The sequence below is a fragment of the Oncorhynchus tshawytscha genome, linkage group LG13 (assembly GCF_018296145.1).
Source record: "Oncorhynchus tshawytscha isolate Ot180627B linkage group LG13, Otsh_v2.0, whole genome shotgun sequence".
NCBI lineage: Eukaryota > Metazoa > Chordata > Actinopteri > Salmoniformes > Salmonidae > Oncorhynchus > Oncorhynchus tshawytscha.
Genome location: NC_056441.1, coordinates 46,859,535 through 46,913,770, shown reverse-complemented (window position 1 = coordinate 46,913,770; position 54,236 = coordinate 46,859,535). Strand labels below are relative to the sequence as shown.

Here is a 54,236-nt window from a genome sequence, read left to right as displayed (position 1 = left end):
CTGTAATATTATGTCTGAGTGCTGGAGTGTACCCCTGGCTTTCTGTAAATTATGTCTGAGTGTTGGAGTGTTCCCTGGCTGTCCATAATTTAAAAAACAACAACATCCGTCTGGTTTAATGAGGATTGAGGATTTAATGAGGATTAATGAGGATTTTGAAATGATTTATACTTTGATACTTCGATATATTTGATCAATTGCATGTAGTTGTGATACTTAAGTAGTATTTTACTGGTTGACTTAATTTGACTTAAGTCATTTTCTGTTAAGTTGTCTTTTCTTTTACTCAAGTATGACAATTGGGTACTTTATCCACCACTGTTAAACATACCACACTCTTAACACATACCTGCAGCAGCATGTCCCCAGGCTCGATGCGTCCGTCGACGGCCACCGCCCCTCCCTTCATGATAGAGCCGATGTAGATTCCTCCATCTCCTTTCTCGTTACTCTGACCCACAATACTGATGCCCAGGAAGTTATACTTCTCTGCATGGAGGGAGAAGGAGGAGAGGAGGAAGGAAAAGTAATGACAAGAGAAAGAAAGAGTGTTGAACAAAAAAAGGATACCTTCGCCAACAGAGTGAATGAGAAGTATGAATCCCTCTTCAAAAAGGGAGTCTGGACTCTGGTCTCATATTCACAAAGCTTCTCAGAGAAGGAGTTCTGATCTACTGCTGGAATCAACGTTGTTTTTTGGGGTTGAATGACGTGGAAACAATGTGATGACGTTGAAACAATGTGGGAAGGGCATTGTCTTTTTTCACCCAACTTTTAACCTAAATCCATGGTGAAATGTGTTGTTGATTTCAAGTTAAATTCATGGTAGTTGACAGCTCAACCAAATGTAAATCAAAATTAGACGTTAAGCTGACGTCTGTGCCCAGTGTGTGATCTCTGAATCTTTAAGTCAAGGCATAAGTCACTAAATATATATAAAATATCATATGGTCGTGAAGTTATATACATTACACAGATATAGGCTAACTGTACTACTCACCCATATTTAAAGTGACAGTGGTGATGTTCAGTGACATGGTGGAATCTGTGACGCTGCTGAAAGAGGACGACTGGACAGGAGGAGAGGGAGGAGTAGAGGAATGACTGAAAGAGATAGAGGTGAGGACATGCACAAGGACCACTGAACACAAAGCAAACTGGCATCTGTGTGGTCTGTGTGTGTGTGTGTCTTACCCTCTCCATCCGTGGCGCTTTGGGTTTCCGCCGTCACCGCCGATGTCGTCTCACGAGCCTCGACGACGTGCTCTGCTCCGTGGAACCACTGAACCTGTGGGAGATGACATCACAAAGGTGACATGACACACAACACACACTCATCTGCCAGTGGTTAAATGGCCACATGTGATTCTATACATAAATGTGGCCATTGAGCTGAAAGAGAAAAGCAACAGTATTTAGTGTGGGTTTTCTAGAGCATATGATTTGTGGGAGCTTTAATAAGAATTGATAGCAATCACGTAGAGTGTATGCATCAAGTGGATGCGCAAGGTGGTCCATTTTGTCATGTGAGAGGACACATTTTTTTGTGTCTTGGGTACATGTATGCGAGTGTGAGTATGAATGAATGAGTAGTCAATCATCTCCCTACCACTTCCTCTTGGCTCTAACCCTTCAGGGCCCATTGCAACCAACATTGGCAGCAATGAACAACCTTGAGGTGATCTCTACGTGTTAAAGGGATGTTCCACTCCAAATACAACCCAACATGATTTTTTCATTTATCGTGGATGTAGTTGATTTGCCAAGTTTGGGGAAATTTAGTCCCCTTACTGAGATAATTAAAAGCCACATTTTGTCGATTCATCAGTGTTTGTGTGTGGTGCTCACCGACTGGATGCATCGCCGTCTTCAGAGTCGAAGAAGCTTGTCGTCTCCAGCTCAGAACTCATCAGCATTGACGAGCTCTCGTAGCTCGCCAGCTCCGGTCGCCGCGGCTCCCGCTCTGGACACATGTGACCATTCAACCTACCACCTGAGGAGGACGCCAGACAAGCAGAAGAGAGGAGAGGTCAACCGGGTGGTATTCAGTAGGCACCAAATGGAAGAAAACGGACTGAAATAGGAAGGGAGTACCTGGACCTGTCCAATAAGAAAGACAAATTATTTTTCAAAACACCAGTTTTTTGTAAGCAAAATGTTTTGCTATGGTGTGTCCTAATAACAATATCAATACTAATCAATGAATATAATCAATGATGTCATACAGTACATAATTACCTTTTCACACAATGTCCCGACCTGAACCAAACTGTGCTGGGTCCGATATTTTCTTTCCAGCACGGTTCAACTATGGTGGTTGTGTAACCAGGCCACCTCAGTATGGCTCTGCTCAAGGTTCAGAATCACTTCTCTTTGATTTCTCACAACCTCTCTCTTCGCCTACTTCATAGTGTCAGAGTGACGTCTACAGAGCATTGGAGTAGAAGACCTCACCCCCCTTTGACATTTTGATAAGGAGGCAAGGAGAGAGGATGCAAGGAATCAAGGAAAAGCCTTTGAGGTTCACCCATTGACTCTTTGGGGTTAGGTGCCCTAAAAATAGTGGACTGGACCTTCAACATCAAAATAACACGCATGGCCACCCATTATTCAAACTCACAGATCCAGGATGATCTTACTCTCCCAACATCCTTTAAAACTTCTTCAGGATTGGTGGGTCCCCTGCGGGGACGGTTGAACTAACGTAAGGTAATGCGATTAGCATGCAGGCAAAAGTAACAAGAACATTTCCCAGGACAGACATATCTGATATTGGCAGAAAGCTTAAATTCTTGTTAATCTAACTGCACTGTCCAATTTCCAGTAGCTATTACAGTGAAATAATATCATGCTATTGTTCGAGAAGAGTGCACAGTTTTGAACATGAAGTTACTAATAAACAAATTAGGCACATTTGGGCAGTCTTCATACAACATTTTGAACAGAAATGCAATGGTTCATTGGATCAGATTAAAACTTTGCACATACACTGCTTCCATCTAGTGGACAATATCTAAATTGCAACTGCGCTGCAATAATACATGATGGCCTTTCTCTTGCATTTCAAAGATGGTACCAAAAAAAATACAAAAAACGGTTGTTTTTTTCTTTGTATTATCTTTTATCAGATCTAATGTGTTATATTCTCCTACATTCCTTTCACATTTACATGGTACCAAGAAAATGCATATTCTTGCTTCACAGAATGAGCTACAGACAGTTAGATTTGGGTATGTCATTTTAGACAAAAATTGAAAAAAAGTTGATCGTTAAGGGGAATGCAAAAAATTTACTAGATCAGCATCCATGAGCAACCTCCTCCTATTCCTCCGATAATAAATGGCAGTATCAAAAGTGCTCTGTGTCAACATATGCAGGGATACTGGATATGATATAAAATCTATTAGTGAGAAAGGAATTATATTTTTTGGTGGGCATAATAGTCCATGGGCCAGAGGCACACATTTGTCCACTTTGTGGCAGAAGGTAGCCCAGTGGTTAGAGCATTGGACTAGTAACCGAAAAGTTGCAAGATCGAATCCCCTAGCTGACAAGGTAAATCTCTGTCATTCCACACCTGAACAAGGCAGTTAACCCACAAGGGTAATTGAAAATGAAAATGTGTTATTAACTGACTTGCCTAGTTAAATAAAGGTACAATTTAAAAAAGTATCATGTTGATTTTTATTAAGGTCCATGTCTGTGAATTATATTTTGGTATGATTACCACTTATCGAAGGTAGCTAAAATGTGGTTATCACTGTATTATATGTTATGACGCCTATACAATTAGTTGGGCCAACAGGATTGAGATGACATCTTCTCATACTAAGGTCATTTATATACAGTATTGTTAACTTCATAATACAACACCAATTAAGGTATGAATCAAATTAATTCGTAATGACATCTATGGGCTCAACTTGAGGGGTTCAAAGGTAATACATGTATGCATTTTGGGGTACATCGAGACAGAATGGGCAGTATTGGGATGGACTCTATTATCACATGGTACCCTACATGATAACTACACCAAATTTCACACAGAACAAGGGACCCACTGGGAAAGTTTTTTTTTGTTGCCATACAGTGATCGTAGATTTTGCCTATAACCAGTCCCAGCAGCCTATTTTCAGGATGGCCGCCATTAACTTATTAAATGGGGATAAACTGCATTGATTTTGCATGACCATAACTGAATAAATAATTGGTGTAATAAGACCAACAATTGCTTAAAATGTGTGTTACAATGATAACTAAATTATGGCCCAAGTATGTCAGTTATATTTAGCAACATATTACCAGAATAGTGGTAAAAATAAGTCAAAAAACTGTCTGAATTGTGAAGTCGTTTGTGAAGTCGTTTCACATTACATTAAAACTCACATTCACAGATAAAAATGATATGATTCCATAAATTGTTAACATCAAGAAATGTGATGTGAAACCCGCCCCTTACATTGCATTCTATATGAAATCCCATAGGAATGGATAACATTGAGCAAAGAAGTACAGGTAACCCATTTTCACAAAATGCCTTCATCATGAGTGCAAACTTTACATAAAGCTGGGAAATGTCTAAACAATGATGCCTAGCTATTACTGGTTTATCCATAAGGTACACATTTTCCAATATGGCCATCAACAGGCTCTATTGGGTTGGTCTGACATTGCCTGAACTCTCAATAATATTTGTATTTATGATGTATCCCCATTAGCTGCTGGCTTGGCAGCTACTCTTCCTGGGGTCCAGCAAAATTAAGGCAGTTATACAATTTTAAAACATTACAATTCATTCATAACACATTAGGTGTATGCCCTCAGGCCTCTACTCTTACTACAGCATATCAACAATACAAAATCCATGTGTACGTGTGTGTATAGTGCGTATGTTATCGTGTGTTTGTTTGTGTTGCTTCACAGTCCCTGCTGTTCCAAAAAGGTGTTTCTGTTTTTTAAATCTAATTTTACTGCTTGCATGAGTTACTTGATGTGGAATAAAGTTCAATGTAGTCATGGCACTATGTAGTACTGTGTGCCTCCCATAGTCTGTTCTGACTGTGAAGAGACCTCTGGTGGCATGTCTTGTGTGTTATGTATGGGTGCCTGAGCTGTATGCCAGTAGTTCAGACAGACAGCTCAGTGCATTCAACATGTCGGCCTTTCAATTTATGTCGATATAGGACTGGTTTTACTGTGGATATAGATACTTTTGTACCTGTTTCCTCCAGCATCTTCATAAGGTCCTTTGCTGTTGTTCTGGGATTGATTTGCACTTTTCGCACCAAAGTACGTTCATCTCTAGGAGACAGAATGCGTCTCCTTCCTGAGTGGTATGACGGCTGCGTGGTCCCATGGTGTTTATACTTGCATACTATTGTTAGTACAGATGAATGTGGTACCTTCGGGCATTTGAAAATTGCTCCCAAGGATGATCCAGACTTGTGGAGGTCTACAATTTTTTGCTGAGGTCTTGGCTGATTTCTTTTGATTTTCCCATGATGTCAAGCAAAGAGGCACTGAGTTTGAAGGTAGGCCTTGAAATACATCCACAGGTACACCTCCAATTGACTAAAATGATGTCAATTAGTCTATCAGAAGCTTCTAAAGCCATGACATAATTTTCTGGAATTTTCCAAGCTGTTTAAAAGGCAGTCAACTTAGTGTATGTAAACTTCTGACCCACTGGAATTGTGATACAGTGAATTATAAGTGAAATAATCTGTCCGTAAACAATTGTTGGAAAAATTACTTGTGTCATGCACAAACTAATTTGTTAACAAGAAATGTGTGGAGTGGTAGAAAAATAAGTTTTAATGACTCCAACCTAAGTGTATGTAAACTTACGACTTCAAATGTATTTATTATGGCCATTTAAATGCTAGCTATTAAAATTAGATCCAACAAGAACATCAAGGGGTTAGAAATCCTGGGGATAAACAAAAGTGTCCATGTATGCTGATGATTCTAGTTTTTTCTTCAGTCCGCAATCTGGATCCCTGCACAGTCTCATTGAAGATCTTGATCACTTTTCTAGCCTCTCTGGATTAAAACCTAATTATGACAAGTGTTCCATGTTACGTATTGGACCGTAAAAAAATGTTTACACTACCTTGTAGTTTACCTATAAAATGGGTGGATGGTATAGTAGAAATACACTACCAGTCAAAAGTTTTAGAACACCTACTCGTTCAAGGATTTTTCTTTTCAAGGGTTTTTCTTTTCTTTACAAAATGAATAGTTAAGACATCAAAACTGTGAAATAACACATGTAGAATAATGTAGTAATCAAAAGAAGTGTTAACAAATCTAAATATATTTTATATTTGAGATTCTTCAAATAGACACCCTTCCCCTTGATGACAGCTTTGCACACTCTTGGCATTCTCTCAATCATCAAAGATCTAATTCTAATAGCTAGCATTTCAAATGGTCATAGTAAATAGATATGGAGACAACGGATAGCCTTGTTTCACTCCTCTTAAAAGCTCAATACTTTCTAAGTAACCATTATTTACTATTTTACATATGTGGTTTCTGTACATAACTTTAACCCATTGTATAAGCAATTCACCAAAATTAAAGTAAACCAGTCATTCATATATAAATTCTAGTCATAAGTCATCAAACACCTTTTCAAAATCTGCTAAGAAGACCAGGCCTGGTGTCTTCAATGTTTCATAATGTTCAATTGTTTCAAGTAATTGTCGTACATTATCTCCAATATATTGTCCATGTAAAAAACCTGTCTGATCAGGATGAACAATATCTGGTAAAACCTCGCCAGGATTTTCGCATCACAACATTGATGTGTTAGAGGCCTCCAGTTTTTTTTAAATGGACTGGATCTTTATATTTACCCCGTGGACCCTGTTTTAGTAGTAATGAAATCAGACCTTGTTGCGTACCTGAATGTCTACCATTTGTATAAGAGTAATTGAAACATGCTAATAATGGATCTTTGAGTACATCAAAAAAAAGTCTGATATACCTCTACTGGTATACCGTCAAGCCCTGGTGTTTTTCCAGGCGGAATAGATTTTATTGCCTCAAAATGTTCCTCTTCTGTAAGTTGGCCTTCACACAGGTCTTTCTGTAAATGTGTTATTATTATTAGGAAAGAAATCCACACAGTTAACATCATTCAGTTGAAATGGAGACTGAAAAGAAAACATACGCTTAAAATATTTTGCTTCCTCTTTCAAAATATAATTTGGTGAATCATGGATAACTCCATTTGTTTCTGTAAATTATTTTTGGTAGAATTTCGATGTTGAAGAATCAAGAAACGTTGTGCATTTTCACCATTTTACATCCAATTCGCTTTATTTTTGTAATACATTACACTTGATCATTCTTGAATAAGTACCTCCAATACTTTTTGTTTTCCTCTAACCTATTTTGTGTCTCTATAGTACAGTTTCCATTACGTCTACCTGTGCCGTTTCTTCCTCTATTTCCTCTATTAGTCTAACCTCTTGACCTAAACTGCTTTTGTTTTAATGATGAGTATTGTATTGAATGGCCTCTAAAAGTACATTTGAAAGTGTCCCATACAATAAAAGGGGATCTGCTGTACCTATGATGTACAAAAAAAAAGTCAATTATAAATGGTCTTAGTTAAGAACAAATTGTCATCCAATAGGCTTTTAAATGTCCAATATCCCCATCCATGTGGGAATTCTGTAAGCATTATATGGAGGCCAATTAGATTGTGGTCAGATCGCATTCGGTTTCCTACTAATACTTTGACTTGATGCCAGCAAGAACAAGACCAGGAAGTATTCAAGATGGCTAGCTTGATTAAGCCTTCTCCATGTATATCTCACTAGGTCAGGATTTTTCAGCCTAAATATATCCACTAGTTCTAATGTATCCATGATACAGTGCTTGAGGGTGATAGTGTGTAGTGTGATTTCCTTTACGATCCATTGAGTTACTTAAAACCGCATTATCATCTCCCACCATAATAATAGATTAATACGTTGCTTGTGAGCTCAGATTATTATATATATTTTCAAAAAAGTGTGGATCATCGTTATTTGACCCATATAGATGAATTAGCCAGACCTGTTTTTGGTCCAATAGCATATTTAAAATAATCCATCTTCCTTGTGAATCCGTTTCCACAGTTTGCACAATCAGATCAAAATTTGTATTAATTAGTATAAATCACCCCTTTTGAGTTTCTTTGCACATGACAAAAACATATTTCTCCCTCCGATTCCTTTTTCCACCCAACCTCATCTATATTTGTAGAATGAGTTTCCTGTAAACAATAGATATTATATTCTTTCTCTTTTAGCCAGGTAAAAATGTATATCTTCTTTTTTATGATCTGCTAAGTCATTACAATTATAACTTGCTATACTTATTTCCCCACTTACCATAACAATAGCCAAGTGTCAATTATACTTACCACAACCAATGTTTGTAAACTTACCATTAAAAAGCACCATGATGATTAAGTGTCCATATAGCTGTACCATAATCATTTGCACTGTTAAAGATACTGTAGCTGCAACTGTGTAAACCTCCAATTGTCCTAATATTCCACCCACTAAAACCTCCCCCATATCTAGGTCTATTGTCACTAACACCATCAGACCATCTCCCTGACTATTGACGCACATTTGCGTCCTAAGGCAAACCCTTGGCCGACAATTGCCGTTGGCCAGAGGGAAATATGAGCAGTCCCATGATAACATAAATATCTGAGGCTGCTTAAGACAACTAACCAAATAACATGGAAAACATTCAGAAAAAAATTTATGGTTCCACTGATTGATCCTATTAATATAAATAATAACAGTACAATATTATAAATGCATGCTCATATTTATAAAGTCCTAGCAAGGCTATAAGCATGTCAGCCCAGCCTGCTCAGTTCATTGGATCTGATTGGCTATAAGCATGTCAGCCCAGCCTGCTCACTTCATTGGATTCAATTGTTTTAACATTTTTGGATAAAATGAAGACAAAACAACCTAAATATATCGCAAGACCAGTCTTTTTTTTTCAAATGTCCATTACATGCAAGATATATGTCATGTAGTCCTCATTATATCCTGTTGTAATTCCGACCATAAAAAGGAAGTAGGAAAAAATATTCTAACGGCCGCTAATGACTGCTAGTAAAAATGTGTCTCAGGCATCACATTATATCCTATTGTATTCCTGTTGTATTGTGCCATGGCTGTGCCAGAGCCGACTGCAAGCCAAACCCGGGCACCTCTTCATGGAAGGGCATACCCAAGTTCAACTCACAATCGACTCCAACACAGTCATGGCACGACAACCAAGAACACCTGCAGTACTGACAATCCAGAGCGATTAAACCTGTAAAACCAACCCCCTGTAAAACCAACCCTCCACCCATGCACATTTAGGTTTTTTTTATTCCAGGGTCGTTGCTCTATCAGCTCAGTTATTTTACAACTAGGCCTATATCATTAGGATAAAGAATATAAAAGGTAGCATAACTAGCTTATATAGAAATATATAATATACCTTTCTCTCGCTAAGAGAAGTTCTTCCATAAGCCAGTTATTGTATTGGTTCTACCATTAACTAACACACTAGAGACAACAACCCTGTTGACAATACCTAATCCATCCATTTGCCTGTGTGTATCGGAAGAATAATCATATACATTTTTAAAATTGAGAATGATTTTTTAAATGTAAAAAGGTAATAACACCATTTATTTTAGGATCATCATAGGCCTATTCCAATAGAGAACCTATGCAGGTTTATAATACATCTATTCATATTTATTACATTTTATCTTTAAACAACGATTCACATCGGCGAACAAGGGCTGCACTATATAACAACTTTTAAGTCATAATATACCCGACCTCTACAATTAGGCCATATCATATTCAACAAAAGAAAACAACCTTGGTATTTCTAATGTACATTCTTCAAATCAAATGATAAAAAATCTAAGTAAAAAGGTCAGCCTAACCCATCTTCGCCTTCCCTTAAATCAAAACCTGATATTACGTCCATATAGTCCATAGTTCCATATTGCCTGAATAGAAAAAGGATAAATTCATCATACCCATTCTACATTACCATAAATCATACCCATTCTACATTACCATAAACCAAACCTTATTTTAGTCCACGGTTCCATACTGCATGAATGTACAACATTTATATTAAAGTAATAATATTAACCTAGTTCATGCAAAAAAATATAGGGGTAAAAATAAAAAAAATAAAAATCTATATTTGTACTGTGTAATGCGGTGCAAATATGTATCGGGGACTACTTCAACAGGAGGTAGCTATCAGCCACGTTGTAATCTTTGAGTCCTTGAACATTTGGTTGTTTACATGTAATTTATCGAGCACGAGACGAACTAAGGCCTCAACCTCACCCAGTAGGCCAGGCAATAGATCCAGTTGTTTTAACTGCTCTCTCATGCTGGTAAGCAATGCTCCATCTTCTGGAGACATGGTTATAAAAACAGGCCCCCTCCAATGTTAAGCTTGACATTTTAGACCACTGCTTCCTCCGGTTTTGCTCGCAGAACTCGAGGAAAGGTCACACTGCCACCTGATCAACCTATGACGACTTAACCTTGTCTTAGCAAACCAACTGACTAGCCAGTCTATGATATGTTACGATAACCACTGTTTGCCTGGATTTAATTATTTATTGTTTTTCTAGAGCTCCGACGTCATGATTCGACCTTGTTTTTTTCAAGTTGCAAGTTGTCTTGATCTCACTGAAGTCATGCTGGATTGACAGCATGGCCAATGTATTCCAATTTTTCTGACCCATGGTGTTGCATGTTTATCTAGAGAATGCCAGACTTTGATGACAAAATTTCCCCACAAGGACCGCTGCCCCAACTAACTGTTCAAGTGAGCACAGCACAACAAGTCCAAAATGTATTGTATGCTGCTGCATAAATGATGTAATATGCCAGGGAGATATGTATACTGTAGCTAAGAAAGTCATTCTAAGTGTATGTGGTGTAGTAAGCAGTTAGTAGCCCATGTGCCTCACCTTAACAATTTGGTCTATTTACCCCTCTTAATTTAGCCTACTGTTCTGACTTGGTGGTGTACATGTAGCCTATAGCCTGTTTTAGAGAAATGTAATCATCAAATATTGTAAGAGCTTTCATTGTCTGCTTATAAGCACCCTTTATTTAAGTGCAACTTTACTAACAACGGTTTTAGGAAACAGCTCGAAGATTTAACGATGCTCCTACGAAAGTTCTAACAATGAATTTAAGGCTAAGATGCTTTTGGGAAACTGGGCCCAAGTGCCATACAGATGCCAGCACGGGGCCTATAGGATAAAACCCATCAGTGCGCCCTCTTGTGGACTAACAGGCCTAAATAACCTGAGTCGACACCTTTTCCTTTTCACTCACAATATCAATGCAGTTGGTTTTAAAAACCACCAGTCTAGAGGCAAACGTCAATGTTGAGTCTCAAGGCTTTTTTATTACTTGTAAAACATTGGAGACAAACCTGCTAGTCTATCCCCTCTGTGTTGTACAGTAACAATACTGTACATTAAGTAAGGCATCGGAGGATAGCTGAAGACTGTCACTGTTTAACAATGTAATCTCATGTTATCATCAAAACAAACATTCTGCCCCTCACATTTCTATGCTGAGAGGTACAGCCCGTTCACAATTCATAAATAATAATGTTGGGAGGAAACGTTAAAACAGAACGTGTAAAAAAATCATGGTTAACATTTCAGCCCAGCTATTCATTAATAACGACACTGAAATACACACCCCACCCCTCTCTTTAGTCAATCACAGAATCAAAATGATCTGTAGCTTTGGAAATGGCAGTCAAGCCTGAACGAGAGAAGTCCAGAAGGCAGACACTGTTGACAAGGGTTGCATTCAGGAGGGTGCCACGTTCTATATAGCTGACAACGATTCCCTATTCTTCAGGACAAAGAAACATGTCTGTTCAATATTTCCTATCTGAAGGTCCTGGGTAGGTGGATGCACGTTACAGGACTGAACGTGACCCAGATGAATAGCAGAGCTCCAGTTTGAAGGCACGTGTGGCCTTACCCTCTCCCTTCTCACGACAGCCCTATGGGAGAGGGTTTTGCACTGTGGGGGCTGCGTCTCAATAGTGTAAATTAGTAGGCCTACCAACCTTCCCTACTTAAGGGAGTTGATGAGTAAAAGCAAAGTTGTCAAAGAAGCACACTCCATCATTTAGCCGACTGGACTTTCATTTCAGTAAATGTTCAATTCTTTCAGATAAGTGCAGATGAGGGCAAAGAGACGAGGCGAGGAAGGCTGTTTAGACTACTGAGACACAGCCCAGGTGTAAAGGGAAGATAGTGAGCAGGGGGAATTCCACATCTATTGCTGGATAAGCCTTCCTGTTGGATATTCCAAATGTGGAAATAATCTATTGTAATTATTAAAAAGGTAGGGTTAAAGTGTGTAGTGTTGAACATAGCAAACAGAGGCTTGCGTCCCAAATGCTATGGGCCCTGGGTCCCATAGTGTACTACTTTTGACCATAGCCCCATCTATGGTAGCGGTTCTCAAACCTCTCCGCAGGGTGGCTGGCCATTCTATGCATTTGATCTATTCCACACCTAGCTCACCTGACTCTTAGCTTGTCAACTAACCATCAAGCTCTTGACTATGTCAATCAGGTGAGCTAGTTCAGGGCCACAACAAATTTGTGAGATGTCTGGGGGTCCCCGAAGAAGTTTGAGAACCACTGCCCTATGCAGTCTGATCAAAAGGAGTGCAATATGTAGGGAATAGAGTGCCATTTGGGGACAGCAGGGCTCTCCTCTCTCAGACTACAGACTGGGCAGAGGGACATTTGGTGGCTCACTCTCCCTGTAAATTAGTCTAGGGCACAAGCTGCAGGCTCATGAAGCCATAATCCCAGCCCTAAGCAGGACACACATCATGTGTGCAAACAGTCAATGGTGGTTACCTCCATTCATGAAGTGCATGCGCACGCACACACACAACATTGTCCTTCCCAGAGAGGTTTCAAAAGGTTAGCTTACAAAAATCAGACTCAACATATAAATACGCATATACAGCGCATTCAGAAAGTATTCAGACCCCTTGATTTTTCCACATTTTGTTACGTTACAGCCTTAAATCTAAAATGTACACACAATAATGATAAAGCGAAAACAGATTTGGGGGAGTTTTTTGCAAAACAGAAATACCTTATTCAGACCCTTTGCTATGAGACTCAAAATTGAGCTCAGGTGCATCCTGTTTACATTGATCATCCTTGAGATGTTTCTACAACTTGGAGTCCACCTGTTGTAAATTCAATTGATTGGAAAGGCACACCTGTCTATATAAGGTCCCACAGGTGACAGTGCATGTCAGAGCAAAAACCAAGCCACGAAGTTGAAGGAATTGTCCGTAGAGCTCAGAGACAGGATTATGTCCATGCACAGATCTGGAGATGGGTACCAACGAATGTCTGCAGCATTGAAAGGTCTCCAAGAACACAGTGGACTCCATCATTCTTAAATGGAAGAATTTGGGAACCACTAAGAGTCTTTCTAGAGCTGGCTGCCCGGCCAAACTGAGCAATCAGGAGAGAAGGGCCTTGGTCAGGGAGGTGACCAAGAACCCAAAGGCTACTCTGATAGAGCTCCAGAGTTCCTCTGTGGAGATGGGAGAATCTTCCAGAAGGACAACCATATCTGCAGCACTCCACCAATCAGGCCTTTATGGTAGAGTGACCAGACAAAAGCCACTCATTAAAAAGGCACATGACAGCCAGCTTGGATTCTTTTGTCTGATGAAACGAAAATTTAACTATTTGCCTAAATGCCAAGCGACACATCTGGAGGAAACCTGGCATCATCCCTACGCTGAAGCACGGTGGTGGCAGCATCATGCTGTGTGTGAGGTTTTTCAGTGGCAGGGACTGGGAGACTAGTCAGGATCAAGGGAAAGATGAACGGAGCCAAGTACAGAGAGATTCTTAATGAAAACCTTCTCCAGAGAGCTCAGGACCTCAGACTGGGGCGACGGTTCACCTTCCAACAGGACAACGACACTAAGCACACAGCCAAAACAACACAGGAATGGCTTCGGGACAAGTGTCTGAATGTCCTTGAGTGGCCCATCCAGACCCCGGACTTGATCCCGATCTAACATCTCTGGAGAGATCTGAAAATAACTGTTCAGCAACGCTCCCCATCCAACATCACAGAGCTTGAGAGGATCTCCAGAGAAGAACGGGAGAAACTCCCCAAATACAGACATCAAGCTTGTAGCGCCATACCCAAGAAGACTCAATGTAATCACTGCCAACGGTGCTTCAACGAAGTACTGAGTAAAAGGGTCTGAATACTTATGTTTTTATATTTGTTTTTACATTTGCAAAAATGTCTAAACTGTTTTTGCTTTGTCATTATGGGGTATTGTGTGTAGATAGATGAGAATTTATTTTTGAATGAATTTTGGAATAAGGCTGTAACGTAACAAAAGGTGGAAAAAGTCAAGGTACTTTCCGAATGCACTGTACATACACAGTGTGCATTAGTGTGTAACTGTGTGTGCATGTGTATGAACCCGGTGGTCCTTCGTCACTCACTGTCAGTCTCAGTCAAGCACAGATGATGTATGGCTGAAACTGCAGTCATTTAAAGTCTTACAGTTCTTCAACTTTTTCAACATGCCACCCCCCTCTCTCACAGTGTATGTATGTCTCTCTTCTCTTCTACCGGCCACTCAGGCGGACACGTTGACGTCACGTAGTGCGATAGTACCAGTCGTAGGGGGGTCGGCGGGCCCCAGTTGGTCCCTGGGGGTGGGACTGGGTGACGAAGGGGTGGGGTGTAGTAGGGAGGGGACAGAGCCTGTGGGAGTGGATAAGGCGCTGGTCTGGAACAGGATCTGCTGGAGTGTCCGTCGGAGGTTGGGGTGGAGGCGGGCCTGTGTCTGGTAGAACACCTCAGCTGCAAAGCACTTCATCACCCCGGAACAAAGGTCCTCGTACAGCGGGACTGTGTACATCCTCGACGTCTGATGAGATAAAAAAAAATACCAGATAAGGTTTCAATTGTATTGCTGTGAGTTACATTTAAAACAAAATGTCATTCGTCTTTGGCACTTACAGGTAGGTAAAAGGTAAAAAGTGACATAAAAGCTCTGCTGCCTAGAGGTCGACACGAAAGCTTGAAGACATATTTTTTAAAGATATTGGCAAGATATTATCAAATTATTCACATGCACCTGCAAAAAGCTGACACAGATGTGCTTAAAGAAAGAAATAATATTAGACATACAACATAAATAATAGCAATACACACAGTGTCATTATACACAGTCCATCAAACTCATAGAGATCGTTAACAGCTGAGGGAAGATGCCATTTGGCCATGACACAAGAATCTGGCCTGCTCCACGAGACTCCTAACTTTTACAGAGTGTGAGACTCCCCTATTATTTCAATAATTCCTGCCCTGCCTTTCTAAAGTCTTCGAAAGCCAAGTGAACAAACAGATCACCGACCATTTCGAATCCCACCGTACATTCTCTGCTATGCAATCTGGTTTCCGAGCTGGTCATGGGTGCACCTCAGCCACGCCATCGACAAAAGACAGTTCTGTGCAGCCGTATTCATCGACCTGGCCAAGGCTTTCGACTCTGTCAATCACCACATTCTTATTGGCAGTCTCAACAGCCTTGGTTTCTCTAATGACTGCCTCGCCTGGTTCACCAACTAGTTGTCTGATAGAGTTCAGTGTGTCAAATCAGAGGGCTTGTTGTCCGAACCCCCGGCAGTCTCTATGGGGGTGCCACAGGGTTCAATTCTCGGGCCGACTCTTTTCTCTGTATACATCAATGATGCTGCGGGTGATTATTTGATCCACCTCTACGCAGATGACACCCTTCTGTATACCTCTGGCCCTTCTTTGGACACTGTGTTAGCTAACCTGCAGACGGGCTTCAACGCCATACAACACTCCTTTAGTGGCCTCCAACTGCTCTTAAATGCTAGTCAAACTAAATGCATGCTCTTCAACCATTTGCTGCCCGCACCCGCCCGCCCAAAAAGCATCACTACTCTGGATGGTTCTGACTAAGAATATGTGGACAACTATAAATACCTAGGTGTCTGGTTAGACTGTAAACTCTCCTTCCAGACTCACATTAAGCATCTCCAATCCAAAGTTAAATCTATAATCGGACTCCTATTTCAAAACAAAGCCTCCTTCACTCATGCTGCCAAACATACCCTCGTAAAACTGACTGACTATCCTACCGATCCTCGACTTCGGCGATGTAATTTACAAAACAGCCTCCAACACTCTACTTAGCAAATTGGATGCACAGTCTATCACAGTGCCATCCATTTTGACACCAAAGTCCCATATACTACCTACCACTGTGACCTGTATCCTCTCGTTGGCTGATCCTCACCACACATTTGTCGCCAAACCCACTGGCTCCAGGTCATCTATAAGTCTTTGCTAGGTAAAGCTCCGCCTTATCTCAGCTCACTGGTCTCCAGAGCAACACCCACACATAGCACGCGCTCCAGCAGGTATATTTCACAGGTCATCCCCAAAGTCAACGCCGCCTTTCCTTCCAGTTGCCAATGACTGGAACGAATTGCAAAAATCACTGAAGTTGAAGACTTATACCTCCCTCACTAACTTTAAGCGTCAGCTGTTAGAGCAGCTTACCGATCACTGCAGCTGTACATAGTCCAACTGTAAATCGCCCAACTACCTACAGTTGAAGTCGGAAGTTTACATACATTTAGGTTGGAGTAATTAAAACTTGTTTTTCAACCACTCCACACATTTCTTGTTAACAAACTAGAGTTTTGGCAAGTCGGTTAGGACAGATTATTTCACTTAAAATTGAATGTATCACAATTCCAGTGGGTCAGAAGTTTACATACACTAAGTTGACTGTGCCTTTAAACAGCTTGGAAAATTCCAGACAATGATGTCATGGCTTTAGAAGCTTCTGAAACAACTGAAGGTGCCACATTCATCTGTACAAACAATACGCAAGTATAAACACCATGGGACCACTCAGCCGTCATACCACTCAGGAAGGAGACGTGTTCTGTCTCCTAGAGATGAACGTACTTTGGTGCGAAAAGTGCAAATCAATCCCAGAACAACAGCAAAGGACCTTGTGAAGATGCTGGAGGAAACAGGTACAAAAGTATCTATATCCACAGTAAAACGAGTCCTAAAATCGACATAACCTGAAAGGTCACTCAGCAAGGAAGAAGCCACTGCTGCAAAACCGTCAAAAAAAAGCCAGACTACGGGAAAATGGGGGCAGAAAGAACTGAAAAGGCGTGTGCGAGCAAGGAGGCCTACAAACCTGACTCAGTTACACCAGCTCTGTCAGGAGGAATGGGCCAAAATTCACCTAACTTATTGTGGGAAGCTTGTGGAAGGCTACCCTAAACGTTTGACCCTTACCAAATAATAATTGAGTGGATGTAAACTTCTGACCCACTGGGAATGTGATGAAAAAAATTAAAGGCTGAAATAAAGCATTCTCTCTACTATTATTCTGACAATTCACATTCTTAAAATAAAGAGGTGATTCTAACTGACCTAAGACAGGGAATTTTCACTAGAATTAAAATGTCAGGAATTGTGAAAAACTGAGTTTAAATGTATTTGGCTAAGGTGTATGTAAACTGCCAACTTCAACTGTAACTCATCCCCATATTTGTTTTTCTTCTCTTTTGCACACCAATATTTCTACTTGCACATCCTCATCTGCACATCTATCACTCCAGTGTAAATTGCTAAATTGTAATTACTTCGCCACTATTGGCCTATTTATTGCCTTACCTCCTTACTTAATTTGCACACACTGTATACATATTTTCTATTGTGTTATTGACTGTATGTTTGTTTATTCCATGTGTAACTCTGTGTCTTTGTTTTTGTTGCACTGCTTTGCTTTATCTTGGCCAGGTCGCAGTTGTAAATGAGAACTCTCAACAGGCTTACCTGGTTAAATAAAAGGTGAAATAATAATAAAAAATAATTCCCTGGGCGTAAGCATGCTGGCTCCATGAGAGCCTCACGCTGCTCAGTTCAGAATTACACTCTGGTTCTATTTTAAAGATTGAGGTGCAGCTCGAGAACAATCGTCTTGCGTTAGCCAAAAGTTACATGTCCAGTGTAGCAGGTGAAACCCCCACTGTTTTCCTGATGCCTCTGTGTAGCTCTTTTGTAATGCGCAACTGAGAAATCACCACTGTTTTTTGTCACCCATTAACACTCATACAAAGAAATACTTAAGTCTCCACAGCCTGCATGATGGTGGTAATTTCACTGATTTGACTTCACAGAACTGGAGTGAATGGCCTAGGTTACTCAGCTTGCAATTTTTAAGAAAAGGCTCAAATGAAAATGAAGGGCCTTCTATGTGTGTTGTTGTAATACATTTAAGTTACATTTTAATAAATAAATGCTACATTTACTCCAAAAGGTATTTCTGAATGGAGACTAGTGGAATCTAAGTCAATCTATCTTCTCGAAAACATTAGTTTACATGTACCCTCAATCCCCATCCCTCCCCTTTAATACTCTCATTACATTTATTTAATTTGGGGCGGCAGGTAGCCTAGAGGTTAAGAGGGTAGGACAAGGACCAGTAACCGAAGGGTCATTGGTTCGAATCCCCGAGATGACTAGGTGAAAAATCTGTGTAGTCACTATTGTATTAACATGTTGTTACAAAGTAAATCAGTAATTGCACAATAATAGTGTGAGTGGAAGAATGCATGTAAGGCAGGACCAAACTCGGTCCTGGGGCCTCCCAGGGGTGCATGTTTTGGTTTTTGCCTTAGCACTACACAGCTGATTCAAATAATCAACATATCATCAAGCTTTGATTATTTTAATCAGCTGTGCTTGTGCATAAACTATAACATGCACCCCTGGGAGGCCCCAGGACCGAGCTTGGGCCTGCCTTACATGCATTTATTTACCCTGTTTTTTTATTTAACTAGGCAAGTCAGTGAAGAACAAATTCTTATTTTACAGTGATGGCCTACCCCGGCCAAACCCTCCCCTAACCCAGACGACATTGGGCCAATTGTGCGCTGCCCTATGGGACTCCCGATCGCGGCCGGTTGTGATAGCGCCCGGGATCGAACCAGGGTCTGTAGTAACATCTCTAGCACTGAGATGCAGTGCCTTAGACTGCTGCACCACTCGGGAGCCCTATTAGTTGACTGACAAAAATCTAGCTGCAGATTCTACCTTATTGAATGAATTACAGATCTTGAATGGATTATGGTCATTGTAGTTAATTACCTTTACTGAGCTAAACTGTAGACACCCCTTCAAATGAGGGGATTTGGCTATTTCAGCCACACCCGTTGCTGATAGGCAGGGGCGCAACTTTCACTGGCGCTGCTTAAACATTCTGAAATTGCATTTTTGTCCCCCCCAGTTTTATCATCGGAATGTGATACAAAACTAGGCAACGGTGTGCTTTAGGACCATACGGATGGCTTCGATTGGTCGGGAAGGATGTTTGGAGTGTTGATCCGACTGGACACACCTACTTATTCAAGGGTTTTCCTTATTTTTACTATTTTCTACATTGTAGAATAATAGTGAAGACATCAAAACTAATGACATAACACATATGGAATCATGTAGTAACCAAAAAAGTGTTAAACAAGTCTAAATATATTTAATATATGCTGAGCACTATTTTGGCTGCTTTTCCTTCACTCTGCAGTCCAACTCATCCCAAACCATCTCAATTGGGTTGAGGTTGGGGGATTGGAGGCCAGGTCCTCTGATGCAGCACTCGCACTCGCCTTCTTGGTCAAATAGCTCTTACACAACCTGGAGGTGTGTTGAGTCATTCTCCTGTTGAAAAACAAATGATAGTGGCACTAAGCGCAAACCAGATGTGATGGCGCATTGCTGCAGAATGCTGTGGTAGTCATGCTGGTTAAATGTACCTTGAATTCTAAATAAATCACTGACAGTGTCACCAGCAAAGCACCCCACACAATCACACCTCCATGCTTCACGGTAGGAACCACACGTGGAGATCATCCATTCACCTACTCTGCTCCATTCACCTACCTATCATCCATTCACCTACTCTCAAAGACGCGGCAGTTGAAACCAAAAAAGATCCAATTTGGACTCATCAGACTAAAGGACAGATTTCCACCGGTCTAATGTCCATTACTCGTGTTTCTTTGCCCAAGCAAGTCTCTTCTTATTATTGGTGTCCTTTTGAAGTGGTTTCTTTGCAGCAATTCAACCATGAAGGCCTGATTCATGCAGTCTCCTCTGAACAGTTGATGTTGACATGAGTCTGTTACTTGAGCATTTATTTGGGCTGCAATCAACTCTAATGAACTTATCGTCTGCAGCAGAGGTAACTCTGCGTCTTCCTTTCCAGAGGCGGTCCTCATGAGAGCCAGTTTCTTCATAGCGCTTGATGGTTTTTGCAACTGTACTTGAAGAAACGTTCAAAGTTCTTGAAATTTTCCGCATCGACTGACCTTCATGTCTTAAAGTAATGATGGTTTCTCTTTGCTTATTTGAGCTGTTCTTGCCATAATATGGACTTGGTCTTTTACCAAATAGGGCTATCTTCTGTATACCACCCCTACCTTGTACACAACACAACTGATTGGCTCAAAACGGATTAAGGAAATAAACTCCACTTCTTTAACAAGGCACACCTGTTAATTGAAAGGCATTCCAGGTGACAACCTCATGAAGCTGGTTGAGAAAAAGCCAAGAGTGTACAAAGCGGTCAAGGCAAAGGGTGGCTACTTTGAATAATCTAAAATATTATTTAGATTTGTTTAACACTTTTTTGGTTACTACATGATTTCATAGTTTTGATGTCTTCACTATTATTCTACAATGTAAAAAATAGCAAAAATACAGAAAAACTCTTGAATGAGTAGGTGTGTTCAAACTTTCGAATGGTACTGTACATTTATTTATTTATTATGTCTCCCCCACGTCTGAAACCAAAGTTGCACCTCTGGTGACAGGTGTATAAAATTGAGGACACGGCCATCACATCTCCATAGATGAATATTGGCAGCAGAGTGGCCTTACTGAAGAGCTAAGTGACTTCAACGTGGCACCGTCATAGGATGCCACCTTTCCAATAAGTCAGTTCGAGCTGCCCCGGTCAACTGTAAATGCTGTTATTGTGAAGTGGAAACGTCTAGTAGCAAGAACGGCTCAGCTTTGAAGTGGTAGGCCACACAAGCTTACAGAACAGGATCGCAGAGTGAATAAAAATTGTCTGTCCTCAGTTGCAACACTCACTACCGAGTTCCAAAGTTGCCTCTGGAAGCAACGTCAACACAACAACTGTTCGACGAGAGCTTCATGAAATGGGTTTCCATGGCGGGGCAACCGCACACAAGCCTAAGATCACCATGTGCAATGCCAAGCGTTGGCTGGAGTAGGTAAAGCTCGCTGCCAATAGACTCTAGAAACGCATTCGGGAGTGATAAATCATGCTTCAAAATCTGACAGTCCGACAGACGAATCTGTGTTTGGCGGATGAACGCTACCTGCCCGAATGCATAGTGCCAACTGTAAAGTTTGGTGCAGGAGAAATAATGTTTTTATGGTTCTGGCTAAGCCCCTTAGTTCCAGTGAAGGGAAATCTTAACATTACTGCATACAATGACATTCTAGAAGATTATTTCCTTCCAACTTTGTGGCAATAGTTTGGGGAAGTCCCTTACCTGTTTCAGCATGACAATGCCCCTGTGCACAAAGCGAGGTCTATACAGAAATGGTCTGTCGAGATTGGTGTAGAAGAACTTGACTGGCCTACAAAGAGCCCTGACCTCAACTCCATTGAACACCTTTGGGGTGAATTGGAACGCCGAATGCGAACCAGGCACTAATCGTGTATAGTGTATGTAGAATATTGGCTGTTGGAAACTACAACTCCCTATATACTTTATTGTCCCTATGGGGAAATCTTGTTGCAGTGTCATGTACACATTTAAAGTGGCGTTTAAATACAAAACAAAATTGACAATACAACTTTCTTAACAGTTACATAACAAAATGTTTTTTTTATATAATAACTATAATAAAGAAATAACCTTTAAAGGGACTAGCCTCCTGGTCTTACGGAGTCGATAGGAACATTAGCCCAAGCTATTTATGAGGGATATCACACCTGGCACCAATGGTTGTCTAGTTCTGTTTTTCCTGCTGAGGGGTGCCCTATACCTGTGCCCAGAGGGGAGTAGTTTAAAGTCCAGCTACAGGGGGTGGCTTGGGTCTAAAATTATTTTATGAGCCTTACGGAGGGCCCTGACCTTAAAGATCTCATCCAGGCCTGTCCGTTTGACTCAAAGTACTTTGCTTGCTGTGGTAATAATCCTTCATATTTATCTAGCTGACAGTGGCATTGCCAAACCAACAAAAAATACAAAAAGTGAAAATACCCTCAATGAAAGATTTGTAAAATAGAGCCGGTATAGTACAGTCTACATTAAAAGATCCCAGCTTTTTGAGTCCAACAGCCACAAAACCAGCCCCCCCATCTAAGGAGAAGTCCCGAATGAGTCTCTGTGCCAGAATGTAAGGCTGGATTGTGTTGAAGGCAGAAGAAAAGTCAACAAACAGAACCCAGACATGGGATTTGGCTCTAGATGTCTATAGACCATGTTAAGGAGTGTAAGAATGGCATCATCAACTTCTCTGCTAGGCTGATAGGCAAACTGAAATGGGTCGAGAAGCTTCTGGGTGATGCTGAGAATATGACTTTTCATAAGTTTCTCAAGGCATTTCATTACTAAGGATGTCAAGGCGACAAGGCGGTAGTCATTCAGCACAGAGGGATTAGGTGCTTTAGGAATGGGTATAATTGAGTTTTTCCACAATACTGGCACGTGTTGCTGGTCAAGTGAGGACTGGAAAATGTCTGTAAAAACACCAGCCAATTTTTCAGCACAGTGCTTTAACACATGTCCACTTATTTTATCTGGGCCTGGGCTTTTGTATGTGTTACATCCCCTGAACAACTTTAAAACATCATCAGACTGTTAAACAACAACTCTCTCAAACATTTGTAATGATGCTTCCATTTGTTTTTATCTCTGACACAAAGTTGTCTGATTCAAATCTTGAGGAGAAAACATTCAGTTGATTAGCCATATTCTGGCCCTCATATCCCCCAAGGTCAGCACTGGTTTTTCCCCTGCCTATGTGGGGGGCACTATAGCCATGGATTTAATCCCTTGCCAGGCCACCCTTGCATTTCCTGAGGAGAGGGTCCTCTCCACCCTTTGCTTGTATGCCTCCTTGTCCGCCACTATCTGTCTTTTGATATCACGTTGTACATCTCTTAAAGCACGTCTATCACCCTCAGCATAAACTGCCTTCTTCCTATTAAGTAGTGATTTTAGATATTTTAATACCCAAGGCTTATTGTTAAGGAAGATTTTACAGGTTTTAGGAGGCACAACTGACTCAACACAGAAGTTCACAGAGTCTGAAACAACACCTGTGAGTTCATCAAGATCAGAGCTGCTGTTCTCAAATACCTCTCACATAGTGCAGTCCAAACACCCCTGGAGACCAAATACCTCACACATAGTACAGTCAAATCACCCCTGGAGACCAGATACCTCCCACATAGTACAGTCAAATCACCCCGGATACCAAATACCTCCCACATAGTACAGTCAAATCACCCCTGGAGACCAGATACCTCCCACATAGTACAGTCAAATCACCCCGGATACCAAATACCTCCCACATAGTACAGTCAAAACACCCCTGGAGACAAGTGATACTGTTGTCATTCCAGATCTGGACAGTTTTAACTGTGGGTTTCTCCCTCTCCAGGAGCCGACAGTAGGTTGGCCTGAGGTAGACCACATTGTGGTCTGATGTCCCCAGGGGAGGTCTGGTGGTGGCAGAGAATGCATTTGGTATTGTCCCATGGCACAAATCAAGAGTTCTATTTTTCCCAGTGTGACATTTCATATACTGGTGGTATGTGCGCAGGACTTTGTGCAAGGTACAGTTGTTAAAATCCCCTAAAATAAATGTGGGTGCGTCGGGGGAGATGGATTCCAGTTTCTGTGACAGATTCTAAATAATCTCTGATGCCCTTGTTATATTAGCTTTAGATTGAATGTACACAACGGTAACAAACAATTGGGGGAACTCACGGGGGCAGAGAGTAAGGTCGCAGTGACACAGAGAGCAGTTCAATGTTGGGGGTACAGAGTGTCTCTCTTACCAGGATCCATTTACACCACTGGTCCCTGACAAGCAGGCAGACGCCCCCGTCATGAAGTTTCCCTGTGAGTGTCAGATCACGGTCGCTCTGACCAGAGTGAACTCCTCTTCTCTGTACGGGACTCTGTCATCCAGCCAAGTCTCAGTAAACGCCAGCAAACAGGCCTCCCGATATTCGTGTTGGAAGTGCAAATTCGCTGACAGCTCATCCGCTTTCCCCCTCAGTGACTGGGCATTAATCAGCAAGGTGGTGGGTAAGGGAAGTATGTTCTTAAATTTTTTTAAGTCTTTGTCTGATTCCCCCGCGTTTTCCACATTTGCATTTGGGTTTGTAATCCATTCGCAGACAATCAGAGATGGGCCATTGGGATATCCATAGCGTTTGTGTTTGAGTTGCATTGTGGTAAGAACCCCCTGCTGTATTGGATTCCGCTGCCAGCAGCATCGCTCAGTTTGGAATTTGTTCAGATTTCTCTCTACAGAAACTGCACATTGAGCCCACAGGAAAAAACAGAATGAAATAGAATTCAAATAATTGAACCGACATCGGTCAATTTGTAATAATTGGAATAGGGTGCCATTTGGGGCGAGCCCCCTCCGCCTGGTTCAGTCACCACTCACATGTTTGTGCAGGAAGCCGCGGATGCGGGGCAGGTCCGGGTAGAAGCTGTTCCGCACCACGATCTGCAGCCAGCGGATCCGCACCTCAGCGTTCATCTCATCCAGCTGGGCCGAGTAGCAGCGTGACAACTGACCCATAACCTCTGACACACACAAACAAGCATCCCATCACTCTATGAGGTAGCTTGATTTACGCAACATTTCACTTGGTACAACGGAACCAATGGAATAGTCCCAAAAGATGCAGAAATACACAGCGCTCATGTGTTTGAAGCCAGGGCCCGTATAAATAAAGCGTCTCAAAGTAGGAGTGCTGATCTAGGATCAGGTCCCCCCGTCCATGTCTTACTTATTATTATCTGAAAGGAAAAGCATATCCTAAATCACTCCTACAGCAACACGCTGGTCTGGTACCTACCGTGTGAGAGGGGCGAGCGGTCCTACAGTAACACGATGGTCTGGTACCTACCGTGTGAGAGGGGCGAGCAGTCCTACAGTAACACGATGGTCTGGTACCTACCGTGTGAGAGGGGCGAGCGGTCCTACAGTAACACGATGGTCTGGTACCTACCGTGTGAGAGGGGCGAGCGGTCCTACAGTAACACGATGGTCTGGTACCTACCGTGTGAGAGGGGCGAGCGGTCCAACAGTCTGTCCAGGAAGAGAACGGTCTGGAAGGTGCTCCAAGAGGAGAGGTTAAAGTTTGCAATGGCCTCAGGGTCCGGGGGTTCGCTGGCCCACAGGTCACACAGACGCTGGACGGGACCGGTCAGAACCCCCCCGGCCGAGAGGTCCGGTTCGCACAGAGGGGGGCCACAAGCGTTCAGCCACCGCTCAAACTCCAACCCTGAGAGTGAGAAGAGAGAGGAACAAGTATATACATTTTCAGTTCTGTGGGTTCACTCAAAAACAGAGAATAATTTGACAATGCTATCCAGCACTTGAACAAGTTTGGTGGAAGAAAATGTCCTTTTCCCATGAACTGGTAATGTGAGTGACAGACTCACCCTCTCTCTGTGCCACACAGCTCTCCTTCAGCTCCGGGAAGAAGCACAAGAAGAAATCGAGCAGGTCCTGGGCCACAACACTGCTGAACTTAAACTGCTCTATGTAGGCCTGAGAGAACATGACACACTTTCAAGTGATGTGGTGTGTCTGTGTGTGTGTGTGTGTGTGTGTGTGTGTATCTGTGTGTTCATGCGCTTACCCTCAGGAAGCTGTCGAAGCGCTTGACATTGCCACAGAGTTGAGAGAGGTACGAGACGAAGCAAAAGCCTTTCTCATAAGTGAACAAGTTCATCAGACTACTGGGATTAATACCTAAGGGAAGACAAGAAACAGATGAGAGAGAGAAAATGAAAGACAAGGAAACAGAGTTGTCCTCATTTAAAAACTAACATTTTATTTGTGAAGCACAATTACACAGACTGTGTGTGTGTGTGCGTTTATCCACCAACAGTGGGGAGAACAAGTATTTGATAACCTGCAAAATCAGCAGTGTTTCCTACTTACAAAGCATGTAGAGGTCTGTAATTTTTATCATAGGTACACTTCAACTGTGAGAGACGGAATCTAAAACAAAAATCCAGAAAATAACATTGTACGATTTTTAAGTAATTAATTTGCATTTTATTGCATGACATAAGTATTTGATACATCAGAAAAGGAGAACTTAATATTTGGTACAGAAACCTTTGTTTGCAATTACAGAGATCATACGTTTCCTGTAGTTCTTGACCAGGTTTGCACACACTGCAGCAGGGATTTTGGCCCACTCCTCCATACAGACCTTCTCCAGATCCTTCAGGTTTCGGGGCTTACGCTGGGCAATATGGACTTTCAGCTCCCTACAAAGATTTTCTATTGGGTTCAGGTCTGGATGGTGTTCTTGGGGTTGTACGCATCCTTCTTCTTCCTCCAAACACAGCGAGTGGAGTTTAGACCAAAAAGCTCTATTTTTGTCTCATCAGCCCACATGACCTTCTCCCACTCCTCCTCTGGATCATCCAGATGGTCATTGGCAAACTTCAGACGGGCCTGGACATGCACTGGCTTGAGGAGGGGGACCTTGCGTGGGCTGCAGGATTTTAATCCATGACGGCATAGTGTGTTACTAATGGTTTTCCTTGAGACTGTGGTCCCAGCTCTCTTCAGGTCATTGACCAGGTCCTGCTGTGTAGTTCTGAGTGGATCCCTCACCTTTCTCATGATCATTGATGCCCCACGAGGGGAGATCCTGCATGGAGCCCCAGACCGAGGGTGATTGACCATCATCTTGAACTTCTACCATTTTCTAATAATTGCGCCAACAGTTGTTGCCTTCTCACCAAGCTGCTTACCTATTGTCCTGTAGCCCATCCCAGTCTTGTGCAGGTCTACAATTGTATCCCTGATGTCCTTACACAGCTCTCTGGTCTTGGCCATTGTGGAGAGGTTGGAGTCTGTTTGATTGAGTGTGTGGACAGGTGTCTTTTATACAGGTAACGAGTTCAAACAGGTGCAGTTAATACAGGTAATGAGTGGAGAACAGGAGGGATTCTTAAAGAAAAACTAACAGGTCTGTGAGAGCCGGAATTCTTACTGGTTGGTAGGTGATCAAATACTTATGTCATGCAATAAAATGCAAATGAATTACTTAAAAATCATACAATGTGTTTTTCTGGATTTGTGTTTTAGATTCCGTCTCTCACAGTTGTAGTGTACCTATGATAAAAATTACAGACCTCTACATGCTTTGTAAGTAGGAAAACCTGCAAAATCGTCAGTGTATCAAATACTTGTTCTCCCCACTGTATCACCCCTACCTGGCTCAAATTTGACCTGCAGCTTGCTGACAGGGTTGTTGTCTCCTAGGAGACGCATCTGTCTATGCAGGGCGTCTAGACGGAACACCGTCTCCAGACAGGTGAAGGCCTCACCTTGGGAAACACAGGGATGAGGGATTAGCTGTTGGCATCTTTGTTTGTGTGTGTGTCTGTCTGTAGTGATACACCTCTGTACTTAGGTGTGTATGCTGTATATACACACCATATGCACCATGTGGGGCGGCAGGTAGCCTAGTGGTTAGAACGTTGGGCCAGTAACTGAAAGGTTGCTGGATCGAATCCCCGAGATGACAAGGGAAACATCTGTCGTTCTGCGCCTGAACAAGGCAGTTAACCCACTGTTCCCCGGTAGGCCATCATTTTAAATAAGAATTTGTTCTTAAATAAAAGGTAACATTTTTTAAAATATATATATGCCTTTGTCCCTAGGTGTGTGTGTGAGCGTGCGTGAGCGTGCGTATGTATACACACCGTAGGCCTCGGTAGTGATGCGTCTCTGTGCGTAGGTGGCCAGTCCCTCGCTCAGCCACATCTCTTCCCAGGTTGCGTTGGTGACCGCGTTGCCGAACCAGCCATGGGCAATCTCGTGGATGACGTCGATCAGCAGGAACTCCCGGCTCTCCAGGATGGAGGAGATGATGAAGGTGAGGCAGGGGTTCTCCATGGCCACGATGGGGAACGACGGAGGCAGGAACACTATGTCGTACCTGTGTGTGACCAGGGTGGCGGAATGATACGAGGGTTGTCGTGTGGTTAATTCAGGACTGCTTCCAATATTACACACTATTACTTATATAGTGCAATACTATTGATGTCAAACGAAATGCACTATATAAGGAATAGGGTGAAAGTAGTGCACCAGATAGGGAACACGGTGCCATTTGGGACACAGGCCGGTAAGTGCATTGAAATTCAATTCATGAATTATACAACTCTCATTAGGACAAAACATAACTTTTTCAATGTATGAGTAGACAGGAAGTGTACCTCCTCAATTGACTGAGTGGGACAGTTTTCTGGTTTGTTCTCTTTTATAGCATGTTTTGTATGGTTTCAGCTCCATCTTCCATCTCCCTAGCATGACTTAAAAGCCCTGTAAAGTTAACAATTCATGTAAACTTGTAGATATGGAGAATTTGTATCTGTAACTGCGAACACTGTACAATTTAAATCTGAAGACTGTCTAGCCATGTGAATTTGGCACTTACTGTAAGTGTATTTTGGGGATTGTGTGTGTTCTGTCTGTACTCTATATTATTAATTGGTATGGTTAGCTAAACCAAATCAGCCAAAATACTACAGAGGCCATGGACAAACATAGACACTCCAACTTACCCAGACCTAAGGGATAGAGTAGCTGAAGTGTGTGTTACGCATAAGTATGTCACAAAAAACTTGACCTGTACCCTTCATGCATTGTTCTATATTTGATGTTGAGATTCTTTGTGTGAGGCAAAAATAAATGTATTGCTCTAACCTTCCCCACACATAGGGTCCGAAGAGGTCCTCGGCCACATTCAGCCAACGCTCCACGCTACCCCCTAGCTTGCTCACAGCACAGGTCAGTACACACGGCTCTGCCCACACCCGGCTCCTGCCAGAGGAAGATAGCCGGGATGTATTCATTAGTGCAAACCATAGCAAAAACGTTTACAACAAAAAATGTTTCTTATAGGTAGGTCCCTCGCAGTTTCGTGTCATTTGCTTCCATTTGGTTCCTAGTGAGGAGAAACATTTCCCCTATAGATAGATAATAAAAATGACATGCTGTTTTGGTGATTCCATGCCAGCCCACTCTGGAAATGTGATGTACTTGTAGAGTTCATGGTTTTAAACAATATGTCTAAAAATGAACAAAATCAAAACGGGTAATTGAGATATTCCTATTTTCTTTTTAAAGTTGAATACATTTGTGACATTTCAGGATCTAGACATACGCCATATTTTAGAGCACACTATAAGCAGCATAATGACTCCAAGATGTTGTCTGTATCATGTACGGTTCACACATCATAGGGTCTTACAGTATAATGACTAGATGTTGTCTGTATCATGTACAGTTCACACATCATAGGGTCTTACAGTATAATGACTCCAAGATGTTGTCTGTATCATGTACGGTTCACACATCATAGGGTCTTACAGTATAATGACTAGATGTTGTCTGTATCATGTATGGTTCACACATCATAGGGTCTTACAGTATAATGACTCCAAGTTGTTGTCTATATCATGTACGGTTCACAGACCATAGGGTCTTACAGGAGGGCATGTATAGGTCTAAAATGCCACTTACATCGTGATTTTAAAAAAATAGTTTGTGATACAGATGTAAAAAGCACATTGAACATCCTTCCTCCCAATTAAGTTTTTATGTGAGAATTGCCAGAACAATCTGAGACACCAAAAATATTTACTGTCCACGCTGGAGTGGAATCGGCCCCTTGCATGTGAAAATCTCATGTGATGCTGCTGATTTGGTCACTATTGCAAGTATGTGAAGGTCTGGACATTGACAAATGATAAAATGAAGAAGCATAGCACCAGTCCTAGAGTGCCACAGTGTCAGCTGGATGTTGTTCTTTCCTTTATATTGGTGTCCGATTTACACCTAGGAAACATTGGTAATTGCTAATCAATGACTTCATTTATCAATTAAAAGGTAAGGGAGGAATGACAACCAACAGTAACTGCAGGCCTCAAGGTCTGGAGTTTGACACATTCATGACAAAAGGTTGCAACACAATAATATCTCTAATACAGTATCTTTCTCCTGAAGTCGACACTCCTCATTCACTACCTCTCACAAATCTTAAAGCTTTGGATTTGTGGAGGCATTGGCTAGTTGGAGTGTCCACGATATATGCCAGTCATTTCCTTTCAAATCAGTGAAGGGATGGGAAATATTGCTTAATATTCATGTACTGGACCTCGGTCAGGTCACTCCCACTGACCTGGGGCCGATGTCGACATGCTGCAGGTCTCCTGCCACCAGTGCCACCAGGTAGGCTGGGACGGGGTACTCCATAGAGAACTGGAACACCCTGTCCTGCTTGGAGTAGGCACTACGGGAGGCACTCATCAACACCGTCACACCTTCCGGCACCTGCACACACACAAACAGGCTCACAGACATGTACGTACACACACAGACATGAACGTACACACGCTCGCACAGAAACATATTATGAAACTCATTTTGACAAAGGGAGATTACGTTAAAGCAGGAGTTTCACAGGAAAATGGGTGCTAACGAGACAACAGAAGGGAAAGTGAGATGTAGATTGTGAAAAGCAGGCTGAGATTAAAGAAACAGTGGTGTAATTCTATAAAAGCCATTTTATTTAGACAAAACAGATTAAAATGGAGAGAAACCAAGACAGAGGGTGGGAGCAAATAAACCAGATTAAGATTACAACAACGTGAGATTAACAGGGTAAAAGTGAGATTATAACAAGAGATTAGCATTGGGAATTATATTAAAACGCCAAGTGAGATTTACAGTTTTTTTTTATCTTTATTTAACTTTGACTTATTTCGGGAAACCCAATGAGACCAGTGTCTCAATTCTCATGAGGACAACAATACAACAAATACAAAATTATCAGCAAAAATGTAATAAACTACAAATTACAGAATTAACACTACAGTTTGAAACACCACAAATACAATTATTTACATTCAATCAAAAACAGTGGAGTGAATGAGAATGAAAAACGTAGAGAAAGACAGGTAGACAGAGACAGATCAACAGAGCAATGCAAAGCTGATATCACCGAGCCAGGGTTTTCTTACCAGTGATGTTGTGGTAAAAGAAAAAGGTGATTGACCACCCCAGTGGGTACAAATTCTTATATCTGATAGGTCGTCTCTGAATATACAGTGAGGAAAAAAATGTATTTGATCCCCTGCTGACTTTGTACGTTTGCCCACTGACAAAGAAATTATCAGTCTATAATTTTAATGGTAGGTTTATTTGAACAGTGAGAGACAGAATAACAACAAAAAAATCCAGAAAAACGCATGTCAAAAATGTTATAAATTGATTTACATTTTAATGAGGGAAATAAGTATTTGACCCCTACTGCAAAACATGACTTAGTACTTGGTGGCAAAACCCTTGTTGGCAATCACAATCAATATTTATGCAACCCCCATAAATATTTGTCTAGTGGAGTATTTTCATATAATCTCAGTGATCATTGTCCCATAGTATTGTATTAGATACGAAACAGCAACATACTAATCCTCATTTAATTAAGAAGATACATTTTTAAAAGATTTTACATGTTCTACTCTGATTTAGTCACGGTCTCCTATATTCCTGACACTGAGTTGGGTCTAGAAAATATATCCTCCATATTTATTCCTCTGGAAGATAAACATGCCCCTTTTAAACAATTCAGAGTCAAAGATAGATTGAACCTTTGGTTTTCTTTGGAATTACCTGTGCTCATTCAGAGGAGAAATTAGGCCTGGGCCAAAGCAAAGAAAACTGACTGTAATCTTTCAGACAATTGAGAAAAATATGTACCATCTGAATTAACAATGCTAAATCAAGCTACTTTTTAAGCTCTGTCTCTCTGACTCTGCTGGTGATCCTTCTAAATGTTGGAAAACAGTAAATGTACTGAAGAGTACAAATTCCTCTTCGTACCTGCCTAAGTTCTGTCTGACTCTGGCATCATAACTGAGAAGAGATAAGTTAAGCTTTTAAAATCATCATTTTATCTCTGCAGGCTTTCTATTTGAGAGAAACGGTGGTGTAGTTGACTCTAGGTCAGTTAATCGACTGCTCTACCCTCTGCCAGCCTCTACTAGATGGTTCAACAGTTAACCTGTCAACTTCCAGTAAATCTTTGTTTTTTATTTAAACAATTTACTATCTGTGATGTGCTAGATGCCTTGCGTAAGATTAATGTTTAAAAAATCCACTGAAGCTGATATGCTTGATCCATTTTTGCTGCAACTCTGCCCCCAATTGATGAATCATTAACCAATGTTTTTTACCTGACGATTATATCTGGTACTATCCCCAAGGTTTGGAAGGCGGCCTATGTACTCCCCCTTCACAAAAGGTGCTGACCCCTGTGACCTAATAATTATCGACCTATTTCTAAACTTTCTTGCCCCGCTAAAATATTAGAATCTTTGATTAATTCTCAGCTAAGATCTTTCTTATCTTTGAAATGTATTCTAAATGTACATCAGTTGGGTTTTAGACCAGATCGTAGCACTATCACTGTTGCATCCCTAGTTTTAAATGTGGTTTTAGTTAACTGTATGGATAAAATAAACATTGTGCTGCCCTCGATACTGTTGATCCCTCACCGCTAATTGAGGCTTTCCTTAAATGGCCTAGAACAGACTGCATGTAACTGGTTTAAAAATTACTTGACAGATAGAACTCAATGTATATCTACTTACGGCATTAAATCAGGTTTCCTGGATATCACAAAAGGTGTCCCGCAGGGGTCCATTCTGGGTCCTGTACTTTTTACATTAACAATATCAACTTGTCTGTAAAAAACAATGTACCTGCACTTGTATGGCGATTCCATTCCTTTACTTTAGCTTTGTGTGTATTGTTGTGGAAAAGTTAGATATTACTTCAGTACTTTGCTTCACCCGCAATAACATCTGCTGAACAGGTGTATGTGACCAGCACAATTTGATGCCAATGATACTATTGTGTATGCTATTTCCCCCACGGTTTACCAGGCTCTATCTGAACTATAGTCTGCCTTCATTGTATTACAGAAATGACCGTAAATTAGTACTGAATACAGTTCAAACTAAGTGTATGTTGTTCTCTACAGCGCATACAAATAATTCTGATGATTGAAGCATATGTACTTTGGATGGTGTCCATATTGACCATCTCACTGCTTACAAATATCTGGGCCTCTGGATAGATGAAAAGCTGTCTTTTAAAAAGCATATTGATGAGTTAGTTAAGAAGCTGAGAATAAAATGTGCTTCTTCTATAGAAACAGGCCCTGCCTCTCGCTAAATAATAGAAAGCAGATTATTCAGTCGACGTTCCCATCGGTCCTAGAGTATTGCGACGTCATCTACATGAACTCAACTGCCACTTCATTAAAGCCGTTAGATGCAGTTTATCATAGAGCACTGTGCTTTATTACAGGTGACAGTTTAAGTACTCATCACTGCATTCTCTACCAGAAAGTTGGTTGGCCCTCTTTGATGTCACGTAGATAAATACATTGCTATGTTTTCATGTATAAAGCCCTTTTACAAATAGTCCCACTGTTCCTAGCATCATTACTAAACTTTAGACATAAGGAGTTACCACACCTGGTCTCAGGGATGAGACCTTTTGGTCTCTACGGAGGTGGTAAAGCAGCTTTTAGTTTTCGTGCACCTTACTTTTGGAACAATCCTCAAAATGTTTTTAAATGTGATATTCCGGTGCCTCTAGGGCAATTCAGAAAGCTAATTGAGGACCTTATGATGAATGTGTTTTATGACTGTTGTTTTCTTTCTGCTTGCATTTTGTATTTATATTTTGATGTGTGTATTTTCAGTCATTTCTGTTATTCAGGGCTCATCTGTAAAAGAGACCTTGGTTCAGCTCCTGATAAAATAAAGGTTAAATAAACAATATCTACATCAACACAACCCAGGTTTGAGAGGTGACTTGCCCTGACAGTAGCGGTGTAGGTGCTCTTGACGGCCGAAGTGTATTACATTAACATTTTCAACACAAAGGTTTATGTTATGTCAATATCAAAACAATAGGGTCAGGTTTCTCTGGAAACCAGCACTAGAGGTGTGACAGTTGACACTCACCCTGACAGTAGCGGTGTAGGTGCTCTTGACGGCGGGTGTGTCGAAGCAGGGAAAGAAGGATCGGTTGCAGACAGAGTGGCCCTGAGTGAAGACTAGCGGGCGAGTCTGACCACACGTCAGCTCTGCGTCCAGCCACCAGATCTAGAGGGCCCAGGAACCAATCAGAAACATACATTTGTTAAACTTAAAGTGATAGTACACTCTCGAAGTCAATGTTTGGTCGAACGTTGAGATGTCCAAATTACAAGCTTTGTGTATTCTCCGAATTACATCAGGAAATTAGACTACAAGCCTATCTTTCCATTTCATTTGGCATATAGCTCAATGCACCAGATGCCATGCAACATTGACATGTATCAACATTAGACCACTTCTGATTTTAGAGTGAACTGTCCCTTTAAAAAGAGGCATTGCACACGACATTAAGAAAATGGTAAATGATGGGTTCTAGGCTGACTACACTGCAGAAGCATGCAAGATCTCACAATCGTTGATAGGTGTTTAACATGATAGACATGGCGCACAACCATTCTGGCGGCGAAGGCAAGTGTGGCCAGTTTCCCCACACTCATTCACAACAAACAAACCTCTTGCACGTTGAGTTCAACAACTACAGACTGATGTATGGTGTGATGCTGGAGGAACCATTGAATATGAGTAGCCAACAGAGTACTATGAGAATGTGATTGCTGAATTTATGTAGTGATTCGAAACTAAGTGTTTTGATAACTTTCAAATGTCGTAACAGGTCCCTGTAGAATTAACAACCCTTTACATAATACCATAGAATCAGTGTTCTACTAATATAACAATGTGCACCTTTCATATTTCAATGTAATTCCCAGCGGATACAGATACTGTGCCTATCTGCATTTTGTCAGGTGGTAATGGGGCTACCTTGGCAAACATGTCAGAGTGGTCATACCTTCCTGTATGGTGTCCCATATACAACCGGAGTTCCCTGATCCTAGTGCACAATACACAAGGTTTCTCCCTCCCCATATTGACTGATATCAACCAATTCAATCATTTAAAAAAGACAATGCAAGTTAAAGTTGTGTCTAGTAAAATGTTTATGCCGAGTGCCAGTTCTCTCCGTTCATACACATCAGGATCAAGCCCGTCTGGACTTCATCGCATCATCTTGCAAGTCTCCATGTGCTGGCTCCATACATGTTTCTGTGAACACCTACACACACACTGTTCTATTACCATCTATTACCAATGGCAGTAAGGGATAGGTGATATCTGACACACAAACAGGTACTATGTTGGAGTTTGAACAGGTCCTAAACCTTCCTAATTCTGTTCTCCCCATTGAGGTGAGGCTGGAGGTGAGGTATTTGACAAAGCCCTATTGATGGGCATAGCAGCAAAGATCAGCTCCTAGTCCCTCAAAGATACTGGTCGGTCACACACAAACACACACAGAGCACCGATTACATTATAAATGGTGGTTATGAGTAGCCTGGGGGAACCAACCGGATGGCTGCGTTCACCTTTCTATTTCACTTCAGATATTATAAAATGTGAAGTGAGATAGAATGGTGAACACAGAGATCAGGCTGGTTCCCATCAGGCTAGGTTATACCCTGGACATTATATGGTGATCAGGCTGGTTCCATCAGGCTAGGTTATACCCTGGACATTATATGGTGATCAGGCTGGCTCCACCAGGCTAGGTTATACCGTGGACATTATATGGTGATCAGGCTGGTTCCATCAGGCTAGGTTATACCCTGGATTTTATATGGTGATCAGGCTGGTTCCATCAGGCTAGGTTATAACCTGGACATTATATGGTGATCAGGCTGGTTCCATCAGGCTAGGTATTTTCCCTGGACATTATATGGTGAACACAGTGATCAGGGTGGTGCCAGGCTAGGTTATACCCTGGACATTATATGGTGAACACAGTGATCAGGCTGGTTCCACCAGGCTAGGTTATACCCTGGATATTATATGGTGAACACAGTGATCCGGCTGGTTCCATCAGGCTAGGTTACACCCTGGACATTATATGGTGAACACAGTGATCGGGCTGGGTTATACCCTGGACGTTATATGGAGATCAGGCTGGTTCCACCAGGCTAGGTTATACCCTTGACATTATATGGTGATCAGGCTGGTTCCATCAGGCTAGGTTATACCCTGGACATTATATGGTGATCAGGCTGGTTCCACCAGGCTAGGTTATAGCCTGGAGATTATATGGTGAACACAGTGATCAGGCTGGTTATACCAGGCTAGGTTATAGCCTGGAGATTATATGGTGAACACAGTGATCAGGCTGGTTCCCAACAGGCTAGGTTATACCCTGGACATTATATGGTGATCAGGCTGGTTCCACCAGGCTAGGTTATACCCTGGACATTACATGGTGATCAGGCTGGTTCCACCAGGCTAGGTTATACCCTGGACATTATATGGTGAACACAGTGATCAGGCTGGTTCCCACCAGGCTAGGTTATACCCTGGACATTATATGGTGAACACAGTGATCAGGCTGGTTATACCAGGCTAGGTTATAGCCTGGAGATTATATGGTGAACACAGTGATCAGGCTGGTTCCCAACAGGCTAGGTTATACCCTGAACATTATATGGTGAACACATTGATCAGGCTGGTTCCCAACAGGCTAGGTTATACCCTGGACATTATATGGTGATCGGGCTGGTTCCATCAGGCTAGGTTATACCCTGGACAATATATGGTGATCAGAATGGTTCCATCAGGCTAGGTTATACCCTGGACATTATATGGTGATCAGGCTGGTTCCACCAGGCTAGGTTATACCCTGGACATTACATGGTGATCAGGCTGGTTCCACCAGGCTAGGTTATGCCCTGGACATTATATGGTGAACACAGTGATCAGGCTGGTTCCACCAGGCTAGGTTATACCCTGGACATTATATGGTGAACACAGTGATCAGGCTGGTTCCCAACAGGCTAGGTTATACCCTGGACATTATATGGTGAACACAGTGATCAGGCTGGTTCCCAACAGGCTAGGTTATACCCTGGACATTTTATGGTGATCAGGCTGGTTCCATCAGGCTAGGTTATACCCTGGACAATATATGGTGATCAGGCTGGTTCCACCAGGCTAGGTTATACCCTGGACATTATATGGTGAACACAGTGATCAGGCTGGTTCCCACCAGGCTAGGTTATACCCTGGACATTATATGGTGAACACAGTGATCAGGCTGGTTATACCAGGCTAGGTTATAGCCTGGAGATTATATGGTGAACACAGTGATCAGGCTGGTTCCCAACAGGCTAGGTTATACCCTGAACATTATATGGTGAACACAGTGATCAGGCTGGTTCCCAACAGGCTAGGTTATACCCTGGACATTATATGGTGATCAGGCTGGTTCCATCAGGCTAGGTTATACCCTGGACAATATATGGTGATCAGAATGGTTCCATCAGGCTAGGTTATACCCTGGACATTATATGGTGATCAGGCTGGTTCCACCAGGCTAGGTTATACCCTGGACATTACATGGTGATCAGGCTGGTTCCACCAGGCTAGGTTATGCCCTGGACATTATATGGTGAACACAGTGATCAGGCTGGTTCCACCAGGCTAGGTTATACCCTGGACATTATATGGTGAACACAGTGATCAGGCTGGTTCCCAACAGGCTAGGTTATACCCTGGACATTATATGGTGAACACAGTGATCAGGCTGGTTCCCAACAGGCTAGGTTATACCCTGGACATTTTATGGTGATCAGGCTGGTTCCATCAGGTTAGGTTATACCCTGGACAATATATGGTGATCAGGCTGGTTCCACCAGGCTAGGTTATACCCTGGACATTATATGGTGAACACAGTAATCAGGCTGGTTCCCAACAGGCTAGGTTATACCCTGGACATTATATGGTGATCAGGCTGGTTCCACCAGGCTAGGTTATGCCCTGGACATTATATGCATCTAAGTCAGTTTACATAAATTACATTTCACAATTGCTTTATCAAATGTATCAAAGTAATTTAGTGGGTTACTTTGTGTATTTGTACAAATAATGAGCCTATAAAAGCTGTTGCCGCTGAAAGGTGAAGGGTGCTGTTGCAAACATGTGGCTGACTGTTCCATTCATAAGAAAGCTCACAGCGAGGGCATGGCAGCATGATGCTGATGAGGGCCCACTTGCTTGTCTTCAGCTGTAACTGGAAATCTCTCGAACCACTGCAGCAGGCAATCTCATGAGGTGGTGTTGACTGCAAGGGCCTGTAACGGGGTGATGTAATAGACAGCCAAGTGATGAATTGTATTTTGTTCTGAAGAAAGGATAGCACCTTTTGCTAATGCACTCCACAACCAAAATGACTCGACTGGTTGTTTCTTCTTGGCTGGGGAACTAGCTTACTAGTTTATCAAGCTAGGAATGTTCACATAACACACATTACCTGTTGTTGTTTATGAAGCCGCCTGTGACATCAGGGCAGTATCTCCTGTCACTTTTAGAGGCCTCATGATGGCATGTCCTTTTCATAAGAGTCAAGGGAGACTGGCAACAACAGAGGTGTCACAAGGGTACTTGTGTCACATGACACACTTTTATTCTGAGGTCTTACCTGACAAGCTGTGAAAATAGCAAATGAACAGTGGATGAAATATTTTTTTGGGAGGTCCCTAAACCATTCCAATCACATTGCTGGACATGTTATGATACCCAACTTTGCTCCTTTTGGTAGGTCCCGGCATCCATTCATGACCAGGGGATCAGTTTGGCACCCAACTGTGCACTTGGTCTAACAGAAAACCAGGGTCAAAGATGGTTATCGTCTCTCAATTATAAACATGATTACGTTATTTCTTGAGCTGCGTTTGGAAGCTAATTCTATGCTTCACAGATGGAGACAGACTGGCTCGAGATTGGATTAGATTGAGGCCGGTGACGGTGCTAGCGATGATAGTGATAATGATTCTCAAAATATGCATAACCAGATACATAACCAGCAGTCTATGGTCTAGCTACCGGTATATTCACTTTTCAGTCTCAAACGGCTGTGATCCTTTGATTTGAACGGTCTGGTGGCGATGAAATAACAGCGCCCCATCCAATGAGGAGATTCATTTATCTGGCCCAGGTTACCCCGGTGGGAGGAGTTTGACCCAGGTGAAAAGTGATTTGCATTCATTTCAGAACCGGGCTGCCTCCCGGGCGCTAGAATAAATGTCTGACTCATATCGATGCCACATAGGCCGTTTCAAAAGGGAAGGAGGGAGTCAGGCAGGAAAAAGGAGAGGGATGTGCGAGAAAAGATCGACATTTAGAACAAAAACTAACAAACAAGACAAAAGCAAATGGATTAGACTGCTAATTTTTTATTACAAATATTTGGTGACCAATCACAAGTGGGGCACCGCCCCTAATGGGTGGCCCGCCGGTGGAGCATACACCCAAAACCTTTGCCTCCTGTTACATTGATTTCAATATGATATCCATGGAAGAGATTACCACTCATTAACACTCATTTTTACATCACTGGTTAGACGAGAATTTGTTGAACAGTCATCTAGATGGAGATTCTGGGAGGCTGCCGAAACGGGCCAGAAACAAGTCAGTTGCTTTGTTACTTAACTTCAACGAATTACGACCCGGCACAGGATATCAACACTGACTAGGGCTGGCTGTTATTCAGGTGATAGTTTGACCCTCAAATCGGTGTATTGGCGTGCGGCTATCGGCTTTTATACAGAGAGTGCCCCAAGTTTTCTGTGCCATTTCAAGCATTCAAATTATAACGGCGTTCATAGTCCTGCGACGGACAGATGCATACAAAATCAACAGTACCAAGCCAAATATACAGTTGAAGTGGGAAGTTTACATACACTTAGGTTGGAGTCATTAAAACTCATTTTTCAACCACTCCACACATTTCTTGTTAACAAACAATAGTTTTGGCAAGTCGGTTAGGACATCTACTTCGTGCATGACAAGTCATTTTTCCAACAATTGTTTACAGACATATTATTTAACTTATAATTCACTGTATCACAATTCCAGTGGGTCAGAAGTTTACATACACTAAGTTAACTGTGCTTTTCGACCTCCACAAGTCTGGTTCATCCTTGGGAGCAATTTCCAAACGCCTGAAGGTACCACGTTCATCTGTACAAACAATAGTACGCTAGTATAAACACCATGGGACTACGCATGGAGAAACGTTCTGTCTCCTAGAGATGAACGTACTTTGGTGCATCGAGCAGTCAGCAAGTCGAACAGTCATTTGAAAGAGTAAGAAAATTTCGGCGAGACAACTCAAAGTTGAAATCCATTATCGCCAAGACAATAGAATTCATTGCCCTTCACAATCAGCCATTCTCTGACGTGGATGATGTTGGCTTTCGCTGACTGGTCGAGCACCTCGAGCCCAGGTACACACTACAAAGTAGGCACTATTTTTCAGATGTTGCCCTACCGGAGTTACAAAAGTATTCTTGAAACGCACATCCGTGAGCTACACTGCTATTAGCTTCACGACTGACATTTGGACCAATGATGTCAGCCCCATGAGCATGCTGACAACTGGCTCGAGAAATAAGCTCATCAACCGCATCTGCAGCAGACGTGATACCCTCTGTCATGGCATTGAAACACCTGCTCAACAAAACCCCACTGTCCATGTCGGAAGTTAACTTGGAAAAGTACTCTACTAGAGGCCGTGAACAAGCAATTCAGTGGCATTCTTTCTGAGCTTCTACTGTGTCGCCATCATGTTTGATGCTAGGTACAAGGACCGCTACTTTGATGCAGACAAGAAACAGGGTTTACGGTAAATGTTACCTACACAGCTGGACAAGATGGAAACAGACACAGTGACAGTGTGCACTGAGGAAGAGAGACCACAGACAGACAGAGCTGAAACTTCACTGCTTGATATGTATGATGAAATCCTGGTTGAGAAAGAAACAAATGAACAGCGAAACAGCAAGTAAGTACAGTAAATAGGTTTAGATGATGTTTTACTGGTAATGGGGACATACGTAAATGCCAACAAAATAACTGTTTGGTTAGTGTGTGTGTGTGTGTATATGTTTCAACTATTTAACTGTACTCGAATGCTTAAAAGGCCGCTAAAACTGTAAACATCGGTATGTGTTTTTTTGGCAAGGAAAATATTGGATATATCGGTTTCAGCCAAAAATGTAATATCGGTGCATCCCTAATCAAGATTAATTGTCAGATCCAACAGCAGATCTCTTTGTTTCGTGGGACCTGGAACTAGTATCTGTTTTGTCCGAGTTTAAACAGAGATGCTAGTTCTAGGTCCCAAGAAACAAGAGAGATCTGCTGTTGGATAGGACAATTAATCTTGATGGTTGTACAGTCATCTCAAAAAAACTGTGAAGGCCCTCGGTGTTACTCTGGACAATGATTTCTCTATTGACGAACATATCAATATTTCATTGACAGCTTTTTTTCAAATTTCGTAACATTGCAAAAAATTTGAAACTTTTTGTCCAAAAATGATGCAGAAAAGCAAATCCATGCTTTTGTCACTTCTAGATTACACTACTGCAATGCTCTACTCTTCGGCTACCCAGATAAAGCACAAAAAACAATTCAGTTAGTGCTAAACACGGCTGCTAGAATCCTGACCAGAAGCCAAACATTTCTAAGCAAACAGCTGGAGGCTGGGCTTTCTCCTATAAAGCTCCATATTTCTGGAATGGTCTGCCTATCTATGTGAAAGACGCAGACTCGGTCTCAACCATTAAGTCTTTACTGAAGACTCATCTCTTCAGTAGGTCCTATGATTGAGTGTAGTCTGGCCCAGGGGTGCAAGGTGAACAGCAAGGCACTGGAGCGACGAACTACCCTTGCTGTCTAAGCCTGGCCTGCTGAGTCACTCACTGGCTTACTAGTGCTCTTCCATGCCGGAGGGGTGCGTCACTTGAGTGGGCTGAGTCACAGACATGATCTTCCTGTCCGGTTTCCACCCCCCCCCCCTTGGGCTCGTGCAGTGGAGGAGATCAGGATGGGCTTTACTCAGCCTTGTCTCAGGGTAGTAAGTTTGTGGTCTGTTGATATCCCTCTAGTGCTAGTGGTGTGGGGGCTTGTGCTTTGGCAAAGTGGGTGGGGTTATATCCTGCCTGGTTGGCCCTGTCCGGGTGTATCGTCGGACGGGGCCAGTGTCCCCCGACCCACCCCTGGTCCCAGTCTCCAGTATCTATGCTGCAATAGTCTATTTGCCGGAGGGCTAGGGTCAGTCTGTTATATCTGGTGTAATTCTCCTGTCTTATCAGGTGTCCTTTGTGAATTTAAGTATGCTCCCTCTAATTCTCTCTGTCTCCTCCCGGAGGACCTGAGCCCTAGGATCATGCCTCAGGACTACCTGGCCTGATGACTCCTGGCTGTCCCCAGTCCACCTGGGTGTGCTGCTGCTCCAGTTTCAACTGTTCTGCCTTCAGCTAGGGAATGGTTTTGACCACTAAAGTCATGCCTCACTGCTCTGATTGGTGCAACTAAACCAAAGTGTGAAATGATAGGCCTCTCTTCTATAATGAACAGGTACCCGCAAAAAAAATATTAAAAGGAACCTCTATTTATTTTATTTTGCTGTTACATTTGGGTTTGGTGAACGATGCGCTCAGGGTGTTTTCACGTCCTTTGCAAAGTGTATCATGAGAAAAGTTATTGTTTGCCTATCATTTCACTTCCCATTTGAGAACCCTGGACACGGGCTGACTTTACTGTACTGCAGAAAAGCCTGCCAGCAGCCTACCTACCAAAGGTTGCGCCTTGTCCATTACAATGTCGATACTTTGAAGATAACAATAAATGGCAAAGCTAAATATACTGGTTTGGTTTCCATCTATGGCAAAGTTTTCCCTACATGCTTATGACAAATCCAGCTCCAGAACCAGCCTAGCCAGATGACTAATCTTTTTAATACGGTGTAGTAAAAAAATTAAAAAACAACAATAGACAATATTGGCTAGCTAGATACGTTTAGGAAGATAGCTAGCTAAGCTGTCAGTTCCCTATTTGTTGACGTTTCTCCACTCCACGTGGAAATCACCATGATGTTCTTTCCCCACCCCAATTCGTGAATATGTATAAGTAGCCTACGTCATTCTTTGGAAGTCGAACCTAAACAAGCATTTCCGTTCTAGGGCAAACATGACGTTGAAATAGGGGCGGCATTGCCCTCTGGTGGGCGCCTTTAACATATGACAATGAAGCACAGTAAATTAAGCATACTCATTAAATTGTTTTAGAAAATACAATTACATCTATTGCTTACTTAGTACGCCTTACTACGTTAACAATGGAGAGTTTAAAAATGATCCTAAGTTTAATTTGAACTGTGCGCTCTAGACTGTGCAGTAGCCTGAACCTTTAAAGTGACCTTACCGCAGGACCGTCTGTTGTTGTGTAGCGAACGGTGATCTGGAAAGCCCGATGCGGCCGTATCACGTAGGCTGGAAGGCTGATATTCAGCGAAGATCCATAGTCTGTAAATGGGTCTACCCGGTAGATGAGCGACGGGGAAATGTCCTGGGCACCGGTGGTGCCAGGCACCTTGCAGTCTATGGACTGAATTAGCAAGGATGGGTGAGTGTCCAGAACCAAAGTCTGCACTCCTGGTTGGATAGCCACAAGTTCCAGGACTTGCCACCCAGTGATCTCCTTTACGGCAAAGTTGAGGCGGAGGTCGAGATGGAAGTGGCGAAGCTTGAAGCAGTGGAAGTTGGACGCAGAGGCGATGTCGACGAGGCGACACTGACCCAGACCTTGGCCGCCCTCACACGACTTGCTAGGCACTGTGAGCACTTTGCGGCAGCAACACAGTGTCGGACGCTGGAATTGGGCCATTATAACTTCCCGGGGGGAATAAATGAACGCGCAAAAAGGAACAACAACCGTAGTTGAAGCGTATAAAATGTGCAAATTAGCTGGATATGTCAGCTCCAGAGTAGCTGCCACATAGCTAATGAGCTAGCTGCCGACATGTTACTTTGTAGAAAAGGGGCTTTGGTTGGGCAACTACTTCCAGAGTGACATTACCAACAAAAAACAGCAGAGAAAAAGTGTTTTAGAAAAAGGACATCAAAAATAACATGTCAAATCCATCGGGACTGAAGTTGAACGAGTTGTGCATTTCCAAGTCCTCGACTTACGCAAAGAGAGAAGAATCTGGGAGCCGGTTAGACAGACGTGTGAGAAACAATGTAGCGCGAATAAATAAAAATAAAAGGGTGAACATACAGTTGAAATGAAAGGAGCTTGGGCTATGTGACTCCCGTAGAAAACAGGAAGTAAAAAAAAAAGAGGGAGGAAATATTTGAGACAGGAAAGTTTTAGAGCTGTAGAATGTAGGGGGGCGCTACAGAGACGAGTGGACTCAGCAAGGTAGCCTAAACATAGCCTATAGCCACATGTAGCCTAATTAGCCTTAGCATCAGCTCTAACTCGACGTTAACAAAACGCATATTCCACGGAGCGAATAGTCATTGAATGGAAAACAAATTGGCGTTGCACCAGTGACATGCATTATGCAGGAAACTGATACATATTTCACACTCATGGCAGAGAAAGGTAGACGGCCATAGTGTAAATGTGATACTTTGTATCAATGGGTATCCGTTTGCAAAGCCGGAAACAACCATCCCCTGAGAGTAGTTACAATGGATAACCTTTATTCGTAATTGTTTCCTCGTTGCCCTGGATATGTTGTTGGTGTCCTTGGCTTGCGCTCAGCGGTTTGCAGGGGGCACGCGGGGGGAGGAGTGTTCTGTAGAATTACGGTCGGGGAGGACGATGGAGGGGTTGCCGCGGTGCGCATGACGACGAAACGTTAACCAGATGATGCGTTTCTCCACGATCCACATTCAAGCCCATCTTTCAACATTTTCAGGGCAAACAACATATGGAGGTTGTTGTATCGACATTGCAACTGTAGCTGTGATGAAATGTGAGACCCCGTTCAGGCGTCCCAGCAAATTATAATAGCTAAAATGTCACATTGACCCTATTGATAAATTACACTGAACAAAAATATAAACGCAACATGGAAAGTTTGGTCCCATTTTTCATGAGCTGAAAAAAAGATCCCAGACATTTTCCATACGCACAAAAAGCGTATTCTACTTTTAAACGTTCTTGGTCCCAAAAAAGAAACAAAGAGTTCTTCTGTTGAATCTGACAATCAATCTTGATGGTTGAACAGTCGTCTCAAATACAACTGTGAAGGACCTCGGCGTTACTCTGGACCCTGATCTCTCTTTTGACGAACATATCAATACTATTTCAAGGACAGCTTTTTTCCATCTACATAACATTGCAAAAATCAGAAACTTTTTTGGACAAAACTTATGCAGAAAAATTCATCCATGCTTTTGTCACTTCTATGTTAGACTACTGCAATGCTCTACTTTCCGGCTACCCTGATAAAGCACTAAATAAACTTAATTTAGTGCTAAACACGGCTGCTAGAATCTTGACTAGAGACAAATAATTTGATCATATTATTCCAGTGCTAGCCTCCCTACACTGCCTTCCTGTTAAGGCAAGGGCTGATTTCAAGGTTTTACTGCAAACCTACAAAGCATTTACATGGGCTTGCTCTTACCTATCTTTCCGATTTGGTCCTGCCGTACATACCTACACGTACGCTACGGTCACAAGATGCAGGCTTCCTTATTGTCCCTAGAATTTCTAAGCAAACAGCTGGAGGCAGGGCTTTCTCCTATAGAGCTCAATTTTGATGGAATGGTCTGCCTATCTATGTGAGAGACGCAGACTCGGCCTCAACCGGTACCAGTCTTTACTGAAGACTCATCTCTTCAGTAGATCCTATGATTGAGTGTAGTCTGGCCCAGGAGTGTGAAGGTGAACGGAAAGGCACTGGAGCAACGAACCACCCTTGCTGTCTCTGCCTGGCTGGTTCCCCTCTCTCCACTGGGATTCTCTGCCTCTGACCCTATTACAGCGGCTGAGTCACTGGCTAACTGGTGCTCTTCCACGCCGTCCCTAGGAGGGGTGTGTCACTTGAGTGGGTTGAGTCACTGAAGTGATCTTCCTGTCTGGGTTCGTGCCGTGGGGGAGATCTTTGTGGGCTATACTCGGCCTTGTCTCAGGATGGTAAGTTGGTGGTGGAAGATATCCCTCTAGTGGTGTGGGGACTGTGCTTTGGCAAAGTGTGTGGGGTTATATCCTGCCTGTTTGGCCCTGTCCGGGGGTATCGTCAGTTGGGGCCACAGTGTCTCCTGACCCCTCCTGTCTCAGCCTCCAGTATTTATGCTGCAATAGTTTATGTGTCGTGGGGCTAGGGTCAGTCTGTTATATTTGGAGAATTTCTCCTCTTATCCGGTGTCCTGTGTGAATTTAAGTATGCTCTCTCTTTCTCACTTTCTTTCTCTCTCTCGGAGGACCTGAGCCCTAGGACCATGCCTCAGGACTACCTGGCGTGATGACTCCTTGCTGTCCCCAGTCCACCTGGGTGTGCTGCTGCTCCAGTTTCAACTATTCTGCCTGCGGCTATGGAACCCTGACCTGTTCACTGGACGTGCTACCTGTCCCAGATCTGCTGTTTTCAACTCTCTAGAGACAGCAGAAGCGGTAGAGATACTCTGAATGATCGGCTATGAAAAGCCAACTGACATTTAATCCTGAGGCACTGACCTGTTGCACCCTCTACAACCATGATTATGATTATTATTATTATCAACAATGATTATTATTATTTGACCCTGCTGGTCATCTATGAACATTTGAACATCTTGGCCATGTTCTGTTATAATCTCCACTCGGCACAGTCAGAAAAGGACTGCCCACCCCTCATAGCCTGGTTCCTCTCTAGGTTTCTTCCTAGGTTCTGGCCTTTCTAGGGAGATTTTCAAATTTTCCATGCCACCATGCTTCTATATCTGCATTGCTTGCTGTTTGGGATTTTAGGCTTGGTTTCTATACAGCACTTAGTGACATTCGCTGATGTACCTGGTTGCCTACCTGGTTAAATAAAGCTGAAATAAATAAATACAATTAAATCTCAAGAAGCTGATTAAACAGCATGATCATTACACATGTGTATCTTGTGCTTGGGACAATAAAAGGCCACTTAAGCAGTTTTGTCACACAACACAATGCCAACACAGTTGGCAGTACATCCAACTGGCCTCAACACCGCAGATCATGTGTAACTACGCCAGCCCAGGACCTCCCAAGTGGGTGGGCCTACCTATACCCATCCATGGCTGCACCCCTGCATGGTCATGTGAAATCCATAGATTAGGGCCAAATGAATTTATTTCAATTGACTGATGTCCTCATATGAACTTCAATTGTTGCATGTTGCGTTTATATTTTTGTTCAGTATATATCAAACCTGGATACAGGCACATCTGTCTTCGCCGGCATAATGAATGAGGCACCAAATATTCTGGACATTCCTCGCAAAATATTTCTTCCAGTGCTTGGGCTTTTGTTGCATTGCGTGCACTATCACAACAGCTGTTCATCACTTGATTTAGGAAAATTCCTCGATGGATCAGATGATGATGTGTGAAAATATGGCGTAACTAATCAGCTGGACACCAAATGTGCAAGTATTATGCATCGTTATTGAAGAACCACATAAATGACAGTATCATTTTATCTTTTAAGCATCACGGTAAGGTGAGTGGGGCCAAGCTTCCTGCCATTCAGGACCTCTATACCAGGCGGTGTCAGAGGAAGGCCCAAAAAATTGCCAAAGACTCCAGCCACCGTAGTTATAGACTGTTATCTCTGCTACCGCACGGCAAGCAGTACCGGAGCGCCAAGGCAAGGTCCAAAAGGCTTCTTAACAGCTTCTACACCCAAGCCATAAGACTCCCGAACAGCTAATCAAATGGCTACCTGGATTATTAGCATTGTCCCACACCCCCCATTTCTACTCTGCTGCTACTTTCTGTGCATAGTCACTTTACCTATGCATAGTCACTTTACCTATCCATAGTCACTTTACCTATCCATAGTCACTTTATCTAGCCATAGTCACTTTACCTATCCATAGTCACTTTACCTATGCATAGTCACTTTACCTATGCATAGTCACTTTACCTATCCATAGTCACTTTACCTATGCATAGTCACTTTACCTCTACCTACATGTACATATTACCTCAATTACCTCGACTATCCAGTGCCTCCACACATTGACTCTGTACCGGTACCCCCTGTAGACAGCCTCACTGCTGTTATTTTGTTGTTGCTCCTTAATTTTTTGTTATTTTTAATTTGATTTATTTTTTACTTCACTTTATTTTAGTAAATACTTAAAAAAAAATCTTAACTGTATTGTTGGTTAAGGTCTCTATGGGGGTGCCACGGGTTAAAGTCTCTATGGGGGTGCCACAGGGTTCAATCCTCGGGCCGACTCTTTTCTCTGTATATATCAATGATGTTGCTCTTGCTGCGGGCGATTCCCTGATCCACCTCTACGCAGACGACACCATTCTATATACTTCCGGCCCGTCCTTGGACACTGTGCTATCTAACCTCCAAACGAGCTTCAATGCCATACAACACTCCTTCAGTGGCCTCCAACTGCTCTTAAACGCTAGTAAAACCAAATGCATGCTTTTCAACCGTTCGCTGCCTGCACCCGCACGCCTGACCAGCATCACCACCCTGGATGGTTCCGACCTTGAATATGTGGACATCTATAAGTACCTAGGTGTCTGGCTAGACTGTAAACTCTCCTTCCAGACTCATATCAAACATCTCCAATCGAAAATCAAATCAAGAATCGGCTTTCTATTCCGCAACAAAGCCTCCACTCACGCCGCCAAACTTACCCTAGTAAAACTGACTATCCTACCGATCCTCGACTTCGGCGATGTCGTCTACAAAATTGCTTCCAACACTCTATTCAGCAAACTGGATGCAGCTTATCACAGTGCCATCCGTTTTGTCACTAAAGCACCTTATACCACCCACCTCTGCGACTTGTATGCTCTAGTCGGCTGGCCCTCGCTACATATTCGTCGCCAGACCCACTGGCTCCAGGTCATCTACAAGTCCATGCTAGGTAAAGCTCCGCCTTATCTCAGTTCACTGGTCACGATGGCAACACCCATCCGTAGCACGCGCTCCAGCAGGTGTATCTCACTGATCATCCCTAAAGCCAACACCTCATTTGGCCGCCTTTCGTTCCAGTTCTCTGCTGCCTGTGACTGGAACGAATTGCAAAAATCGCTGAAGTTGGAGACTTTTATCTCCCTCACCAACTTCAAACATCTGCTATCTGAGCAGTTAACCGATCGCTGCAGCTGTACATAGTCTATCGGTAAATAGCCCACCCATTTTTACCTACCTCATCCCCATACTGTTTTTATTTATTTACTTTTCTGCTCTTTTGCACACCAATATCTCTACCTGTACATGACCATCTGATCATTTATCACTCCAGTGTTATTAATCTGCAAAATTGTAATTATTCGCCTACCTCCTCATGCCTCATCCTTTTGCACACAATGTATATAGACTCCCCTTTTCTTTCTACTGTGTTATTGACTTGTTAATTGTTTACTCCATGTGTAACTCTGTGTTGTCTGTTCACACTGCTATGCTTTATCTTGGCCAGGTCGCAGTTGCAAATGAGAACTTGTTCTCAACTAGCCTACCTGGTTAAATAAAGGTGGGAAAAAAAAGAAAAAAAAGGACTTGTAAGCATTTCACTGTAAGCTTGTATTCGGCACATGTGACAAATACGATTTGAGTTGACTCTTTCGGTTAGAAGCATTCAATTTTGAAATCGCATTTATTATTTTGGATTTGTGTGCCCATGAACTTTTTTTCACCCTGTAACATGAGACACAATGTTATCTAGTTACACTGCATTTCTGAGATCTCTAAACAAAAACCTGTCCGTCAGCTAGATCCAGGATTCTTACAGGGTTCAAGTTCAATGTCTTATTTAACTGATTAATGCTTGATATATGATATGACATCTTACACTGACATAAATGCAAGGACAGAGAAGTAATGTTTTATGTCACATGATTTTGGAGAAATCCCTCAAGACACCAACCATCATAATGGGATAAACATAGGTTTTAAATCAACTCGGGAATTTGATTGAATATTGATATATATATTATATTGATTGTGTGTGTGCATTTGTGTTGTCAGTAGTTATCTGTGTGTGTGAGCAAATGTCTGTGTATTGGAGTCTGTGTGAGTGTGCATCATCACCCTCTGTAGCGTTATACGATCAAGGACGGGGCAGTTGCCATACCAAGTAGTGATGCAGCCAGTCAAGATGCTAACAATGGTGCAGCTGTAGAATGTTTTGAGGAGAAAGAGGCGCTGTCACGCCTTCATGACTGTGTGCGTGTGGACCATTTTAAGCCCTTCGAGAAACTTGAAGCTCTCGCCCTGCTCCACTGCAGCCCCGTCGATGTGGATGGGGCATGCTCGTTTCCTGGAGTCCACGATCAGCTCCTTGCTCTTACTGACGTTGAGGGAGAGGTTTTTGTCCTTGCATCACACTACCAGGTCACTGACCTGTCTGTAAACAGCGGCATAGGCAGAAATTGCTGTATGGCTGGGCATAAGTAAAAGTGACTGGGCCAACATTTTCCAGCCAAAATACCCTGACATATTTACGTGAACATTTTTGCAATCAAATAGCATAATTTAACACATAACACAGGATAAATGTGACTAAGAAACACCAGAAATGCCCCTTGAGAAGCCCGTTATTAGCAGTAGTGTAGGCTTAGTGATATGTCCTTAGGCACTGGTGTGTTTTTAGTGTTTTTATTTGCAACAGGCCTACAAAACAGGCCGACCGTCCGAGTCCAACAGTAAACAAACATAATGAAATAGGCTACAATATCATAGATGACTTTCATGTTTGGGGAAGCTGCTCAGCCCCAGCTAGATGACATTTTTTTAGCCTTTTATAAACACATTTCATGCTATTCTCAAATCAAATGTTAATAGTCACATGCGTCAAATACAACAGGTAACCAACAATGGTAACCCTAACCAACAATGCAGTTAAAAAAAATATGAATAAGAATTAGAAATAAAAAAATAACAAGTAATTAAAGAGCAGCAGTAAAATAACAATAGCCTATATACAGGGGGTACCGATACAGAGTCAATGTGCGGGGGGCACCAGTTAGTTGAGGTAATATGTACATGTAGGTAGAGTTATTAAAGTGACTTTGCATAGACGATAACAACAGAGAGTAGCAGCGGTGTAAAAGGTGGGGGCAATGCAAATAGTCTGGGTAGCAATTTGATTAGATGTTCAGGATGATGTCTTATGGCTTGGGGGTTGTTGGTCAATTTCTTCAACAAATGATCAGGTCTATATAATTATCAAACATACATTAGTAATGGAAAGGAAACACAGACTCTTTGTTTAAGTATTAAAATGATCCTTTAGTAATACAATTGTAAGCAGAAGTTGGTACAGAGTACAGTATATGATCGCTTTCCCCAGGTTCTGCAAAATGTCTAAGACATCCGGTAACTCATATAGCCTCTCTCAGTCCTTGCGTGATTTTCCCTGGCAACAATATTTTAATAAATCTAACCTCCCCCTGACAGCAGCAACCATCTTGTCAGCAATTAAAGCTCAGAAGTGGGTTTGACCAAAACTTGACCTTTCATCACAAGTATAGGGTCATAACAAGGTGAACGAGTCCAAGCATCTTCTGACAGGTGACTGTTTTCATCAGGTCTGCGGCAGCCTTGTGTTCTCAGAAAACCAGTCGTATTCTCAGAACCTCAGCCAGGTGGGGCCCAGACACGAGGAGTATGTATGAATGTAGGCAGTTTCCACCTTTTAATAGTGTCTGAAGGGCACAACACTCAAAACAGGTGTTAATACACACACAGAGGTCTCCTAGAAGTCTACTCCTCTCTGTAGTGCCTTACGGTCGGAGTCCAAGCAGGTGCCATACCAGGGTGTGATGCAACCAGTCAGAATACTCTCGATGGTGCAGCTGTAGAACTTTTTGAGGATCTGAGGACCCACGCCAAACCTATTCAGTCTCTTGAGGGGGACTAGGCTTTGTCGTGCCCTCTTCACGACTGTATTGGTGTGTTTGGACCATGATAGTTTGTTGTTGATGTGGATACCAATGAACTTGAAGCTCTCAACCTGCTCCACTACAGCCCGTCAATGAGAATGGGGGCCTGCTCTGTCCTCCTTTTCCTGTAGTCCACAATCAGGAAGTTCTGTTGGTCTGTATCACCACCTGGTACGGCAACTGCACCGCCCACAACCTCAGGGCCCTCCAGAGGGTGGTGCGGTGTGTCGTCCGGAACAGCTGATGCTCTCATGCATGCTTCAGTATTGCTTGCCTTGAAGCGAGCATTTATCTCGTCTGGTAGGCTTGTGTCACTGGGCAGCTTGCGGCTTCCCTTTTAGTCTGTAATAGTTTGCGAGCCCTGCTACATCCGACGAGTGTCGGAGCCGGTGTAGTAACGATTCAATCTTAATCCTGTATTGACGCTTTGCCTGTTTGATGGTTCGTTGGAGAGCATAGCGTGATTTCTTATAATCGTCCGGGTTAGAGTCCCGCTCCTTGAAAGCGGCAGCTCTACCCTTTAGCTCAGTGCGGATGTTGCCTGTAATCCATGGCTTCTGGTTGGGGTATGTACGTACGGTCACTGTGGGGATGACATCATCAATGCACTTATTGATGAAGCCAGTGACTGATGTGGTGTACTCCTCAATGCCATCGGAAGAATCCCGGATCATATTCCAGTCTGTGCTAGCAAAACAGTCCTGTAGTTTAGCATCTATGTCACCTGACCACTTCTTTATTGACCTAGTCACTGGTGCTTCCTGCTTTAGTTTTTGCTTGTAAGTGGGAATCAGGAGGATATAATTATGGACAGATTTGCCAAATGGAGGGTGAGGAAGAGTTTTGTACGTGTCTCTGTGTGTGGAGTAAAAGTGGCCCAGAGTTTATTTCCCTTTGGTTGCACATTAACATGCTGGTATAAATTAGGTAAAACAAATGTAATTTTCCCTGCATTAAAGTCCCCGGCCACTAGGAGCGCCACCTCTGGATCAGCGTTTTCCTGTTTGCTTATGGCCGTATACAGCTCATTGAGTGTTGTCTTAGAGCCAGCATCGGTTTGTGGTCGTAAATGGACAGCTGCGAAAAATATAGATGAAAACTCTCATGGTAAATAGTGTGGTCTACAGCTTATAATGAGATATACTGTACCTCAAGTGAGCAAATCCTCGAGACTTCCTTAATATTAGATTTCGTGCACCAGTTAGTGTTTATAAATATACAAAGACAGACACCCCTTGTCTTACCGGAGACAGCTGTTCTATCTTGCCAATGCAGCGTAATCCCCTCTAGCTATATGTTATCCGTGTCGCCGTTCAGCCACGACTCTGTGAAACATAAGATATTACCGTTTTTCATGTCCCATTGGTAGGATATAAGTGATCGTGGTTTGTCTATTTTATTATCCAATGATTGTACGTTGGCTAATAGGACTGATTGTAGAGGCAGATTACCCACTCGCCACCGGATCCTTACAAGGCAACGTGACCTACGTCCCCGATATCTCCGTCTCTTTCTCAAGCGAATGATGGGGATTTGGGCCTTGTCAGGTGTCTGAAGTAAATCCTTCTTTTCTGACTCGTTAAAGAAAAAATCTTTGTCCATTACGAGGTCAGTAATCGTTGTCCTGATATCCAGCAGCTATTCGGTCATAAGAGA

At 42.5% G+C, this 54,236-nt stretch overlaps 1 protein-coding gene across 2 annotated transcripts; it reads right to left on the bottom strand.

Annotated features, from left to right (window-relative positions):
• Positions 1–14,441: 14,441 nt before the first annotated feature.
• rnpepl1 (arginyl aminopeptidase like 1) lies at positions 14,442–45,472 on the bottom strand. 2 transcript variants are annotated; one of them, XR_002955712.2, is made up of 12 exons: positions 43,903–45,472; positions 34,519–34,659; positions 30,660–30,811; positions 29,183–29,299; positions 28,177–28,412; positions 27,685–27,798; positions 26,088–26,200; positions 25,888–25,996; positions 25,503–25,727; positions 24,881–25,023; positions 24,261–24,744; positions 14,886–15,023 (listed from the first exon to the last, which is right to left on the bottom strand). XR_002955712.2 is itself a non-coding variant. In XM_024442008.2 (11 exons), the coding sequence occupies exons 1-11, from the start codon at positions 44,362–44,364 to the stop codon at positions 14,730–14,732; spliced, it is 2,106 nt and encodes a 701-aa protein (XP_024297776.1). In that variant the 5' UTR covers positions 44,365–45,471; the 3' UTR covers positions 14,442–14,729. The 2 variants fall into 2 exon arrangements, 1 of the variants encoding a protein (XP_024297776.1); XM_024442008.2 differs by lacking the exon at positions 24,261–24,744 and having other exon boundaries at positions 14,442–15,023; positions 43,903–45,471.
• Between the last annotated feature and the right edge of the window lie 8,764 nt (positions 45,473–54,236).

Bases quoted from the DNA above. Each gene is read 5' to 3' on its own strand.
- rnpepl1 (XM_024442008.2), bottom strand. From the start codon at position 44,364: ATGGCCCAATTCCAGCGTCCGACACTGTGTTGCTGCCGCAAAGTGCTC. The intron at 25,728-25,887 runs GTGAGTCTGTCA...TCTCACTCTCAG, and splicing joins CTGTGTGGCACAGAGAGAGG to GGTTGGAGTTTGAGCGGTGG. The intron at 25,024-25,502 runs GTAGGTACCAGA...TGTGTGTGTCAG, and splicing joins CCGCTCGCCCCTCTCACACG to AGGTTATGGGTCAGTTGTCA.